The following is a 69836-nucleotide window of genomic DNA, read 5'->3' on the forward strand; positions in this document are numbered from 1 at the left end:
CTAGTGAGTTCCCAAAAGGCATCTTGCTCAATGGAGGGGAGTATGTACATATAAGGCACATCACCTCCTCTCCGTTCGATGTGGGATGTTACAATCCACCCCCTGAGGGGCCCAACGTCCTCGTCGGCATACTTGCACCACACGGCAAAGTGGTTCTCATACCATTATATCACATCCCAGTCTCTATTCTGCCGTAGCACGATATTGTCTGCTTTGGGCTTACCATTCCCTCACGAATTTGTTTCTGGGAATTCAGACGTGAAGTTCCCAATGGGTCATCTATCCTTGGATTGCTCTAGCCTAAAATCGCTTAAATTCAGAGTTCTGATGGAATCCGAAGCCAGTGAGTTCTCAAAAGTCCTCGTGCTATATGAAGGTAGGCATGTATATATAAGGCACATCACCCCCTCTCTTTTGGTCGATGTGAGATCTTACAATCCACCACTTAAAGGGAACCTGACGTCCTCACCGACACATCCGCACAGAATAGCAGAGTGGCTCTGATACCATTCTGTCACATCCCAGTCTCGGCTCTGCCATAACACGATATTGTCCGCTTTGGGCTTAGTTTTCCCTCACGGTTTTTTTCTGGGAACTCACGAGAACTTCCCAGTAGGTCACCCATCCTAAGATTGCATTCGCCCGAACTCGCTTAACTTCGAATTCCGATGGAATCCGAAGCTAGTGAGTTCCCAAAAAACCTCGTGCTATAGGGAGGGGAGTATGTACATATAAGGCACATCGCCCCTTCTCCGTTGGTCGATGTGGGATGTTATAGTACCAGGATTGACCTTTTAGTGTAAAAATGTGGTTTTTCGTTAAAGTGAACAGTACTGGGAGTTTTTCGTTAAAGTTCCCTAGATTTTAAGCTTTGAATGAAGTTTACTTCTTGATAAAATAAAATAAAAGTAAGTTCGAAAATTATTCATTTTTTAATTTCTCATGCGTTTACAACTTTACCGTCTTGTTATATAATTTAGTATTACTTTTCTTCACTTATGAATGATAGGTATTAAATTCCAATATCGTGATGGTTACGATACCAATTTTATTTTCTCAATTCTTAGTGTAAACATATTATTGTATAAAAAAACTTCTCATGTGTTTTTTACTATATAAAAATAAAAAATAAAACTAGTTTCTAAATTTACGATTTGTAAATCAATATATGAAAAATTAGAAATTAGAACAACTGAGAAGGCTAATTGATCAAATATCCATTCATTCTCTCTTCTTCAATTTATGAGTTCCCTGCGTCCAATTTAACATGTCATAAAATATTTGGTTAAAAGTTTATAAGGTTTTAATTTTGGCTAATATTAGAAAAAATGTATTTATTAGGGAATATCTTCATTGGCAATGTGTTTACATACACCAATGCTTAAGTAAAATTCAAACTTTGGGTATTTATCTTTTTGTCACATTGGAAGGTTTCAAACTCTAGATTTATCTTATGACTATTAACGAGAATAAGAAATTAATCTCTCAACCCACATCTAAGCCTAGTGACTTAAAACAAAACTTGCATGGAATAAATTAGTTGCAAACTCGTCATTTTCGAGATTTAAACTTGTGACCTCTTACTTACAAGTGATAAAAAATATCATTAGATCGTAGTATTAAGTGACCAGTTAGTTGTGAATTTAAAAACAGATAATTATGTGGACCAACAAAAACAAGGGCACCCTTCTAAAAGGGACAAGTAAAAAGGTGGCAAAGAGTCAAGTACTCTGTGTGTGTGTGTGTGTGTTTTTTTTTTTTTTTTTTAACAAACGATATTATCTACACTAAAGGGGAGGAGATATGTTTAACCTTACAATGGGCTAGCAATAATGTGGTTGAAATTCACCTTTGGCGAGAATTGAACATAAGACCCTCTCACTTACAAGTGAAGAGGAACACTACTAGCCAATAATTTTAAGTGACAAGTACTGTGTTACCTTTTTTTGTTACATAATTTAAAGAGGATGGATAGGGGACCATACCCTAAGTGAGTAATTAGAAATTAATACAAAGATTTAAGGTAAGACTTAATTCTCTCAAGATCTTGATGGTTTCTTTTTTGTTAGTACATTGCATTTCTTGTAAGAAAGTTCTGACTGATCATCTGGCATGACTCTTTTTTTCCTGTCAGGGTTTAGGTTTTGATGTTGTTGTTCTATGGTTCATTCAGGGATTAATTTAACTACTTTTCCGTGAGATGGTTTGCTTTATTAGGGGGCCATTTGATAACTCATTTCGTTTTCAGTTTTAAAAAAGGTGAAAACTGAAAACATAATGGTTATCAAACGGCCTTTAAACGAAATGGTTTTCAGTTGTTGGTACCATTCCGGAACATCTTGCAGTGTCATCAAGGTTCATCAATTGGAATTTTTGCAACTATTAGGCTAATCTTCTTCTATGTGTTGCTAATTCCCTTTTTTTTTTTTCTCTTGCAGTTCCATAGACCTTATATCGCAGAGGTTGTGTTTGGAGGGAAGTCGAAGACAAGCAAACAGTGCTTTACATGCCTTCAAAACAAAGGATGCAAGATTGCAATCAGTTTTTGTTGTATACAAGGTTTAAGATTATTGTTACTTTATGCGTCGCAAGTAGACCCTCATAATTTGCATGATACCATGGTAGTGCTAGCAGTTGCATAATTGATATATTTCTTAATTTGTAGAGCCATGTGGATATCTCAGAGGAGGAGAAGACACACTTCCCTTAGGTACTACAATCTATGGAACCTATAGCAAAGGAGAGTTCACTGCGCCTGAAGCTGCTTATATTGATGAACTGATAGAGGTGCATTTATTTTATTAAAGTCATTCGGTTAAAGGATACACAGCGTTTTCTTTTTGTTTATATGTTTTGGAGTTTCACTTTCACAGGCTCACCTGATTGACCTCACCAGACAATCAGGTGAGCATGTGAAAGTAAAACTCCAAAACATAAAGACAAAAAGAAAACGATGTGTATTCTTTAACCAAATGACTTTAATAAAACTAAAAGAGATTCTAATTACTCCGGTAATTTAGTAGAGTATTATTTTTATTATAAGCTCTCCTTTCTCTCACAAGTGTTAGGTACGAAATTATACTCTTATGAATGGCAAGTTTGACATCGCGAGAGGCCGTTGAGCCCAATTAGATAGTGAAGAAAACATACAAACAAACAAGCCCAATCAGATGGTCACATAAATCACCATTCACAAAAACAAACTAACTGCCAAATCCTTCCCTAAAACAGTTAACTGGCAGATCGACATGCTCTCTCTTCTCCGATATACGTCAACCGAAGAAATCCATCTCCATCTTTAAATTCGTCGTCAATTGCAGACATCGAGGCACCTGTGATATTCATTCAAAGAATTATAACCTCCACAGCTCTGGAACAAAGACAATATGCCAAAAATAAAAGCGAGTTACAAACTCACTCACCGGCAGGAAGTTCAGTGTTCTTGCAGAAGACACGCACATGGAATGTTTTACTGACCGCAATATCCATCTGAATGAAATCAACAAATTCTCCAAGAGTTTTCTGACGGGGGACATGGTATCTGCAACGACAAGAAATAGTAAGCAAACAGAACAAATTGAGAACCCTTTTCGTTTAAAACGAAGCTATGACAAGAAAGGAACTTGGACGGCAGATCTTATAGCTAATATGGACTATGAACACTACTTGGTTCGCTACTTGGTAACCAATTCATGCACGTTGTAACTCATAATTATATAACCATGGCGACAGTAACAAGCATTGAACTTTATTTCATACAATGAACAAGGACCAAGTCTCTTCCACATCTCAACAACACCATGAACGATTATTCAACTATAGCAATACAAATCAAAATAATTAAAGCAAAAGGGAATTGCAAACACACTTTTTTACATGAATGTCAGGAACGTCACTGTCTGCCCTTGGATCCTTCTCCACACTCACCTGCGTGTGAATCTCATCAAATTAAAACAGAGTACATCCACCAAGTGCATGGGACGTAAACACATTTTATGGAGCGAAAATCTTACTGGTATATAATCAGCACGCTTCTTCGGAAAGATTACCATATAACTGCTTGTACCTCTCTAAATAGAACCTGAACGTACATCAAAACCATAAATGAAAACAAAAATTAAACAAATAAATAGCAATCTTATATCCATAAATAGCATACAAATCAAGACAATTAAAGCAAAACAGAGAATTTGCAACTAACTTCCTTGTGTTCTCGCTCATGCTAGGACTGGAAGACAAAGCCTTCTCCCGCAATCACATGCATGGAGGCCCAAATTAGAACAATGTATCCACTGAAAGCTTTGGAAGTAAATATGATAATTATGACGTAAATATAATGAAGAGAGATGTTCCTACCATCTTGTATGATCTCAAATTCCAAGGTTCTAAATACACAAACGCATTTCTCATTATGTCCACGTAGGCTCTTTTCCTTCTTTTCTCTGCCAACCTTCTGAAAAAATATTAAATCTGTATGTGAAAACTGAAGCATGTTCTTCCAATGTAGCAATAAAAATTAAGACAATTGGGCTACAAAGTCATTGGCAACAAACTTCTCTTGAATGTCAGGCATGTCACTCTTTTCAGCAGCTTTCTCAACAATCATCTGCACAACGGCACAAATCAGACGAGAGCACATGCCACTGACAAGGAAGTGAACGTATCTGATTCGCTGAAACTCTTACTGGTATCGGGTCTGGATTGTTCTGTTCTGCTTGCATGCTTTCTGAATATTTTAGACCAAAAACATCAGAAAAAGACAGATGAGAAGATAAACATGGCTGAGCAGTCATCATCGTTTACAAAATACACCAAATGATCACTATGCTATCTGAATCTATAAAATTTGGAATTATTCCTTAGTGAGAGCCATCTACCAAGACGAAATACTAAAATACGCACATGGGTATTGCACAAGCAATACAATTAACCAGAAAGTTTAAAAAACATACCTAGATGATTTTCTTGCTTATAAGAACTTTCGCCCAAGTCAAAACTCCCACCACGGCTATCCTCTGCAAAATTTCAAACAATAAACATCACAACTGCACAAACTAACTAACAACTTAAATCTCAAGTATAGAAATAAAATTTCTTCCAAAACAAAGCACCAACAATATCAACCCTACATTTGTGAAACTTTGAACTAACAATTAAACTATAGAGGCCATCATATCTCGAAGCAGAAAATTTAACAACACACCATTTATGTAACTTTTTTCTCCACTGTAGGTCACATAAAGAAAACCATCTTCATCCTTGTTTTCCTCATGGATGGCAGACATCAAGGCACCTGTACCATAGGACAAACTATTTACAATTACAACTCCAGGAAAAAATTATGCTTGAAGCCAAAATGAGTTGCAACTCACTGTTGGGAGGCTTAGTGTTCTTGAAAAAGACAAATATAGGTTTTTTAGAGTGGATGTGCCCCCGAAGAAAATGAACAAATTCCCTAAGAGGGGTACCATCATAGACATGACATCTGCAGTCAGAAAAAATAAAAATAAAAATCAAAAAATAAAACCACGTGAGACCACCTCATTTAAGACAATCTAAAAAGAAATAAATGAAAAAGATAAAACCAAGCTAGGGGTACAAATGATCTTGAAAGTTTGTGTCCGTACTTTGTAGTAACAAGTAGGTTTTCTTATATACTGATATGCTTATGAAAATTACTGGGTAGGAAGGCTTCCATACTTGGGTAACCAATCCAGGCAAATCATTACAACCAGAACCAGCCCTCGAACTTCCACTAAAGTACCCGACTCAATTATTTTGGTAAAATGTTAACAATACACATGACCAAAACCTCTGGGTCCATATAGATTACTTACACACATTAACAAGCTCAGTCTACACAATAAGAACAAAACAAGTGTTGGGCTTTTTCACATGTATCTCATTTCTTTTTTCTTTCCTATTTCCAGACAGATTTCGGATAATAATCAAAAGCATAAATGAAAAGGGAACAATCCTAATTTATTACATCAATGCAAATCAACTAACCTCCTCATGTCAACGTCAGGAACGTCACTCCTTGCATCCTTCTCCATGATCACCTTCATGGAAACTCAAATTAGAATAGAGTGCATTCACCAAATGGATTGCTAGTAAAATGTTTGATGGTTCAGAATGTTACCGGTATATAATCTGGATGCATCTCCCTTAATTTCACAGCATCTAAGCTAGCAAGGTGCTTGAATTTTCTCATTGGATTCCTGAACATATATCATAAGCATAAATGAAAATTGCATTGTTTAGATACAATTCAAGATACTTAAGTGAATTGGCAACTACCTACCTAATGTTCATGGCAGGATCAACTATTCCTGGAGCCTTCTCCATAATCACGTGCAAGGAGAGACAAATTAGAATACATTGTACACTGAGTGCGTAAAACACAAACTTATTGATTCAGTGAAACTCTTACCAAATTCCTATTATTCCATGGGTCTAAAAAATAAATGGGCTTTGTAAAGGGCTTGCATACTGTTTTCCTCTTTCCATGTGACGACTTTCTGGACATATATAACAAACATAATAAAACATTGAAAATCTTGTCCCGTTGTAGCGATACAAATGAAGAAAATTATAACACAAGGGTATTGCCACGAACTTTTTCCCTTCCAAGTCAGGAATGGCACTCCTTGCAGTAGCATTCTCCTTCAACGCCTGCAGTAGCCACCCCCCAATGTCTAGGGAGTGAATGTATGAATATAATTAATTAAGTGATATTCTTACAGCTAACATATTTCTATTGCTCGCTTATACTTGATTAGTTTCTAAAATATTCTAGTCCAAAAACATAAAAAGAAAACAGATAATTGGAAAGAAATCAAGACCTAAACTAATAGCCAAGGGTCTCTCCACAAAAATTCATCTTGCACTCCTTGTGTAGAAAAAATGACAAATCTTTACTTAGAGTTAGCGGAATGCAGGATGACCATTTTGGAGTGCCAATAACAACCCCCATAACCAATTTCCAAAATAAACCATAATTACTGTCAACCTTTCCACCAATGAAATTTTAAAATCAACCATAGGAAACCACATGGGCCTTCGACAAGGACAAAATACCAAAATTGCATAAACTGTTAACCAGAAAAGAGAAGGAAAAAAATCAACAAACCTTGAGGATTTTCAAAACTCCTACTACCGCTGTTCTCTGCAAATTTCAAATGACAAAACATAATAACTTATCTTAATCGGAGATTAAAAACAGCTTTAAATACAATTATGGCACAAAACTCTCTTCCCATTATAAACCATAATCACAGTCAACCATTCATCTATAAAAGTTATAATAACTTTTTGATTTACAGAAAACCATCTTATCACAAAGAAGAGAAATGACTACACACGCCGTTTATGTTTTAGCATGAAGAAAAAAACAGAAATATTTAGACTCGGTTGAATAAAAGGTTGTTATTTTAAAACCTCCATAGTTTGACCATCAAGCGGAAAAATTTGGATACAAAAATTAACACTAATTAGAAGCATAAAAGTCCCACTTTCTGTTTACTATTATTATTTTTAAAAAACAACCCCAACCCCAAAAGAACCAAAGCTCGGTAATTCTGGTTGAAAAATCAAACATCCAAAAATCATCACTGAATCTTAGAACAACCCAAAAAGGCACATGGCCATTGCCAAACTATAGTATCGCTACCCACCCCACCCCCCCCCCCCCCCACAACCCCAAAAAAAACACACACGGGCCACAACAAAAATAAAACGAACAAACCCACCCAAAAATTAATTAACTACCGACATCAAACAAGTATGACAAGAAAACATTAACGTTGAACTATTTCACAAAGAAACAGAACACCAAAAACTTAAAGGAATCAATAAAGGTTTGGTAATTGAAGAATTGATTTTTTCGAATTGAAAAACAACAGAGGGTCAAAAATCAATCAAATGGGGAAAGAATTCTTCACCACAAATCATAAAAGATGAACACGTTCTTAAGGGTTTAATATCGGGGAACAAACCTGTTTTTGCGCTATTCCCGACTAAAAAAATTCCAATTAGAAGCCTGCACTGTATTTTAATGTTTCTCAATTTCTCTCTTAATTCTCATATTTCCAGTCTCATACTTCTTACCAAACTTATAAATATGCAAAAGAACATTGTAGTAAGTCACCATGGACGTCAAATCAAGAATCCAAAACATACAATTAAAGAACAAGAACAACACAGCAAATTTATCATAAATGAGCACCAAAGCATACAACCATTTAGGGTAGCAAGAAAAACAAAGAAAATTCAACGTATTGAACAACTGAAAATTTTAAGTCACATTAACCTTGTTCAGCCTCACATCCATAAGATCAAAACTGAGGGTCCACTTTCCTTTAAGAAAGAACAAACTATCCGAAATATCCATCTAAAGAAGGAATTTGTTACTGTCTATATTTCTGACCCATCAAATTGAAGATTGAAAAAGCAAAATAAAAAGAGATGGATCGGATGAGTCAAAAAACTGGTCACCAAATATATAGCAGGTTAGAGATATAATGTGTGCTCCAAATGTAACCACATTTTATTACTTTTCAACTATTTTTTGCCATACCATACGCAAAACTGAATAGCATGGCATTCATGTTTAATCCAAAGAGATGGACTTTGTTACTGCAGCTAACAAATCACGGGTTGAAATCGTGAAATCAGGCATGTAATTAAAATTGACTCAGATAACAGCAAATTTCAAGCCTAAACCGAAACTTCTGAATCCGGAAAATTTCAAACCGGAACTTATAAATGTTTATGACATGCATTCCTTTTTCAACTAACACAGAACCCAAGTTTTTTTTTTTTCGGTGTCACGGTTACCCTTAGAAATTGTGGTTGTATTACAGAACTTTGCTCTCACGGTAAAAATCAAGGGTTTTCTTTATCAATTTGTTAGGGTTACTAATTAGGGGTGTTTGCCAATTGAAAAGGAAAACCCCAATTTTCAGGGTTTTCGATAAAGAAATAAAAACTTGGGATTTCTCTGAACTGACGAAGAAAACCCAAAGTTTTTTCCTGAAAATTGAAAAATAAACCCACAAATTTCTAACACTACCCCTAATATTCAAAGAGAAAATTAGGGTTCCTGTCAATAGAAAATAAAAAGCTACAAGTTTTATGGTTCCTTGAAAATTAAAAGCCCTAAATTTTATCATCAGACTCAGACAGACGAAAGATTCATAGAACGAACACCAGCTTCTAACATTACCAACGAATCCATGATATCAAAACACAAAAAGAAAAGGTGAAAATCGTGAATGACGATACCTTCGCCGGCAGCCATCGATGAATCCATGACGACCCCAACTTTCGGACAACATTCATACCGGTTTGTTTTCGGGTCATTTCTACTCTCTCTCTTTGATTCAGTTTGTTGCAACCAAAACCCCAAACGGCGACGTTTTAGCCAACGCACCTATGAAATATTTATTTTGTTTTTTTTTAATTCTTTTTTGTTTTTTTTTTTGGGAGAGAGAGAGAGGGAGAGGCTTCAAATTTTATTATTTAGAGAAAATTCTATTTCAACCCCTCTCTTTCTACAATTTTTTTTTGGGGAGAGAGTGAGGGAGAGGTTCCAAATTTTATTATTTAGGGAAAACTCTATTTCTACCCCTCTCTTCCTACAATCGAAAACCAGTGCGCTTCCATGTATCAAAAGCACAACTTGAAAAATAAGGGTATTCGGAAGTGTTTTTAAAATAACTGAAAGTATTTTTTTTGTTAAATTGATTTCATGTTCCAAAAGTATAAATGTTTTCTGAAAGAAGCATTATATTTGTGTTTCTGGTAAAAAGCGCTTAGAATGCTTTTCCATTATCTGCTTGAATTTTTACTAAGAATTAATTTAAAAATATTTTTACTAAAAATGCTTTCAACCATTTTTGACACATTATCAAACGAGCAATAAATTGTTTATTTGTTGGTTGTTTGATCCAAGTAATTGCCGTGATCCTATAAATTAGAAAGGGAAAATACTTGAAATTATATTATAAATTTTTTTATATTGGGATAAACTCAATCTTTGGATGGTGAAACAACAAAAAAATGGACCTCACAAAACGTTATTATTCATGAAATTTAACCTTCAAAAGTTTGTTTGTTCAAGTGGTGAGGGGCTAAGGGTCAAAATCAAAACATATTATGTAACTTGTAAAAAAAACATTAAAAAAAAAAACGGAGTGATAAGTTGTTTTCTATAAAAGGTAAAAGGTTATTCTTTAACAATTTCATGAAAAAGAGTAAATTTTATTATTTAGGGAAAACTCTATTTCTACCCCTCTCTTTCTACAATTCTTTTTTTTTTTGGAGAGATAGTGACACACCCCGACCCTAAAATCAGGGCGTGCTGGCCGTCACGTGAGCGTGACGTAACCATGAGCGCAGTGCAGAAGAATAATGATATAAAGATATACGAATGAATAAAAACCAAACTAACTAAACCACCAAACAAGACTAGAGCAGTGCAAGATCAAGATTTCATAGCCAAAGCATAGGTTTCCTTAGTGAAGTTCAGTAGGATAAGAACTAATTACACAAAACCAAGGATGTCCTACATTTGTGATGTTCTGTCAGAAATACCGTTGAAATCCTCGTGAACCACCAAAGAGCACTCTCACCTAATACCTGGAGGGGCGCAAAACAGAAAGTGTGAGTGGGCAAAAACAAAGTTTTCCAAAAACCATTTCATTTATCAAATGCTCTAACCCCTCGCTGTAAAACATGTATAGCTTCCTAGAAAATATAATACATACTATATCAGAAATCATGCTCAGGATAAAAAAAAATAAAATAAAAAAAAAAAACCCATAAGAATACCATGCCAAAGTATCACAATAAGATGCACTAAGTAATCCAGGTCAATATATCATTGCAAGATATCATATCAACCGGATCCATCTAACGTGATCTGTACGGCTGAGTCTATAGCTCACACAGTATGCCTGCACACGAGTCGGAACTACCTATAGTGGTCTGTACAATAGGACTAGGTGTAATAAATACGCTCAAGTGGTACGATCACGTGAAGACTGTGCGAATGATTGCGGGTCACCTACAAGTCGGAACCACTTATAGTGGTCTCTACAATAGGACTATGCACCTAACTTGGATCCAAGGTGAACGTGTGGTGCGGGAGGTGAACATCATGTGAAGGACTGTGCCCAAACTCTGGGCGGGAGCACTAACACCTGGGTGCAGGTTTATGAGCTCTCAATGCATCACATCATATCTCACATAACCATGCAATCTCACAACCATAATCTATAAACTTACCTGGCACTTACCTATGCATCCGTAGCACCAATCATAAATATATGCAACTACTAATGCATGAATAAAATAGGCAGATACTTTGCATGGCATTTTAAGACGTATAATCATTCAAATTCATTTTCTGGGAAAAACACCGAGTATATAGGTATTTACTGAAAACCAAAAGCCTACTCACTAGTGTGTAGATAGGTCGTAATCCCCGAGCCTTACTTGATTGCGTTCATCCTCAGGATATGTCTCACTTATATGTGAAACAACTAAATTAACGTCATTTAGGAGCACATAATCAAACTAGGTAATAACTCCTCATACATTGCTCAATTGGGGTAAATGAATATACCACCATGACCTACACAACTTCACGAACATCCCCATATTTTTAGAAAATTTTCCCGATCACCCACTCGCTCTTACACGCGCGGCCATGCCCAGGCATATGCCTGGCAGGCCTAACAGAACCTTAACGCCGTTGGGGAATATTCCGTTAAAATCAAGGAATATGCCGTTAAAGTTATCTGACGCTGTTAGAATATTCCGTCAACTCTGACGGAATATTCGCCTTCTTCTCCGCGCGAGTCACCAGATTCCGTCGTCGTTGCCGTTTGTGTCGCCGGAAACTGGAAAACTGAAAATTCTTAATTTCTCCTTCGTTTTTCAATCAAACTTTACAAATCTCATACCAAATTGAAGCCCTGAAGGAGTAGAACATGTTCTTACCTCTTTGGAGTCCTAAAACCAACGGAATCTCGTCGGGAAAATTCGATAATTCGGCCACCTCTGCAACTCGATGAACTTGAGTACTCCGACTTCCAAAACCTTCCAAAATTCTTCTAAAAGCTTTGTGAAGAAGTTCTAAAGCTCCCTAGAATCTTAAAACTCAACGAAACCTCCGCGATCACGTCGGAGTAACTGTGCACCACATCAGGGTTTCTTGGTTCTCGAGTTTCCATCGTCCTCATGTCCAACAAAAGGTATATATCGACTCCTGAGCTTAAAAGGAGTCCAAAAATACTAACCACGATCTCAATCCGCGACTGGAAGTGTTGGTTTGGAAGTTGTCCGTACGGTTGTACAGAAATGGAAGAAAATCCGATAGGTAGAGAAAGAAAGAGTCAACGGGAGTGAGAGAGTGTGTATGTGGTCCAGTTTGGGTCACCAACCAAAAAAAACTTAAGTCCTTTGGTTCTAATTGGGTCCAATTAATTAGGAATATAACTAATTGGTCCCTTTTCTTAGCCCAATCCACACAACATCACAAAACGCTCAAGGGGGTAAAATGGTCATTTCACACCATCGATAAAATAATTCGGGACGGGCTGTCATAGATAGTGAGGGAGAGGCTCCAAATTTTATTATTTAGGGAAAACTCTATTTATGCCCCCTCTCTCTTTCTATAATGGAAAAGCAATGCACTTCCATGTATCAATAGCACAACTTGAAAAATAAGGGTATTTAGAAGTGTTTTTAAAATAATTGAAAGTATTTTTTTGTTAAAATGATTTCATGTTCCAAAAGCGTAAGTGTTTTCTGAAAGAAGCATTAGATTTCTATTTCTTGTAGGAAGCGCTTAGAGTGCTTTTTCATGATCTACCTGAATTTTTACTAAGAATTTATTCAAAAATATCTTTACTAAAAAAGCTTTCAACCATTTTAGAAGAACTATTAAACAAGCAATAAATTGTTTATTAGTTGGTTGTTTGGTCGAAGTAATTGCCATGATCCTATAAATTGGAAAAGGCAAAATACTTGAAATTATATTATAAAATTTTTATATCGGGATATACTCAATCTTTGGATAGTGAAACAACAAAAAAAAGGGACCTCACAAAACGTTATTATTCATGAAATTTAACTTTCAAAGTTTGGATGTTCATGTGGTGAGGGGCTAAGGGTCAAAACCAAAACATATTCCGTACCTTATATTTATCACTTTGTAGCATGAAAATGTTTTAAAATATGGGAGTTGATGCATGCTTGAGTACTCAACTGGTAAAAAAAACAAAAAAACAAAAAAAAACGAAGGAGTTATGGGTTGTTTTCTATAAAAGGTAAAAGGTTATTCTTTAACAATTTAATGAAACAGAGTAAATTTGTATTGAAATTATAAGTTTTTTCGACAACTTCTACTACTTCCCAAACTAGTTTTAACCGCAGCGGTTTTAAATGGTAGTCGTTAAGCTTTTATTTTTAAGAAGATTAATGAAAATGGTTTCAAATCTGTACATTTTAATCAAAACCAATTCATTAACTTTATTTAATAATAAGAACAAAAGAATAAAAATAAAAACAAAAACATAAAAACCCAACTTGCGCTAGGCGCATCCCCCCATATAAACTGATACAGCAAATCCTTCATGTTTTGCTTGCTGCACGCACCTTGGAAACTCAGATACCAATTACTTTGGACAAACGAAAGCACATCTTTCGAGAAACCTCACTGCCCAAAACGAAAGTAAGGATGGAAGTGCAAGAATGCTCTGTTATAATCCAATGCACAACTCCATCAAGGAAGGTACATCTAGATTGCCAAGAAATCACAATTTTTGAAAAAGAAGGCATCGCAGTTATTCTTCTCCAAGCATCTGACCGAAGGCTGTAAACCTCAACTTCAAGGACGACATTCTTGCGTGGAAGCAAAACTCTAACAAGCCTCACAACCTTATAGTCGTTTCTTTTTCCCATTGAAGGACATGAAGAGGAGGTACGCTCTAGACTCATATTCGTGGGTGAATTCGATTTTAGTGATTTCATTTGCGTTATTTTTTTATTTTGCAGAGAGAGAAGGTGAGATTGTAGGTGGAAGAGAAGAGGAAGCCGTAGATGGATGGACAATAGAAAAAAATTAAGTAAGTGGTGTAAAAAGTTAAGAAATTGAAGAGATAAAAGAAAATTTGATGGGTATTGAAGAAAATTAGAAGAAGAAAATGTGTTTGGAAGGTGAGAATGTGCTAAGAAAATTCAAGAAGAGGAGAGAAGAATGGAGTACCGTTAAGTTTCATAAACAGTGTAGTAAGTTTCATCAACAGTGTTGTAAGTTTTTATAAACAGTGCAGTAAGTTTCATAAACGATGTCGTAAGTTTCATAAATAGTGTGAGGACGCATGAGTCAATGCGTCAGATTTTTGTTTTTTAATTTTTTTAATATGAAAATTATGTATTTTTCATTAAAATTTAAGTTCTTTTGTCCTTTTTATTAAAATTTAAGAATTTTCATTAAAATTAAAGTCTTTCTAATTAAATAAAGTTATAGCATGATATCTTATTAACATAAACTTAGTTCAAGCCCTTTTCATGAAAGCTCTCTTTATTTTTCTTAAAAAAAGTCAATCGTTGAGTTGTTTACATTGTTGAACAAGTGTTTTTGACGTGGCTTGTGTTTATTGAACGATTGTATACATTTTTTTTGGATAAATTACATAAAACTACCTCAACTATTGGTGTCACGACACTTTCATACCTCATCTTTTAAAATTGACAATGTCATACCTCGTCTTTAGAATTTGGTCCAATGTTATACCTTTCGTTAGCCTGGCCGTTAATTTGTCAGTTAAATGCTGACGTGGCTTGATCCAAACCTCACTTTCTATTAAAAAAATTAATAAAATATTAAAAAAAAACTAAAGAAAAATCATTTAATATTTTTTAAATATTAAAATAATAAAGAAAAGTAAAATAAAACAAAAACAAAAAACAAAAAAAAAAAAAAACAAAAAAAAACAAAACCTTTCGTCCCTTTCCCCCTCTCTCCCTCCCCCATCTACCTGCTACAACCCAGAAAAAAAAAAGAAGAAGAAGGAAAAAAACAAAAAAAACAAAAAAAACAAAAAAAATAAAACATCATCCCTTCCCCCCCCCCCCCCCGCCTCGCATCCTTCTCTCTTCTCCCCCATCCCCCCTCCCCACCCCCTCTTCTCCCCCACCCGAGACCCTACCTGCAACCCAAAAAAAAAAAAAAAACAAAAAACAAAAAATCCCAGTTTATGTTCCCCTCGCTTCCACCCTCCGCACCCACCCCTCGCGGAATCAGCTTGGCGAACAAGATCTGGGTTTTTTTTTTTCTTCTTCTTCTTCTTTCTAGGTTGCAGGGGGTTGGATAATTTTTTTTTTTTTGTTGGGGGGGCGGACGAATTGGGTTGGGGTTTTTTTATTTTTTTATTTTTTTTTTGGTTGAAGATTAAGCTGGGAAGAAGATGAAGATGGGGAGAGAGAGAAGGGGGAGGGGGTGGAAGGGACGAAAGGTTTTGTTTTTTGTTTTTTGTTTTTTGTTTTTTTAACTTTTCTTTATTATTTTAATATTTAAAAATATTAAATAATTTTTTTAGTTTTTTTAATATTTTATTATTTTTTGGATAAAGCCACGTCAACATTTAACTGACAAATTAACGACAGGCTAACGGAAGGTATAACATTAGACCAAATTCTAAAGACGAGGTATGACATTGTCAATTTTAAAAGATCAGGTATGAAAGTGTCGTGCACCAATAGTTAAGGTAGTTTTGTATAATTTATCTTTCTTTTTTTTGTGCGATCCCATCATTGGTGGATTTCTTGATTTGGGGCTAAACAAAATCACTTAAATGCCACATGCTCATTTATCCCAGGTAAAACATGACCCAATAGGAAGTTGCGAGTGCGAGGCAAAGTTATTTGTTTTGGTCTTGTATCACAAGAAGGAAATTTGTATCAAAATTATAAGCTTTTTCGACAACTTCAGCTATTTATTAAAGGGGTCTTTTGATATGGGTCCAATTTTATAAGCCTTTTTTGAATGGAATCCACTTATATTACATAAGCATAAGTGGGGGCTAGTAAGTACAACAATCATCCATGTCAGCAATTAAAATGCACATAATTTACCAACAAAATTACAACAAGTGCCATTAGAGCCCTTTATCAGGTCTCTTGCAGATTTGTCTCTCTATTTATTCAAAAACCTTATCCTCCCATCTTTCAAATTGGCTTGCGTCCGTATCTAGCGGAAACCTTGAAACCAATCCCCTAAATCCGTATGAAGCTATGAAAGCTATAAAATTTCTCCCAGTATATGATGAAAACAGAATAGGCGAACTGGTTCTGGCCTCCCGGTATACTTGGAGAACAGGTACTTTAAATTTTTTCGAAGTATGCATTGGATCTGTTTTCTTTGATACCTGTTTTCCCCCTGAAGTATACCTATAGAGCACATCTCACCATATTTTTTCCCCCTGAAGTCGAGATTGGATCAGATTTCCTTTCTATTTAGGTAGTTTAAAGACTTTCAAATCTATAGGTATACCTGTAGAACATGTATTGTATATTCTCGGACGATTATCAGATTGCACTACATGGTCATATGGTTTTGCTTTTCTAATATTTTGGTTTTTGTGATTTGGGCTTTGTTTTTGCAGTGTTCGTTATCTGGATAACAGGTATTACACTCCCTCGATTTCAATACCAGTATTTGATAACAGTTGCTACCCTATCTTTGCTCTAAATTTTTTTTTTTTTTTCACTTCAATTGTTCGAGATTTAGAGTTTGACGACGGGTATGAATTGGTGGGCAGTGTTTACGCGTTAGTGAAGGCTTGCACTAGTTTGAAATCAATTAGGTGGGTTAAGAGGGTTTACCATTACATTATTAGTAATGGCTTGTGATACCTAGATTACAGGTATTGCAGTTCATCTTTAATAATTGGTGTTTTAGTCATTTGAACTTCAATACTAACCTGGGTAGTTTAAATTGATACGTCGTTCACTTTGTGGAGTTACTTTTAGAATAATTAGTTGAAATTGTTAAATTAGTCTCTTTTTAACATTACTTATATAAATATGATATGTAGTTTGGCTTGATATGTTATCATTTGGGCGTTATTTAGTATGTTTTGGAATAATCATGTTATAGTAGACTTTGTATTACTTGTAGCCGAAGATGTTTTGCATGGAGAGAAAAAAAAAGATAAGCCTGGAGTACAGGTCTGACCTTTTGAAGTTTCGTCGCGTTATGGAAGAAATGAGACTTAGTGTGACAAATGCGCATCTTGAGTTAATGAATCGTACACCGTTCGGGAGGTTGTTCCAAGCGTACCATGAGAATTTGATCATTGATGGTGTTTGCAAGAAATGTGATGCGAATATTGTGTCCATATTGAAGTGCTACGACCCAGTACAAAAAGCATTTGTTTTTGGTGGAATAATTGCAACAATAACTGCCAAAGATATATCTGAGATTTTTGGGTTGCCTGATGAAGGGGAAGAGATTAACCTGAATAGTAGGAAAAGAAAGGGTGCATTTACAGGTTTTTATGAGAGATGTCTTGCAGACGTGAAAGATATAAGTAAGAAGATATTGGAAGAAAGGATTTTGAGAGTGGTTAAGTTGCATGGTAGTGTGCATGAGGGTGATTTTGTGCGACTGGTTTGTTTATATTTTTGCTTGACACTGTTTTTCAGTACGAGTGGAAATAATACTAGTTTGTACATGGTTGGGTACGTTGAGGATATTACCAAGATGAAGGATTATGCGTGGGCTGTAGCAGTAAAGAATTGGTTGTTGGGCACAATTGATAATATGGGAGAACGTTACGAAAGTGTAACTGGTTGTGTAATTGGATTATTGGTATGTTAATCTACATTTTATTTCATTTTATTCTATCTGTGTTCAAATGAACTAACATATTAATATCTTACTGATGCAGTTCTGGTTTTGTGAGCGTACTCATTTGATCAATCCAATCAGAGGAAGGGAAAATATGCCACTTAAGGTTGTTAAGTGGAATTTGTCGGAATTGTATGCAAAGATGGAAATTATGAAGATCCATGAGTTGGAGGTATGTTTATCCTACCCATCGATTTGGTTTACCTGTAAAACAGGTATTGTGTTATATAGGTATACCTGTAGAACATGGATTGTAGAACAATCAAATCTATAGGAATACCTGTGAAACAGGTATTGTGCTTGTAATCCATGTTGGAGTAGGTATGTTATTTTTTGAACAGATTATGTAAATAAAGTCTTATGTACTTTAATAAAATTAAACATGGTGTGTTTATGTTACAGGAAGTTGTACAGGTAGGTGGGGGCAGTCCAAAAACACCTGAAAAAGAGAAGAAAATCATACAACTGCATTCACATGGTGGGGGGATAAATGTGGAGCCTCAGAAAGTGTCAGATGAAGAATTTCTCCCAACATTTGATATACTGCCATCAGAATTTATGGAAAACAACTTGGGAGAGCCTTCAAATATTAAGGCAAACCTTAATGACTTGGAGAGAAAATTACAAGAGATGAGTCTTTTGGTGGAGGACTACCGTTCAGAAATTATGAAACTTACTATTGAAAACGAGAATCTGAAGGAGGAGCTAAAATGTAAGGAAAATTACATAGTGAAAGACAAATCTCCAAAACAAAACTCAATGATTTTGCGGGTGAAATCAAAACCAAGGAAGCCCTTGTTGATGCCAGATTACAAGTATGATGCTTGTGTTAATAAAAAAATGGTAGTTCATATGGATAAAAATTGTGTTGGTTCACGAGCAATTCAAATGCATGAATATGGGAACACAAAAATAAGGGCACCGGTGAAGACAATGGCTGTGCGTAGGCTACGAGTGGGCAAGTGTCTTCCAATACCGTATGCAGAGAAGTTGAAACAATTTCTGGATTTGAATGATGATAGGTAGTGAATAATTTTTCATCCTTATTCTAGTTTACAGTTTTCTACCTATTAGTTATCAAGCTGTTGATTATGCTGTTTGAACTCTCTCTCTCTCTCTCTCTCTCTCTCTCTCTCTATATATATATATATATATATATATATATAAGGGTTTGAATGTGGAAAGGAGAGCATTGTGCAGTGATCCGTGATGATATCCTCGCACTCTTGAATGAGGGAGGTGTTAGTCGACAGGTATTTGTAATTTTTATAATTACTTGACTTAGATAGCAATGAATACAATTATATTTGAATGAAAAGTTTACAAATGAATCATAAGATGTTTTGGTTCTTGTTGTAGGTAGTTGATTCTTTTTTCGAAATTTTGAATGACGACCAAATTGGGATTCCAAAAGATCAGCTGAAATATGGGTTTATGCCGACATTTGCGTGGGTGCGTAAATTTTAGTTCTTCAAACATTGCAGTTAATTTTCCTTCATTCTAGCTAGTTTAATACCGTCCATAACTAAGGAATTAGAAAAACCAATGCTATTTAGTGATGAGTAGTGTAATTGTAAAATGTTGATTTTTATTATTTTTTTCTAATCCATTTTTATTAGTATCTGTGGTAAATATAAACTACCTGCCCTTGTAACACAGTTATCCATTTTTATTCCGATCTTCTAGCATTAATCTAGAGAATCTTCTACCTGCCCTTGTAGAATATGAATTTTACATCATAATGTGTTGTACAGGTATATTACTTTTTGGCTAGTGTGCTTCTAATCCGTGTTGGTTTGTAGGATATTGTGGATGAATCGAATTCTGCAGTGAGAATATATATTTATCTTGAACTTCTATTGAAAAAGGTGCGGGAGAACGACTATGTTTTCTTTCCGATTAACCATTTCAAAGGAATGCATTATACTTTGCTTGTGTTCAACAAACAAAGTGGATGGTGGGAACATTACAACACATTACAAACCAAGTTGAATATGTATGTGGATCCTTATTTCGAAGAGGCTAAAAAATTGGTAAGTTGATAACTATGTAGTATACCTCTGATCCTTCGGATTTTATTTCACACACTAACTTTGTAATGTGTTCCTTTTTTATTTTATTAATTTTTTTGTAGCATGTGAAAATTTCTGACTACTTTAAGCATATGAAAGATAGTATTTCAAGAAAGCTCAATGAGAACTCTATTTGCAAACATATCATGAAAGGTGATAAGGTACAGACGTTGTTGTACACGCTTAGCCATGATGACAGAGAATTTTTCATGTGGTTGAGGCAAACTAATGTTGAGTATCCACTGAAAGCAAACATATCATGCTCACAACAATTTCCTAACATGGAAGTGTTAATTTCATCTGTATTATGCATATTTGTTGGTTTCATGGTGATAGAATGTAATATTTAAGTTCATACCTTTTTTTTTTTTGTTAAACAGTTATGACTGTGGAGTTGCTGTGATGTATATTGCGCAACAAAAAGCTGATGGAGAATTAGTCGAAGGTGTCTTTTCGGCAGAGGCGATGAAGAATATGAGAGCACATGTCCTTTGTATATTCATAAATGAGGGAGATGGTAGCTGGGAAAAGGAAGACTAGGATAAAGAAGTTATGCGAAATTTGAGTTTTTGTTTCATTTAAGTGTTTCAATTCAATAAAATGATGGGACTCCAATCCATCCGAATTCATTGTCTACTAGATAAGTTTGGGTGTTATGTGAACTGAGATATGCTTTGTCGTATCTGTTTTTTAATTTCAATTTCAATTGAAAGGGGATATTCTTCATGTTTCCCTTTATTGATTGCACAATAAGATTTGTTTGTAATCTCATATAATGTTATTTTGTCATTATCTGGACATAGTTCGTAGATGTACTTTCTAATTGTATAAGGATAGGTACTTTCAAATTGTTGATAAAAAATGTTTGTCGGTAATGTTCCTACATGTTAGGTAGGTTAAAACCGTCCCAAAAACCTATATACATGTACAACTAATGGTGAATGTAAAAATCATATTCTACAAGTATAGGTAGTTTATATTGTAAGCCAAATTGATAGGTAGGATAAAATTTAACATCTTATGGCTGCTTGTTATATATATAGGTTTGATTTGGAAGGTTTAGTAATGATAGCATAATAAATATAGTCTTCACAGATTGCATAAGTTATATGACATGTAAGTAGAAAATGGAAAAAAGAAGAATATGAGTAAACTAAAAAGTCGAAGGCATCATTTTATTACATTGATAAAAAAAAAACATGTGTTCAAATATTTGAAAAAAAAAATCCAAATGGCAATGGAGATGTATGTCAAATAGGGGCGTTGCAAGTTTTCCGGTTGTGGCGTGTAGCATCACCACACCTACTGCACTTGTTGGGGCGTGTTTCTTCCCCAATAGATTTTAGTCTTTTAACTTTTGGTCTACCTGGGGGCCGCTTTGTCAATGGGGGTTCTATCACAAACTCCTGACTCATAGATTGTTCATCCTTTTCAATATCAGGTACAGGAATGATGGGATATGAATAAGAAGACTTATAGAAATCTGTTGTGAAATAATCTTCGACATAATCATATGGGTTACCTCCATCTTTGAAAATAGCTGCCAAAGCATGTGCACAAGGGAACCCCTTAATTTGCCATTGATAACAAGAACAAGTATGACTTTGTAAGTCCACCATGACAGAATACTCATCTCTGACTTCAAAAATATGGTCACTTGAACGACACACATTCCAGTGTCTTCCAACTTCAACCATTTTCATCATTTCGTCATCCATTGTTGGGCATATTGGTGAGGTCCATCTTTCGGCTTCACATTGCCTATCAGAACTCATCTCCATCAACTTCACACGTATGTTATCAATCATTTGGTAAGTTGGCATCTTGCGTTCATCCAAAATCCAAGAATTGAAGGATTCTGCAATATTAGAGCACATCTCACCATATTTTTTACCCCTGAAGTATGCATTGGACCAGTTTTCTTTAGGTGTGTTTTGCAAAAATTTCTGAATTATTGTACCACCATCCTTGATGAGAGTTTTCATTTCCTGATCGAACACAAGTTGGGATGGAGCGTAACAACATTTTTGGAACAGGTTAGCAACGACTTCACCATAACCAGAACCCATCTTCTTTGGATATTTACTTTGTATATTCAATTTCAAATGAAACATGCAAAATGCATGTGGTGCTTCTGGAAAAACGGTGGAAACAGCTTCAAGTAGACCTCTGTTGCGGTCTGATATGAACGTAACCGTACGACCTTGGGGAAGCAATGTCTCTGCTAAATTTTCCAGAAACCATGTCCAATTGTTTTCATTTTCAGAGTCCACAATGCCAAAAGCTAGCGGGAAAAACCCTGAGCCATGTGTTGAAGAAAAAGAACATGTTAAAGACAAATCTGTTAAGGATGAATACATAAGAACATGTTATAATAAAGGGTCAGTTTTGTAAGCACTATTTCCACATACATACTAAACATATAATACTATTTGGGACATAGCAAAGCATATAGTATTTGATACCCCTTATCAAACGAGATCATGGTAGAACAATTAAGGGATGGACACAACATGTATAAAGTTGTAAAACGATACTTTCTCATATATTACTGTTTGAGACCCTATTAAACTACCTAACATGGAGCAAAATTAACAAAATGATAAATTTCGTCGACATGTATGGATAAACTTTTAAACTATCTATCATGTGGAAAAAAAATTATTAGCTTTCACGCAGCCTATAATATAAGGAGATGTCTAGATCATACCTTGATTACCATTTTTCCCAATGGAAACACAGACAGGAATAGATGCTATGTTTTCAGCACAACATGAAAATTTCATTACACTCACGTCCATGTCAGATTGCAGCAAACAAGATTGGTGTTCTCCTAGAGAGTACGTCAACTCCATGACTTCAAGACTTAATCCCACAAATCGGGAACAAATTTGTTCAGCAATATCCTTGAACTTAGTATGATTAAATACTGGAATTAAAAGGGTCTTGCTCTCAAAAGTGCACTTCGCAATGATAGCTCCTTCCATAACTAAACAATTATAAAACACAGGAAAAAAACATAAATGTAATAGGCTGAAAAAAGATATAACTACGTGAATTTAGTAATTCTAAGAATAAGATTTCCGATCCTCTGCAATGTTCAAAGGAATGCAGCTGATTTTCGTAGGTAAGTTAAATCTTTAATGATTCAGCATACTGATAGGTGCGGCCAGTGTACAATCCCTTTTGAAAATTCTTATTGTAGCAAGTAGAAATATGAATCAATTGCGACTTTTCTAAATAAAAAATGAATGATACGGTATTGTCCGTACCTTGTTCCCTGGTTGTCCTACTTCTGAAACAGCCTTTCCACCAAGCAATGCCCAAAATCAAGAAAATGAGGAATAATGCTGAAACACCTCCAATCACAATGAATTTCTTCCTTTTGCTATCATCAGGCGGCTCGAAATCTATAATAAGTGACAAGGATAGTGACAATAAGAGAACAATAAATTTCTATGGGAAATTAAAGAGTACACTATTCAAAGAGGCATAACATCAAACACCTTCTGTGCATTGGTTTTTTTTTTTTTTTTTTTTTAAATAAATGAGAAGCATATCAATGAGAGATGATAGAAAGGTATTGGGGGTATTCTGACTGTGGAGCTGCAGTGAGAATATATATTTATCTTGAACTTCTATTGAAAAAGGTGCGGGATGAATCGAATTCTGCATTCATTTTCCGGTTGTGGCGTGTAGCATCACCACACCTACTGCACAGAATAGGCAAACAGATACTATGAAAAAGGTGATGGAGAATTAGTCGAAGGTGCCTTTGGAGTTGCTGTGATGTATATTGCACAACAAAAAGCTGATGGAGAATTAGTCGAAGGTGTCTTTTCGGCAGAGGCGATGAAGAATTAGTCGAAATTGTCCATCCGAATTCATTGTCTACTAGATAAGTTTAAGCCTTCCTTAAAAATAGATTGATAAGAAATTCAAATTCAAAAATTGTTATCAAGAAATCTGGAAGAAAGATGAAAGACCACTAAACAATGAATTTGAATTCTGATAAAAATTTAAAACGTGGGTAATATATGGAGAACGTGTCAAATCTATAAGAGGATAAAATAGTAATAACAATGCAAAAAAATCAACCTAATCAGAAAAATTGCTGACATGGAATCCTAATCATTGGAGCTAAGTCAAAAATAACTAAAAATTGGACTAATCCTAATATTGGGCTATAAAATTGGACAATTTCGACTAATTCTTCATCGCCTCTGCCGAAAAGACACCTTCGACTAATTCTCCATTAGCTTTTTGTTGTGCAATATACATCACAGCAACTCCAAAGGCACCTTCGACTAATTCTCCATCACCTTTTTCATAGTATTTGTTTGCCTATTCTGTGCAGTAGGTGTGGTGATGCTACACGCCACAACCGGAAAATGAATGCAGAATTCGATTCATCCCGCACCTTTTTCAATAGAAGTTCAAGATAAATATATATTCTCACTGCAGCTCCACAGTCAGAATCCCCCTAATACCTTTCTATCATCTCTCATTGATATGCTTCTCATTTATTTAAAAAAAAAAAAAAAAAAACCAATGCACAGAAGGTGTTTGATGTTATGCCTCTTTGAATAGTGTACTCTTTAATTTCCCGTAGAAATTTATTGTTCTCTTATTGTCACTATCCTTGTCACTTATTATAGATTTCGAGCCGCCTGATGATAGCAAAAGGAAGAAATTCATTGTGATTGGAGGTGTTTCAGCATTATTCCTCATTTTCTTGATTTTGGGCATTGCTTGGTGGAAAGGCTGTTTCAGAAGTAGGACAACCAGGGAACAAGGTACGGACAATACCGTATCAGTCATTTTTTATTTAGAAAAGTCGCAATTAATTCATATTTCTACTTGCTACAATAAGAATTTTCAAAAGGGATTGTACACTGGCCGCACCTATCAGTATGCTGAATCATTAAAGATTTAACTTACCTACGAAAATCAGCTGCATTCCTTTGAACATTGCAGAGGATCGGAAATCTTATTCTTAGAATTACTAAATTCACGTAGTTATATCTTTTTTCAGCCTATTACATTTATGTTTTTTTCCTGTGTTTTATAATTGTTTAGTTATGGAAGGAGCTATCATTGCGAAGTGCACTTTTGAGAGCAAGACCCTTTTAATTCCAGTATTTAATCATACTAAGTTCAAGGATATTGCTGAACAAATTTGTTCCCGATTTGTGGGATTAAGTCTTGAAGTCATGGAGTTGACGTACTCTCTAGGAGAACACCAATCTTGTTTGCTGCAATCTGACATGGACGTGAGTGTAATGAAATTTTCATGTTGTGCTGAAAACATAGCATCTATTCCTGTCTGTGTTTCCATTGGGAAAAATGGTAATCAAGGTATGATCTAGACATCTCCTTATATTATAGGCTGCGTGAAAGCTAATAATTTTTTTTCCACATGATAGATAGTTTAAAAGTTTATCCATACATGTCGACGGAATTTATCATTTTGTTAATTTTGCTCCATGTTAGGTAGTTTAATAGGGTCTCAAACAGTAATATATGAGAAAGTATCGTTTTACAACTTTATACATGTTGTGTCCATCCCTTAATTGTTCTACCATGATCTCGTTTGATAAGGGGTATCAAATACTATATGCTTTGCTATGTCCCAAATAGTATTATATGTTTAATATGTATGTGGAAATAGTGCTTACAAAACTGACCCTTTATTATAACCTGTTCTTATGTATTCATCCTTAACAGATTTTTCTTTAACATGTTCTTTTTCTTCAACACATGGCTCAGGGTTTTTCCCGCTAGCTTTTGGCATTGTGGACTCTGAAAATGAAAACAATTGGACATGGTTTCTGGAAAATTTAGCAGAGACATTGCTTCCCCAAGGTCGTACGGTTACGTTCATATCAGACCGCAACAGAGGTCTACTTGAAGCTGTTTCCACCATTTTTCCAGAAGCACCACATGCATTTTGCATGTTTCATTTGAAATTGAATATACAAAGTAAATATCCAAAGAAGATGGGTTCTGGTTATGGTGAAGTCGTTGCTAACCTGTTCCAAAAATGTTGTTACGCTCCATCCCAACTTGTGTTCGATCAGGAAATGAAAACTCTCATCAAGGATGGTGGTACAATAATTCAGAAATTTTTGCAAAACACACCCAAAGAAAACTGGTCCAATGCATACTTCAGGGGTAAAAAATATGGTGAGATGTGCTCTAATATTGCAGAATCCTTCAATTCTTGGATTTTGGATGAACGCAAGATGCCAACTTACCAAATGATTGATAACATACGTGTGAAGTTGATGGAGATGAGTTCTGATAGGCAACGTGAAGCCGAAAGATGGACCTCACCAATATGCCCAACAATGGATGACGAAATGATGAAAATGGTTGAAGTTGGAAGACACTGGAATGTGTGTCGTTCAAGTGACCATATTTTTGAAGTCAGAGATGAGTATTCTGTCATGGTGGACTTACAAAGTCATACTTGTTCTTGTTATCAATGGCAAATTAAGGGGTTCCCTTGTGCACAGGCTTTGGCAGCTATTTTCAAAGATGGAGGTAACCCATATGATTATGTCGAAGATTATTTCACAACAGATTTCTATAAGTCTTCTTATTCATATCCCATCATTCATGTACCTGATATTGAAAAGGATGAACAATCTATGAGTCAGGAGTTTGTGATAGAACCCCCATTGACAAAGCGGCCCCCAGGTAGACCAAAAGTTAAAAGACTAAAATCTATTGGGGAAGAAACACGCCCCAACAAGTGCAGTAGGTGTGGTGATGCTACACGCCACAACCGGAAAACTTGCAACGCCCCTATTTGACATACATCTCCATTGCCATTTGGATTTTTTTTTTCAAATATTTGAACACATGTTTTTTTTTTATCAATGTAATAAAATGATGCCTTCGACTTTTTAGTTTACTCATATTCTTCTTTTTTCCATTTTCTACTTACATGTCATATAACTTATGCAATCTGTGAAGACTATATTTATTATGCTATCATTACTAAACCTTCCAAATCAAACCTATATATATAACAAGCAGCCATAAGATGTTAAATTTTATCCTACCTATCAATTTGGCTTACAATATAAACTACCTATACTTGTAGAATATGATTTTTACATTCACCATTAGTTGTACATGTATATAGGTTTTTGGGACGGTTTTAACCTACCTAACATGTAGGAACATTACCGACAAACATTTTTTATCAACAATTTGAAAGTACCTATCCTTATACAATTAGAAAGTACATCTACGAACTATGTCCAGATAATGACAAAATAACATTATATGAGATTACAAACAAATCTTATTGTGCAATCAATAAAGGGAAACATGAAGAATATCCCCTTTCAATTGAAATTGAAATTAAAAAACAGATACGACAAAGCATATCTCAGTTCACATAACACCCAAACTTATCTAGTAGACAATGAATTCGGATGGATTGGAGTCCCATCATTTTATTGAATTGAAACACTTAAATGAAACAAAAACTCAAATTTCGCATAACTTCTTTATCCTAGTCTTCCTTTTCCCAGCTACCATCTCCCTCATTTATGAATCTACAAAGGACATGTGCTCTCATATTCTTCATCGCCTCTGCCGAAAAGACACCTTCGACTAATTCTCCATCAGCTTTTTGTTGCGCAATATACATCACAGCAACTCCACAGTCATAACTGTTTAACAAAAAAAAAAAAGGGTATGAACTTAAATATTACATTCTATCACCATGAAACCAACAAATATGCATAATACAGATGAAATTAACACTTCCATGTTAGGAAATTGTTGTGAGCATGATATGTTTGCTTTCAGTGGATACTCAACATTAGTTTGCCTCAACCACATGAAAAATTCTCTGTCATCATGGCTAAGCGTGTACAACAACGTCTGTACCTTATCACCTTTCATGATATGTTTGCAAATAGAGTTCTCATTGAGCTTTCTTGAAATACTATCTTTCATATGCTTAAAGTAGTCAGAAATTTTCACATGCTACAAAAAAATTAATAAAATAAAAAAGGAACACATTACAAAGTTAGTGTGTGAAATAAAATCCGAAGGATAAGAGGTATACTACATAGTTATCAACTTACCAATTTTTTAGCCTCTTCGAAATAAGGATCCACATACATATTCAACTTGGTTTGTAATGTGTTGTAATGTTCCCACCATCCACTTTGTTTGTTGAACACAAGCAAAGTATAATGCATTCCTTTGAAATGGTTAATCGGAAAGAAAACATAGTCGTTCTCCCGCACCTTTTTCAATAGAAGTTCAAGATAAATATATATTCTCACTGCAGAATTCGATTCATCCACAATATCCTACAAACCAACACGGATTAGAAGCACACTAGCCAAAAAGTAATATACCTGTACAACACATTATGATGTAAAATTCATATTCTACAAGGGCAGGTAGAAGATTCTCTAGATTAATGCTAGAAGATCGGAATAAAAATGGATAACTGTGTTACAAGGGCAGGTAGTTTATATTTACCACAGATACTAATAAAAATGGATTAGAAAAAAATAATAAAAATCAACATTTTACAATTACACTACTCATCACTAAATAGCATTGGTTTTTCTAATTCCTTAGTTATGGACGGTATTAAACTAGCTAGAATGAAGGAAAATTAACTGCAATGTTTGAAGAACTAAAATTTACGCACCCACGCAAATGTCGGCATAAACCCATATTTCAGCTGATCTTTTGGAATCCCAATTTGGTCGTCATTCAAAATTTCGAAAAAAGAATCAACTACCTACAACAAGAACCAAAACATCTTATGAATCATTTGTAAACTTTTCATTCAAATATAATTGTATTCATTGGTATCTAAGTCAAGTAATTATAAAAATTACAAATACCTGTCGACTAACACCTCCCTCATTCAAGAGTGCGAGGATATCATCACGGATCACTGCACAATGCTCTCCTTTCCACATTCAAACCCTTATATATATATATATATATATATATATATAGAGAGAGAGAGAGAGAGAGAGAGAGAGAGAGAGAGAGAGAGAGAGAGAGAGTTCAAACAGCATAATCAACAGCTTGATAACTAATAGGTAGAAAACTGTAAACTAGAATAAGGATGAAAAATTATTCACTACCTATCATCATTCAAATCCAGAAATTGTTTCAACTTCTCTGCATACGGTATTGGAAGACACTTGCCCACTCGTAGCCTACGCACAGCCATTGTCTTCACCGGTGCCCTTATTTTTGTGTTCCCATATTCATGCATTTGAATTGCTCGTGAACCAACACAATTTTTATCCATATGAACTACCATTTTTTTTATTAACACAAGCATCATACTTGTAATCTGGCATCAACAAGGGCTTCCTTGGTTTTGATTTCACCCGCAAAATCATTGAGTTTTGTTTTGGAGATTTGTCTTTCACTATGTAATTTTCCTTACATTTTAGCTCCTCCTTCAGATTCTCGTTTTCAATAGTAAGTTTCATAATTTCTGAACGGTAGTCCTCCACCAAAAGACTCATCTCTTGTAATTTTCTCTCCAAGTCATTAAGGTTTGCCTTAATATTTGAAGGCTCTCCCAAGTTGTTTTCCATAAATTCTGATGGCAGTATATCAAATGTTGGGAGAAATTCTTCTTCTGACACTTTCTGAGGCTCCACATTTATCCCCCCACCATGTGAATGCAGTTGTATGATTTTCTTCTCTTTTTCAGGTGTTTTTGGACTGCCCCCACCTACCTGTACAACTTCCTGTAACATAAACACACCATGTTTAATTTTATTAAAGTACATAAGACTTTATTTACATAATCTGTTCAAAAAATAACATACCTACTCCAACATGGATTACAAGCACAATACCTGTTTCACAGGTATTCCTATAGATTTGATTGTTCTACAATCCATGTTCTACAGGTATACCTATATAACACAATACCTGTTTTACAGGTAAACCAAATCGATGGGTAGGATAAACATACCTCCAACTCATGGATCTTCATAATTTCCATCTTTGCATACAATTCCGACAAATTCCACTTAACAACCTTAAGTGGCATATTTTCCCTTCCTCTGATTGGATTGATCAAATGAGTACGCTCACAAAACCAGAACTGCATCAGTAAGATATTAATATGTTAGTTCATTTGAACACAGATAGAATAAAATGAAATAAAATGTAGATTAACATACCAATAATCCAATTACACAACCAGTTACACTTTCGTAACGTTCTCCCATATTATCAATTGTGCCCAACAACCAATTCTTTACTGCTACAGCCCACGCATAATCCTTCATCTTGGTAATATCCTCAACGTACCCAACCATGTACAAACTAGTATTATTTCCACTCGTACTGAAAAACAGTGTCAAGCAAAAATATAAACAAACCAGTCGCACAAAATCACCCTCATGCACACTACCATGCAACTTAACCACTCTCAAAATCCTTTCTTCCAATATCTTCTTACTTATATCTTTCACGTCTGCAAGACATCTCTCATAAAAACCTGTAAATGCACCCTTTCTTTTCCTACTATTCAGGTTAATCTCTTCCCCTTCATCAGGCAACCCAAAAATCTCAGATATATCTTTGGCAGTTATTGTTGCAATTATTCCACCAAAAACAAATGCTTTTTGTACTGGGTCGTAGCACTTCAATATGGACACAATATTCGCATCACATTTCTTGCAAACACCATCAATGATCAAATTCTCATGGTACGCTTGGAACAACCTCCCGAACAGTGTACGATTCATTAACTCAAGATGCGCATTTGTCACACTAAGTCTCATTTCTTCCATAACGCGACGAAACTTCAAAAGGTCAGACCTGTACTCCAGGCTTATCATTTCTTCCATAACGCGACGAAACTTACTTTCAGTTATTTTAAAAACACTGTCTCCCCAAAAAAAAAATTGTAGAAAGAGAGGGGTCGAAATAGAGTTTTCTCTAAATAATAAAATTTGGAGCCTCTCCCTCTCTCTCTCTCCCAAAAAAAAAAACAAAAAAGAATTAAAAAAAAAAACAAAATAAATATTTCATAGGTGCGTTGGCTAAAACGTCGTTTGGGGTTCTGGTTGCAACAAACTGAATCAAAGAGAGAGAGTAGAAATGACCCGAAAACAAACCGGTATGAATGTTGTCCGAAAGTTGGGGTCGTCATGGATTCATCGATGGCTGCCGGCGAAGGTATCATCATTCACGATTTTCACCTTTTCTTTTTGTGTTTTGATATCATGGATTCGTTGGTAATGTTAGAAGCTGGTGTTCGTTCTATGAATCTTTCGTCTGTCTGAGTCTGATGATAAAATTTAGGGCTTTTAATTTTCAAGGAACCATAAAACTTGTAGCTTTTTATTTTCTATTGACAGGAACCCTAATTTTCTCTTTGAATATTAGGGGTAGTGTGAGAAATTTGTGGGTTTATTTTTCAATTTTCAGGAACCCTAAAAACTTTGGGTTTTCTTCGTCAGTTCAGAGAAATCCCAAGTTTTTATTTATTTATAGAAAACCCTGAAAATTGGGGTTTTCTTTTTCAATTGGCAAACACCCCTAATTAGCAACCCTAACAAATTGATAAAGAAAACCCTTAATTTTTACCGAGAGCAAAGTTCTGTAATACAACCACAATTTCTAAGGGTAACCGTGACACTGAAAAAGAAAACTTGGGGTCTGTGTTAGTTGAAAAAGGAATGCATGTCATAAACATTTATAAGTTCCGGTTTGAAATTTTCCGGATTCAGAAGTTTCGGTTTAGGCTTGAAATTTGCTGTTATCTGAGTCAATTTTAATTACATGCCTGATTTCACGATTTCAACCCGTGATTTGTTAGCTGCAGTAACAAAGTCCATCTCTTTGGATTAAACATGAATGCCATGCTATTCAGTTTTGCGTATGGTATGGCAAAAAATAGTTGAAAAGTAATAAAATGTGGTTACATTTGGAGCACACATTATATCTCTAACTTGCTATATATTTGGTGACCAGTTTTTTGACTCATCCGATCCATCTCTTTTTATTTTGCTTTTTCAATCTTCAATTTGTTAGCTGCAGTAACAAAGTCCATCTCTTTGGATTAAACATGAATGCCATGCTATTCAGTTTTGCGTATGGTATGGCAAAAAATAGTTGAAAAGTAATAAAATGTGGTTACATTTGGAGCACACATTATATCTCTAACCTGCTATATATTTGGTGACCAGTTTTTTGACTCATCCGATCCATCTCTTTTTATTTTGCTTTTTCAATCTTCAATTTGATGGGTCAGAAATATAGACAGTAACAAATTCCTTCTTTAGATGGATATTTCGGATAGTTTGTTCTTTCTTAAAGGAAAGTGGACCCTCAGTTTTGATCTTATGGATGTGAGGCTGAACGAGGTTAATGTGACTTAAAATTTTCAGTTGTTCAATACGTTGAATTTTCTTTGTTTTTCTTGCTACCCTAAATGGTTGTATGCTTTGGTGCTCATTTATGATAAATTTGCTGTGTTGTTCTTGTTCTTTAATTGTATGTTTTGGATTCTTGATTTGACTTCCATGGTGACTTACTACAATGTTCTTTTGCATATTTATAAGTTTGGTGAGAAGTATGAGACTGGAAATATGAGAATTAAGAGAGAAATTGAGAAACATTAAAATACAGTGCAGGCTTCTAATTGGAATTTTTTAGTCGGGAATAGCCCAAAAACAGATTTGTTCCCCGATATTAAACCCTTAAGAACGTGTTCATCTTTTATGATTTGTGCTGAAGAATTCTTTCCCCATTTGATTGATATTTGACCCTCTGTTGTTTTTCAATTCTCAACAATCAATTCTTCAATTACCAAACCTTTATTGATTCCTTTAAGTTTTTGGTGTTCTGTTTCTTTGTGAAATAGTTCAACATTAATGTTTTCTTGTCATACTTATGTTTGATGTCGCTAGTTAATTAATTTTTGGGTGGGTTTGTTCGTTTTATTTTTGTTGTGGCCCGTGTGTGTTTTTGGGTTTTTTTTTTTTGGGGGGGGGGGGGGAGCGATACTATAGTTTGGCAATGGCCATGTGCCTTTTTGGGTTTTTCTAAGATTCAGTGATGATTTTTGGATGTTTGATTTTTCAACCAGAATCACTGAGCTTTGGCTCTTTTGGGGTTGGGGTTGTTTTTTAAAAATAATAATCGTAAACAGAAAGTGGGACTTTTATGCTTCTAATTAGTGTATCCAAAATTTTCCGCTTGATGGTCAAACTATGGAGGTTTTAAAATAACAACCTTTTATTCGACCGAGTCTAAATATTTCTGTTTTTTTCTTCATGCTAAAACATAAACGGCATGTGTAGTCATTTCTCTTCTTTGTGATAAGATGGTTTTCTGTAAATCAAAAAGTTATTATAACTTTTATAGATGAATGGTTGACTGTGATTATGGTTTATAATGGGAAGAGAGTTTTGTGCCATAATTGTATTTAAAGCTGTTTTTAATCTCTGATTAAGATAAGTTATTATGTTTTGTCATTTGAAATTTGCAGAGAACAGCGGTAGTAGGAGTTTTGAAAATCCTCAAGGTTTGTTGATTTTTTTCCTTCTCTTTTCTGGTTAACAGTTTATGCAATTTTGGTATTTCGTCCTTGTCGAAGGCCCATGTGGTTTCTTATGGTTGATTTTAAAATTTCATTGGTGGAAAGGTTGACAGTAATTATGGTTTATTTTGGAAATTGGTTATGGGGGTTGTTAGTGGCACTCCAAAATGGTCATCCTGCATTCCTCTAACTCTAAGTAAAGATTTGTCATTTTTTCTACACGAGGAGTGCAAGATGAATTTTTGTGGAGAGCCAATAACAGCACCCTTGGCTATTAGTTTAGGTCTTGATTTCTTTCCAATTATCTGTTTTCTTTTTATGTTTTTGGACTAGAATATTTTAGGAACTAATCAAGTATAAGCGAGCAATAGAAATATGTTAGCTGTAAGAATATCACTTAATTAATTATATTCATATATTCACTCCCTAGACATTGGGAGGTGGCTACTGCAGGCGTTGAAGGAGAATGCTACTGCAAGGAGTGCCATTCCTGACTTGGAAGAGAAAAAGTTCGTGGCAATACCCTTGTGTTATAATTTTCTTCATTTGTATCGCTACAATGGGACAAGATTTTCAATGTTTTATTATGTTTGTTATATATGTCCAGAAATTCGTCACATGGAAAGAGGAAAACAGTATGCAAGGCCTTTACAAAGCCCATTTATTTTTTAGACCCATGGAATAATAGGAATTTGGTAAGAGTTTCACTGAATCAATAAGTTTGTGTTTTACGCACTCAGTGTAGACTGTATTCTAATTTGTCTCTCCTTGCAGGTGATTATGGAGAAGGCTCCAGGAATAGTTGATCCTGCCATGAACATTAGGTAGGTTGTTGCCAATTCACTTAAGTATCTTGAATTGTATCTAAACAATGCAATTTTCATTTATGCTTTTGATATATGTTCAGGAATCCAATGAGAAAATTCAAGCACCTTGCTAGCTTAGATGCTGTGAAATTAAGGGAGATGCGTCCAGATTATATACCGGTAACAATCCGAAGCATCAAACATTTTACTAGCAATCCATTTCGTGAATGCACTCTATTCTAATTTGAGTTTCCATGAAGGTGATCATGGAGAAGGATGCAAGGAGTGACGTTCCTGACGTTGACATGAGGAGGTTAGTTGATTTGCATTGATGTAATAAATTAGGATTGTTCCCTTTTCATTTATGCTTTTGATTATTATCCGAAATCTGTCTGGATATAGGAAAGAAAAAAATGAGATATATGTGAAAAAGCCCAACACTTGTTTTGTTCTTATTAATGTGTGTAAGTAATCTATATGGACCCAGAGGTTTTGGTCATGTGTATCGTTAACATTTTACCAAAATAATTGAGTTGGGTACTTTAGTGGAAGTTCGAGGGCTGGTTCTGGTTGTAATGATTTGCCTGGATTGGTTACCCAAGTATGGAAGCCTTCCTACCCAGTAATTTTCATAAGCATATCAGTATATAAGAAAACCTACTTGTTACTACAAAGTACAGACACAAACTCTCAAGATCATTTGTACCCCTAGCTTGGTTTTATCTTTTTCATTTATTTCTTTTTAGATTGTCTAAAATGAGGTGGTCTCACGTGGTTTTATTTTTGATTTTTTTTTTATTTTTTCTGACTGCAGATGTCATGTCTATGATGGTACCCCTCTTAGGGAATTTGTTCATTTTCTTCGGGGGCACATCCACTCTAAAAAACCTATATTTGTCTTTTTCAAGAACACTAAGCCTCCCAACAGTGAGTTGCAACTCATTTTGGCTTCAAGCATAATTTTTTGTTCCTGGAGTTGTAATTGTAAATAGTTTGTCCTATGGTACAGGTGCCTTGATGTCTGCCATCCATGAGGAAAACAAGGATGAAGATGGTTTTCTTTATGTGACCTACAGTGGAGAAAAAAGTTACATAAATGGTGTGTTGTTAAATTTTCTGCTTCGAGATATGATGGCCTCTATAGTTTGATTGTTAGTTCAAAGTTTCACAAATGTAGGGTTGATATTATTGATGCTTTATTTTGGAAGAAATTTTATTTCTATACTTGAGATTTAAGTTGTTAGTTAGTTTGTGCGGTTGTGATGTTTATTGTTTGAAATTTTGCAGAGCACAGCCGTGGTGGGAGTTTTGACTTGGGCGAAAGTTCTTATAAGCAAGAAAATCATCTAGGTATGTTTTTTAAACTTTCTGGTTAATTGTATTGCTTGTGCAATACCCATGTGCGTATTTTAGTATTTCGTCTTGGTAGATGGCTCTCACTAAGGAATAATTCCAAATTTTATAGATTCAGATAGCGTAGTGATCATTTGGTGTATTTTGTAAATGATAATGACTGCTCAGCCATGTTTATCTTCTCATCTGTCTTTTTCTGATGTTTTTGGTCTAAAATATTCAGAAAGCATGCAAGCAGAACAGAACAATCCAGACCCGATACCAGTAAGAGTTTCAGCGAATCAGATACGTTCACTTCCTTGTCAGTGGCATGTGCTCTAGTCTGATTTGTGCCGTTGTGCAGATGATTGTTGAGAAAGCTGCTGAAAAGAGCGACATGCCTGACATTCAAGAGAAGTTTGTTGCCAATGACTTTGTAGCCCAATTGTCTTAATTTTTATTGCTACATTGGAAGAACATGCTTCAGTTTTCACATACGGCTTTAATATTTTTTCAGAAGGTTGGCAGAGAAAAGAAGGAAAAGAGCCTACGTGGACATAATGAGAAATGCGTTTGTGTATTTAGAACCTTGGAATTTGAGATCATACAAGATGGTAGGAACATCTCTCTTCATTATATTTACGTCATAATTATCATATTTACTTCCAAAGCTTTCAGTGGATACATTGTTCTAATTTGGGCCTCCATGCATGTGATTGCGGGAGAAGGCTTTGTCTTCCACTCCTAGCATGAGCGAGAACACGAGGAAGTCAGTTGCAAGTTCTCTCTTTTGCTTTAATTGTCTTGATTGGTATGCTATTTATGGATATAAGATTGCTATTTATTTGTTTAATTTTTGTTTTCATTTATGGTTTTGATGTACGTTCAGGTTCTATTTAGAGAGGTACAAGCAGTTATATGGTAATCTTTCAGAAGAACAACGCACTTGCATGGACGCTAGACAGTTGAGGGAGAAGCGTGCAGATTATATACCAGTAAGACTTTCCCTGCATAAAATGTGTTTATGTCCTATGCACTTGGTGGATGTACTCTGTTTTAATTTGATGAGATTCACACGCAGGTGAGTGTGGAGAAGGATCCAAGGGCAGACAGTGACGTTCCTGACATTGATGTAAAAAAGTGTGTTTGCAATTCCCTTTTGCTTTAATTATTTTGATGTGTATTGCTATAGTTGAATGGGATTGTTCATGGTGTTGTTGAGACGTGGAAGTGCCTTGGTCCTTGTTCATTGTATGAAATAAAGTTCAATGCTTGTTACTGTCGCCATGGTTATATAATTACAAGTTACAACGTGCATGAATTGGTTACCAAGTAGCGAAAGATTCCACCAAGTAGTGTTCATAGTCCATATTAGCTATAAGATCTGCCGTCCAAGTTCCTTTCTTGTCATAGCTTCGTTTTAAACGAAAAGGGTTCTCAATTTGTTCTGTTTGCTTACTATTTCTTGTCGTTGCAGATACCATGTCCCCCGTCAGAAAACTCTTGGAGAATTTGTTGATTTGATTCAGATGGATATTGCGGTCAGTAAAACATTCCATGTGCGTGTCTTCTGCAAGAACACTGAACTTCCTGCCGGTGAGTGAGTTTGTAACTCGCTTTTATTTTTGGCATATTGTCTTTGTTCCAGAGTTGTGGAGGTTATAATTCTTTGAATGAATATCACAGGTGCCTCGATGTCTGCAATTGACGACGAATTTAAAGATGGAGATGGATTTCTTCGGTTGACGTATATCGGAGAAGAGAGAGCATGTCAATCTGCCAGTTAACTGTTTTAGGGAAGGATTTGGCAGTTAGTTTGTTTTTGTGAATGGTGATTTATGTGACCATCTGATTGGGCATGTTTGTTTGTTTGTTTTCTTCACTATCTAATTGGGCTCAACGGCCTTTCGTGATGTCAAACTCGTCATTCATAAGAGTATAATTTCGTACCTAACACTTGTGAGAGAAAGGAGAGCTTATAATAAAAATAATACTCTACTAAATTACCGGAGTAATTAGAATCCCTTGTAGTTTTTCTAACTTGTTTAGACTTGACATTTGTTTTTTGTACAAAACTTGATTAAGATGCTTTGACCACTTCACAATTCAATAATTATTTCTTTATTTAATATATATCCAAATTAGCTAACAACTAATTTCCAATTCTAGAAATTCTAAATTCTCTAGAATTGTAAATTAGTGGCTTATTTGTTACTCAGTATTACAGTCTGATGATATTTATTTTTACTTGTAAGTGAAATGACTTAGATTAAAACTCGTGGATGACGAATTCGATATCAAATTAAGTCGTTCATTGTGTAGCCTAACCGAACTCCTCCCTCCTTTTAGTGTAAAATATATCACTATACTAAAAAAATTTGTGGCTTATTTTTGTCATTATCTTTAATTGGTCACTTTCTTCATTAAAAAAAGTTTATAAGAAACTTCATTAATCTATTTAAATTTGACGTATAGTTATATAAAAAAAATGGTATTTAAAACTTATGGGTACATTTGAAAATAAACGTACCAACTTTTAGTACGTTTCCGTGAAACAAAATGTATCAGAAATTCAAATGTGCCATAAAATCGAAAGCACCCATATTATAGGTTATCAAACATACCAATACAATCAAACATACCTTTAATTAAATTATAGAAAAAAATGTTTAATTAAGTTCTTAAAAGAAACAGATGCTTAATCAACAAAATTGTAAAATGGGGCGCCTATTTCAAAACGTCCCACCCGATTAAACAAATTCGTAAGCTCCACATTATCCATGATTGTTAGTTATTAATTAAACCAATTTAACCAAAAAAAAGAGAAAGAAAAAGAAGATACATTTGTCTTGTTACATTATCCTTGACAATCAAAGCATAGCACGTAATAGAATAGATTCTTGCAGCCCATATTTTTCTTTTTGCACACACTTATTTATTACTATCCGTTGATTCTCATTCGATCCAAAGGCCATAAATAAACAAGGTCTGCATTAAAAAAAAAAAAAGAGGGTAAAAACAACTTCCCAAATGTTATTTGCACCCAAAAGTTGACAGAAACCCCCAAAAGTTGAAAGAAAATGGCGGAATCGAAGCAGGAGGAGCAAGCGCCTTCTTACAAGAAGCAGGTATGGCTTTTACCCAAGTTTGTCGTCAAAAGCTTAGTCCATTACTGCTTAGTGGGAGTAATTTGGTTAAAGACCACGATGAAATTGCAAATAAAAGAAGCGTCTTTCAATATTTTGGGTATTTCTCTTTGTCGTCGTCAATAGCTAGTTTCTTGCTGAACGGGGAATTACAGAGCGTCAAGTTTGGAGTTCCGTTTACAATTTCTCTTTGCTAAATGAACTTCTGGACTATAACAAGCAGTCATGGTACCCATTTTGTTAAATCAGGCGGGATATCTTGGCACTTTTCAGTTTTTAAATCTTGCCCATTTTATCTTTCTTTGTGCGTATCTTGTTTTGTTTTCAATCCCATTATTCCCCCTTTGAATCTCAGATGGAGATGGAGAGGATATCTGAGATATTCAAGATCTTAAGATTATTGTTAGTTAATTGATATATTTCTCAATTTGCAGCTGATGGTGTCTTCAGCTGCAGCCCTTGGTGGTGCAGCTGCCGCGGTGGATATGGATGCTGGTTTGGCAGAGGATGCTGATGCAGACCTTGGTGGTGATGAAGGCGTTGTCATAGACAATGATGACGACGGATCGGAAGCAGACGATGAAGTTGAAGGTGACGTTGGAGACGGCAACAATGACGATGATGGCGGTGGACACGTACAAATCCGAAGGATCACGTACGATTTGGACGTTCCTGTGTCTCGCGTTGATCCACTCGGACAGCCTAATGCTGGTGCATTGCACCAGCTTGTGCTTAATGAGTTGTCCCTCCACCCGCTTCCCGGCATTGATGTCCCTGATGGAGGATATGGTGTCACGTACGTTCTCCAAGCCGGCAATGAACAACAAAGAATGGATCTCCAAGGCTTGCAGAATGTTCAAAATCCTCCCTGGATCAACCTGGCCGGATTTATAGTCTCTGTTGAAGCTAGAGACTTGTTTCTCCCCAAATTCATACCAGTTTCCATGCTTACCCCAAATGGAGATGCACTGCCCATGGGAACATTTGACATCCGTGGTTGCGAGGATGAAGTTGATTTGATGTTAGATGTGGCTCAATTGGTGAATCCCGTTGTTATAGACAACACAGAATATAGGGTTAATTTGCCAAATTATCCAGATTCCATTCTAAATCATGGCGATATTGGTGAAGCATATTGGCCCCTTGTAGTCCAAGGGCTGTTGAGAGTTGTGGTCTTCTTGCCGGTTAACGACGACCACGATGACCCTCCCTCCGATGAGAGCGTAGTTGAGGACTAAGCATTAGGGATTAAAGATTACAAAAGATGTTAAGACTTTCAAGTTTGTAATGATGGATGATATAATAGGATACTGTTTGAGTTCAATGCTTGTAGCTTTTGTTCTTTGAGTTTAAATTTTGTAGTGCGCATCTTATTTGAGAAGTGCCAAGGAGAGGCTCTCAAAGTGAGACTCTTCACGAGAGACTTTTGAGACTTTCAAATACGATTACACAAGCCATTATCTTTGCTAAGTGCCATTACTTCTACTTGAACCTAAACTCCGACGTCAAATAAGAACTTGAAATGAAGGAAATTACCAAATTCCTACCGTCATGCAATGATTCTCATCTAGAACTCTTTTCAATTATAAGTGCATCAAACTATGACTTTGTTACTACGATAAGCTAGTTACATTCCACTTCGCTTGGAAGTGAGATGATTTAGCTTTGATTCTCGTCTTACAAGAATTCAAAAATAAAAGATGGAATTAAAGCTCCGCTTCTCTAAACACTAGAAATTATGAGCCAAATTAAAATAGAAATAGAGAGTAAAAAGAGATGAGAAAGAAAGAGGGGTAGAAATAGAGTGTTTCCTGAGTAATAAAATTTGAAGTTTTCTCCTCCCTCTCTAAAACGAAGTACTAAAAACAAAAAATAATGCTTTATTAGTGTGATGGCTAAACGTCGCCGTTCGAGGTCCTGGTTGCAACTATTTTTCACTTATGACTTTTTTTATTGGCACTTCGTGTATTGTTAAACACCCCCAAAATATAATATTATATGATTCATATGTCTTAATATACAATGATAATTTTGACCTCATAAGGTTTAACAAATATATATATATAAACACACCCTAAGTCACTTTTAATGTGTATATTTCAATATTATTTATCTTCTTCAACTCTAAAAATCATTCCCACCCTCATTTGTTAAATAAAACCCTAATCAATAAAACTACAAGCATATAGATTGAAAAAAAATATTCATAAGAGAAGCTTCACGTTGATGATTGATATTCAACCAATTAATCCCGACTTTTGTCCCCCATTTGTATGTTCCTCTTTGGGAAATTTTCATCTTTGTGGAACTTGTTTCCTTCAATCCAATCAATCTTCCCTACTGTTGGGACACTTTTAGGTCAAGGTGGACTTGGGTTTTGAGAACGTCCTCTTGTCTTCCTTAGTTCGGTTTCGCATCAAGTTCCAGAATATCTTGAAAGAGTTAGCTTATCTTGGGAAATATCCCGGTTAGATCGATCACTCGAAGATTAGCATGATTAAGCAAATAATGGCTTGCTTAAGTGAGATATGATGTGGAAGCTAGAAGTCCATCAGTTTAGCATGAGAGAGAGAGAGAGAGAGAGAGAGAGAGAGAGAGAGAGTTTGCACGGTTGTATGGTTGTATATTTCAATATTATTTATCTTCTTCAACTCTAAAAACCATTCTTGCCCTCCTTTGTAAAATAAAACCCTAATCAATAAAACTACAAGCATAATTGGAAAAAAAAATATTCATAAGAGAAGCTTCACGTTGATAATTGATATTCAACCAATTAATCCCAACTTTTGTCCCCCATTTGTATATTCCTCTTTGGCAAATTTTCATCTTTCTGGAACTTGATTCCTTTAATCCAATCAATCTTCCCTATTGTTGAGAGACTTTTAGGTCAAGGTGGACTTGGGTTTTGGGAACGTCCTCTTGTCTTCCTTAGTTCGGTTTCGTATCAAGTCCCAAAATATCTCGAAAAAGTTAGCTTGTCTTGGGAAATATCCCGGTTAGATCAATGACTCAAAGATTAGCATGATTAAGCAAATAATGGCTTGCTTAAGTGAGACATGATGTGGAAGCTAGAAGTCCATCAATTTAGCATGAGAGAGAGAGTTTGCATGGTTGTATGGTGTTTTAGGTTGGATAATCTTGGTTTCCTATTGCAGTAACGAAGTTTATGATGGATAGAATACTTGGAGGAAAAGCTATGGAATAACACTAAGGTTGTAGGGGTGTTGCTTTATGGGCTTCCAGTCTTTGTGTTATCCCTTTTCTCTAAGGATTTTGACCTATATTTGCAGTTGAACAATTGCTTCCCAAGGAATCTCTAATTGTGGCTTGGTCCCTTCTCTCCTTTCTCCCTAGTTCTTCTGCCACCATTATTTTGGTGCAAGACGCCTAGGTGCTGCCACCTTATGAAACCTGCATCATGCCTTCTTCCCAATGTGCTGTTTTTCCAAGTTAGTCTTTCACATAGGCTACTTCTGGTAATGCCTCAGGAATTTTATGCGTCAATCTTATACGTGACCCATTAATGCAAGCTTTACTGGCTCTTCATGTGATTCTAAGGTTGAAGGATTTGATTCACTCCTAACTAAGTTGGTTAGCTTGCTAGGTAAATGGGAAATTGGGTTTGGTTCTTTCTTAGGCTTACCCACATAAGCTTCAAGGGTTATAGGCTTGGAAATTTAGGCCCCCCAAGTAGCCCAAAGTCTTCCATAAGATTGACTCCACATAAGCCCAATAAACTTCCGTAACCATCCACACCACAATTCACTTGGCAAACCCCGAGTATCTGACTTGGGCTTATTCTAGCCTGAATAGTAATTAGTGTGATAAAGCTTGGCATGATGAATAGGCACAGGCATGGCATGATTTATACAAGTATCCGGCTTAATTACCATAGTGTGGCATGGTTGTGGATATATTCCTTTCTAGATTTTGTACCTTTGCATGTATTTGGGCTTGGCATGAGGCTCGTATAGCGAATCTCGAGACACGATGGGCTTTGCATGTGACATTTATGGGCCTCAAAACATACCAATTCTTAACCCCTTAATTAGTTGTATAAAGTGGGTTGTTTAACTAAGAGTGGGATGTGCGTTGAGCTTACTTTTAATTGAAAAACAAATATAAGATGTATTACGTAGGTATATTCAACAATATATGAGGTGTTTTTTCGTGGCCATCGAACCGACTAAAATGCAAAATAAAATGAATAATGTCACTAGTTTACTTCAACCAAATCAATGATTATCATGGTAGTACCAAATCATATTATAAATAAATAAATAAATAAATTGAAAGTTGAACACCTAAAAAACCAAGTTGAATAAACCCATTTGGCCCATTAGGAACTTCCAAATGAAGTAACTCCAAATAGGCCCATTAATGTAATAAACGGCGTGTTGTCTTTTTGGATTGACGCGTAAATCGCAATTAATGAGTTGAAGTTGAAGGTGACAACGGTGTCTGTAAAATTTGGAAGGCTGAATATTCATGTCAACTGATTGATTAATTCACAACGATACAATGTACAACAAGAAAATATCAATTCCTTCTTGGAAATGGGTCGATACCTCCAACCCGGGTCCCTTGGACCCGACTCACCATTTGCTCTCTCTTTCTCTTAATTTCTGTTTAAATTTAAATTTAAAATCACTCAATTTCTTATCACAAGAAGCCAATGTACATAAAATAATTATTTTTCTGTGCAAATATTTATGACACTTAGAATAATATCACTGTTGTAAACTTTCCTAGTTAAAGTATGATTGTGTAAATCCTAAATTAGATTGGATTCTAGTTATCCTTTCTTATTACAACTTGTATTCCTTGGGGATGAAAGAATATCTTTATTCTAGTTATCCTTTCTTATTACAACTTGTATTCCTTGGGGATGAAAGAATATCTTTTCTCCATTTACTACTATAAATAAAGGCACTATGTAAGAGGGATAACATACACATTCCCCTACAATTCTACAAACAATTCTACATAGACATCTCTCTTAATTTCTCTTCTCCTTACCGCCAGCCTCCCTCAATCTTGTCAGATAAAACAAACTACAACAATCACGTAATTATTTGACTGTTAACTCGTAAGTTCGTGTAGTCCGGATCAAAAATGCATAAATATAGAATATATTTGTTGATTGATTGACCACTGTAACACACATCTCTTGTTATGTATTGAATTACATGAAGATATCTCTAACAAATAATCTTCAACCATATAAATCAAGTAAAACAAACTAAAGTATTACCTAAGCACTCTCAAAACAAGAAAAAGACAATGACTAACATAATTGGTGTCAACGTTGCAGAAGTAAACGCGTGTGACCGTCATGTGCAAATCACGTATTTCAAATCCGACATTTGCCTCTTTAAAATTGGCACTTTGGACACTTTTGAATGTAAGAAAAGTTTTCTACTAAATTTAAATTTTGTGGTAGTTTTCTATACTTGGTTGAAGGTGATTTCAAATTCAATTTACATCATGAAATGACAATATACATTTATAATTAGTTCGTTACCTAATTGAAATATTTCTATTGCGATTATGTTGCATAGACTTAACAAATATGTTAAGGATGAAGAAAAATTTCGGATATCAAACAGCTGAGATAACTCACAAATATGGTAGAATTAATTTACAAAAATGAAACGCTCGCAGATAATTCAATTCAAGTTTCAATTTCCACAAGTAATTATTGCTATTAGGTTGGATAAATGAACAAATTTCGAATTAATTCGATGATTAGCAAGGAAAATTCAGAAATTAACTGCCGATTACCGATGGTGAAGTGTCCGATTCTGAGTCCAGGTCGGAGTCGAGGATGATGGCGCCCATGGGGTTGCCTTCGCAGCGGCGTCGAGGTCTCTGCAACATAACTACTGGTTCGAGAAGATGACGTGATTTGGCGACGATGACGATGGACTCGTTACTTTTGCAAAAGTAACTGCACATGTGTTGAATGCTTGAATAAGAAAAAAAATGCTTTGCCGTGAATCTTGCTTTGCCTCGCTGCGCACGAAATGTCTAAGTGTGTCGTTTATTTTTATTTTTTTTCGCTCATAATATTTTGTGCTTTTTTTTTTTGGTCAAGGCTCCAGAATGAACATTTATTACAAACCAAAAACATAAACTTTACAAACCAAAAACAAACACAAACCAAAGGCCCAAAGCTATCATATGAACAAGCAAAAAATGGGCTAAAGGAAAACAAACAAAAGCACAGCTCAAGCAACAATTTGAGCCCATAACAGAAAAAATAGTTCGAGAAATCGACTGCAGCCATTGCTCCAGCATTCTAGCACGATCCGTCCAATTCCGCTCCTCCAACCTCACGTCAGATCTCTAATCGTAACATCCAACTCCAAGCACCACCAGGTACGCAACCTCAATTGAAGACGTGGGATGTTACAGAAGAAATCCAATAACCAGATGAAGAAATCTAGCTGTCAGAAGAAAGAAGCATGTGAGAACCCACGGGCAACATTGTAGATAAAGGCAGACAAAGATGAGAAGGTGGTGGTGTTTGAAACACACGAGCCTGTGCAAGCACTGAAGCTCTACACACGATCTCAGTAAAGCAGGACTGCATATAGGAGTAAGGATGAACGATGAAGATGACGCATGTGGAATGAGAAGAAAATGGCAAATCGAAATAAAGAGCATGGGAAAACGCAATTGAAGGAAGGAAAATGAGATGACAAGCGGAAGGGGAGAAGGGCTAACCAACCTCAGCCAAAGCTAGGGTCGGCGCCACCAGATTTGTGCAAATTTGTGCTTTTTGTTAGGATAATCGGGGATTTTATATTTTTTTTTAAATTGCATACTATGAATTGGGGAATAGTTATTGATTTTTATTTTGTGACAATTGAAATTCAAAATTTCATACTTAGGACCTCATGTGCAATTTATCCCAGCCATTTGAGATACAAGCTCTCTACCAATTTCAATTTTTTTTAAGTTTTTATTTCGTTATTATAAGAGGAAAAAAAAAATATTCAAACTTGAAACATTTCTAATATTAAAAGAGAAAATGAAAAGAATTGGAATTTTCAGTTTAGATTAGTGATTTAATCCTCGAGACATCCTATTGGGTCATATCTAACCTAGGGTAAAGGAGCTATTTGTTTGTTTTTTTTTTTTTTTTCCTTTTTTCTTTTGAGTACAACAATATATTTACACTAAGGGGAGGGGCAAGTTTAGCCAAGCAGCACAATGGACAACCTAATCTGGTATTGAATTCGTCATCTACGAGATTCGAACTAACAAGTCAAGATTAATACCACCAGACCGTAGTACTGACTGACAAGAGCAGTTATCTTTTAAGTGGTCAATTCCAAAAATAATCCGAGCTGCGGTTCTAACACCAGTGAATTTATTTCAAAAACCAACACGTGCAAAGTCAAATGTTCATATCCAATCTCTACACCATCAACTACTTGACTCTAAAAATACCAAGAAAAAAGAACAACTCAAATTTAACCAAGATATAACGACACAGATATCAAACAGCTGAGATAACTCACAAATATGGTAGAATTAATTTACAGAAATTAAACGCTCGCAAATAATTCAATTCAAATTTCAATTTCCACAAGTAATTCTTTCTCTTAGGTTGGAGAAATGAACAAATTTCAAATTAATTCGATGATTAGCAAGGAAAATTTAGAAATTAACTGCCGATTATCGATGGTGAAGGGTCCGATTCCAAGGCCAGGTCGGGGAAGGAGGACGATGGCGCCCCTGGCGGTGCCTTCGCAGTGGCGTCGAGGTCTCTGCAACATAACTACTGGTTCAAGAAGATGACGTGATTTGGCGACTATGGACTCCGTTACTTTCGCGAAAGTAACCGCACAGGTGTTGAATGCTTAAATACGAAGTAAAAAAAAAACGCTTTGCTGTGAATTTTGCTTTGTCGAGCTACGCACAAAATGTCCAAGTGTGTCGTTTTTTTTTTTTTTTTTTTTTCATTTTCGTTCATAATATATTGTGTGTGTGTGTGTGTGTTTTTTTTTTTGGTCAAAGCTCTAGAGAGCAACATTTATTGCAAACGAAAAACACAAATTTTACAAACCAAAAAAACAAACTCAAACCAAAAGGCCCAAAGCTAGCATATGAACAAGTAAAAAAATGGGCCAAAGCAATAGTTTGAGCCCAGAACAGAAAAAACAGTCCGAGAAATCGACTGCAGCCATCGGTACAACATTCCAGCAAGATCCGTCCAATTCAACTCCTCCAACCTCACGTCAGCTTATCGATCGTAACATCCAACTCTAAGCACCACCAGGTACGTAGCCTCAATTGAAGAAATCCAACAACCAGATGAAGAAATCTAGCTGCTAGAAGAAATAAGCCTGTGGGAACCCACGGGAAACACTGTCAGTAAAGGCAGATAGAGATGAGAAGGTGGTGGTGTTAGAAACACCCGAGCCTGTGCAAGCATCGAAGCTGCTTTACACACCATCTCAGTAAAGCAGGACTGCAGATAGGAGTAAGGATGAACGAGGAAGATGACGCATGTGGGATGAGAAGAAAAGGGCAAATCAAAATAGACAATAGAGGGAAAACGTAGTCAAATGAAGAAAAATGAGACAACGAGAGGAATGGGAAAACGGCTAACCAACCTCAGCCGAAGCTAGGGTCGACGCCACCAGATGTGTGCAAATTTGTGCTTTTTGTTAGGATAATTCAGGATTTTATATTTTTCAAAATTGCATACTATGAATTGGGGAATAGTTATTGATTTTTATTTTGTGACAATTGAAATTCAAAATTTCATAGTTAGGACCTTATGTGCAATTTATCCTAGCCATTTAAGCTAGGAGCTCTTTACCAATTTCAATTTTTTTAAAAGTTTATATTTTGTTATGATAAGAGAAAAAAAAAATTCAAACTTGGAACATTTCTAACATTAAAAGAAAAAATGAAGATAATTGGATTTTTTACGTTTAAATTATTGATTTAATCCTCGAGACAGCCTATTGGGTCATGTCCAACCTAGGGTAAAAGAGCAGTTGGTTTTTTTTTTTTTTTTTTTTTTGGTTTTTTGTTTTTCCTTTTTCTTTTTTAGTACGACAATATATTTAGACTAAATAGGGAGGAAATTTGGTTAAGCCACATAATGAGCAACCTAACTTAGTATCGAATTCGCCATCTACGAGGTTCGAATCTATGACTTCTCACTTACAAGTGAAAAGGAATACCACCAGACTGTAATACTGAATGACAAGAGCAATTGGTTTTTAAATGATCAATTTAGCCTCGAGTCAAGCCCGACCAATGATGATAACTGGACCCAAAAAAAGAGGCCGATTACAATACGTATGCGACAATCCAAGTTACATGGAAAATTTGTTCGACTGTCTAATAGCCTAATGATTGACTTATTTTTAATAGATCAACGACTACCTTTTAAAACCTCAACGGTTATACTAGTTTAATAAAGGGGAAACTTGAAATAGGTCCAATTTTATAGCTCAATATTAGGATTAGTCCAATTTTTAGTTTTTTTTGACTTAGCTCCAATGATTAGGATTCCATGTCAGCAATTTTTCTGATTAGGTTGATTTTTTTGCATTGTTATTACTATTTTATCCTCTTATAGATTTGACACGTTCTCCATATATTACCCACGTTTTAAATTTTTATCAGAATTCAAATTCATTGTTTAGTGGTCTTTCATCTTTCTTCCAGATTTCTTGATAACAATTTTTGAATTTGAATTTCTTATCAATCTATTTTTACTGAGATCGTGTGTAGAGCTTCAGTGCTTGCACAGGCTCGTGTGTTTCAAACACCACCACCTTCTCATCTTTGTCTGCCTTTATCTACAATGTTGCCCGTGGGTTCTCACATGCTTCTTTCTTCTGACAGCTAGATTTCTTCATCTGGTTATTGGATTTCTTCTGTAACATCCCACGTCTTCAATTGAGGTTGCGTACCTAGTGGTGCTTGGAGTTGGATGTTACGATTAGAGATCTGATGTGAGGTTGGAGGAGCGGAATTGGACAGATCGTGCTAGAATGCTGGAGCAGTGGCTGCAGTCGATTTCTCGGACTATTTTTTCTGTTATGGGCTCAAATTGTTGCTTGAGCTGTGCTTTTGTTTGTTTTCCTTTGGCCCATTTTTTGCTTGTTCATATGATAGCTTTGGGCCTTTGGTTTGTGTTTGTTTTTGGTTTGTAAAGTTTATGTTTTTGGTTTGTAATAAATGTTCATTCTGGAGCCTTGACCAAAAAAAAAAGCACAAAATATTATGAGCGAAAAAAAATAAAAATAAACGACACACTTAGACATTTCGTGCGCAGCGAGGCAAAGCAAGATTCACGGCAAAGCATTTTTTTTCTTATTCAAGCATTCAACACATGTGCAGTTACTTTTGCAAAAGTAACGAGTCCATCGTCATCGTCGCCAAATCACGTCATCTTCCCGAACCAGTAGTTATGTTGCAGAGACCTCGACGCCGCTGTGAAGGCAACCCCATGGGCGCCATCATCCTCGACTCCGACCTGGACTCAGAATCGGACACTTCACCATCGGTAATCGGCAGTTAATTTCTGAATTTTCCTTGCTAATCATCGAATTAATTCGAAATTTGTTCATTTATCCGACCTAATAGCAATAATTACTTGTGGAAATTGAAACTTGAATTGAATTATCTGCGAGCGTTTCATTTTTGTAAATTAATTCTACCATATTTGTGAGTTATCTCAGTTGTTTGATATCCGAAATTTTTCTTCATCCTTAACATATTTGTTAAGTCTATGCAACATAATCGCAATAGAAATATTTCAATTAGGTAACGAACTAATTATAAATGTATATTGTCATTTCATGATGTAAATTGAATTTGAAATCACCTTCAACCAAGTATAGAAAACTACCACAAAATTTAAATTTAGTAGAAAAATTTTCTTACATTCAAAAGTGTCCAAAGTGCCAATTTTAAAGAGGCAAATGTCGGATTTGAAATACGTGATTTGCACATGACGGTCACACGCGTTTACTTCTGCAACGTTGACACCAATTATGTTAGTCATTGTCTTTTTCTTGTTTTGAGAGTGCTTAGGTAATACTTTAGTTTGTTTTACTTGATTTATATGGTTGAAGATTATTTGTTAGAGATATCTTCATGTAATTCAATACATAACAAGAGATGTGTGTTACAGTGTTAGTGCCAACAGATCAGCCTTATCAAAAACTTATTGCTTCCAAAAGAGATAATAGTGCCCATTAGTTTTAGAGAGCTACTAGACCCATCTGTTATCTTATTTCCCCATCCACGTTATATTTACACCCACTATTATTCTTAAAATAACCTTTAATTATATATATCAGGCTCTTTACCAAGAGGGATTCCCATTTTTCACAAAAAATGGGAACACCCTATTGACCGTTAGATTTAGCTTTAATGAAATTTTGTAGTTGAGATTAAATCATAGGCCATATAATCTTAACCAGAGAATTTTATTAAAGCCAAATCTAACGGTCAATAGGGTGTCTGTATTTTTTTTGAAAAATGAGGATCCCTCTTGTTAAAGGATTCCATATATATATCTTCTAATCTTCCAATCTTCAGCCTGATGTACACCTGTTGTTCACCATGGGAAGGGAAAAATCAGAGTCTTCCATTTGCTTCCAGAACTCTGGAGCTCTCTCTCGAACCCGAACCCCTGGCCTCTGCAAATGTGGCTCACCCATGTTCTGGTGGTGTGTAATTTGATCAACCCTGAGTTGCCAACCACTTGGAAAATGCTAGATTTAGATTGAGCCGTTTATAAGGTGGTTTACCTATTATCTTTTAATTTCTTAGACCCCTTGTAACTTGTAAGCAATCCAATAAAGATAGGTTTGGTCAAGATTGAAAATGGAGCTTATTCAAGTAAAACATCTTTAGGAATACACATATGAAAATGTGAAACAAGTTGCACCCTAACCTAATACTATCATAATAATGTACGCAAAAGTTTAATATAAAATCATACCAACAGAGGTACGCAAATTCAAATAAAAAACCACAGAGCTATGCAAATTCAATTGTCCGATGGCGACAAATTAAAATTACTCGCACATAAAATTATTCTTTTACATCTTATATGAAAACATAATCCTCTACTTCTTCCATAGAAACGTCATCTTCTAAGTTCTTTTTGTTTTCTTGTTTCCTTTCTCTGATTCTCTGAATGATTTTGCTTTCTCTGAGGTAACGTTTGGTACGTGGGACGGGATGGAACAGAGTGGGACAAGATGTTCCGTCCCACGTTTGATGCGCCTAAAACGGGTGGAACGAGCTGTTCCATGAGACGAGTTTTGGGTGAATTTTCGTTCCGCCTCATCCCTCTGGAACGACTCGTTCCTCATCCGTGGAACACAAAATTGTAACCTCTCCATCTCCTTCTTCTTCCTCCTTGTTTCCATCCGAGGGCATCTTTGCTCCCGCTCCGTTCCGTTCCGTCCTGTCCCGTCCCGTCCGTTCCGTCTCGTCCCGTCTGCATACCAAACAATACCTGAATGAAAGGAGATGTGAATGATGAATTAGGATTTAAGGAAGACAAATCATCTAAACAGAGCATAAGAGTTATCACGCCCAAACTTTTCTTTAAAAAAAAAAATACGGCAAGATAAAGTGAGATCATTATGTGCCAAGACGTTAGCTACAAAGTTTGATTTTTCGTATATATGATTCCACTGAACATCCTAGATTCCCTGCACCGATTGGATAATCAGTCTTGAATCTCCCTTCACCATAATGTTCTTGATTCGTCTACGTCCGGCATACGTTAGTCATTCCCTTAGAGTGATGGCCTCATCCACCGAGATATATAGTTACACCGTCTATGTTTAAAGGCTCCAACTCCAACAAGTTGCCCTCCAACATTTTCTTAACACAAATGCAGCAGCTGCTTCCTTTTATATGTGAGTCAAATATAATAAGTTCACTAATCAAGCGAAGACAAAGTATTACTAAACCAACGAATCACGAACAAATACCCTTTATCTTTCGATGGTGTAAAATTTGACTTTCTCAAATTTCCTTCCAAAGTCGTAAATAAAATGTGTCCACTCAAGCACCCTTTTTTTTTTTTTTTTTTTTTTTGCCATCTTCACTCTAGCATGTTACTGAATAATTTAACACATTTTGGTAGATGTGGATGATGATAATGTAAACACTTAAGAGCTGAGGACCACTTGCTATATTTTTTTCAGGACCAATAAATTTTAAATTCGAAAGCAACCTCCCTAAAAATCGAAATATCAGACATAGGTTTAACAATTTCTTACACTACATGTTAATCCGACACGAAAAATAAAATGATACGACACGTTAACGACTCAAGTTGTTATGTGATCGATTGTTAAAAATCCGTTAAAATAACGAGTTCGACATTACAAACATCATTAAGATAATATGTGCGATACAAAAAACCACCAACATGATAATACAACCCCGTTTATCATGCCTAGTAACACATTGCATGATTCTCTTTGCATTTGGTTAAACATGACATTTCATCTTTCAAAAAAAAAAAAAAAAAAAAAAAACATGACATTTGATGGCACATGTTGAAATAGAACAATATAATGGGTTGTTAGAAAGGTAAACAAATATAACTTTTTGTGGTCAATCAATCAACAAATATATTCTATATTTATGCATTTTTGATCCGGACTACACGAACTTACGAGTTAACAGTCAAATAATTACGTGATTGTTGTAGTTTGTTTTATCTGACAAGATTGAGGGAGGCTGGCGGTAAGGAGAAGAGAAATTAAGAGAGATGTCTATGTAGAATTGTTTGTAGAATTGTAGGGGAATGTGTATGTTATCCCTCTTACATAGTGCCTTTATTTATAGTAGTAAATGGAGAAAAGATATTCTTTCATCCCCAAGGAATACAAGTTGTAATAAGAAAGGATAACTAGAATAAAGATATTCTTTCATCCCCAAGGAATACAAGTTGTAATAAGAAAGGATAACTAGAATCCAATCTAATTTAGGATTTACACAATCATACTTTAACTAGGAAAGTTTACAACAGTGATATTATTCTAAGTGTCATAAATATTTGCACAGAAAAATAATTATTTTATGTACATTGGCTTCTTGTGATAAGAAATTGAGTGATTTTAAATTTAAATTTAAACAGAAATTAAGAGAAAGAGAGAGCAAATGGTGAGTCGGGTCCAAGGGACCCGGGTTGGAGGTATCGACCCATTTCCAAGAAGGAATTGATATTTTCTTGTTGTACATTGTATCGTTGTGAATTAATCAATCAGTTGACATGAATATTCAGCCTTCCAAATTTTACAGACACCGTTGTCACCTTCAACTTCAACTCATTAATTGCGATTTACGCGTCAATCCAAAAAGACAACACGCCGTTTATTACATTAATGGGCCTATTTGGAGTTACTTCATTTGGAAGTTCCTAATGGGCCAAATGGGTTTATTCAACTTGGTTTTTTAGGTGTTCAACTTTCAATTTATTTATTTATTTATTTATAATATGATTTGGTACTACCATGATAATCATTGATTTGGTTGAAGTAAACTAGTGACATTATTCATTTTATTTTGCATTTTAGTCGGTTCGATGGCCACGAAAAAACACCTCATATATTGTTGAATATACCTACGTAATACATCTTATATTTGTTTTTCAATTAAAAGTAAGCTCAACGCACATCCCACTCTTAGTTAAACAACCCACTTTATACAACTAATTAAGGGGTTAAGAATTGGTATGTTTTGAGGCCCATAAATGTCACATGCAAAGCCCATCGTGTCTCGAGATTCGCTATACGAGCCTCATGCCAAGCCCAAATACATGCAAAGGTACAAAATCTAGAAAGGAATATATCCACAACCATGCCACACTATGGTAATTAAGCCGGATACTTGTATAAATCATGCCATGCCTGTGCCTATTCATCATGCCAAGCTTTATCACACTAATTACTATTCAGGCTAGAATAAGCCCAAGTCAGATACTCGGGGTTTGCCAAGTGAATTGTGGTGTGGATGGTTACGGAAGTTTATTGGGCTTATGTGGAGTCAATCTTATGGAAGACTTTGGGCTACTTGGGGGGCCTAAATTTCCAAGCCTATAACCCTTGAAGCTTATGTGGGTAAGCCTAAGAAAGAACCAAACCCAATTTCCCATTTACCTAGCAAGCTAACCAACTTAGTTAGGAGTGAATCAAATCCTTCAACCTTAGAATCACATGAAGAGCCAGTAAAGCTTGCATTAATGGGTCACGTATAAGATTGACGCATAAAATTCCTGAGGCATTACCAGAAGTAGCCTATGTGAAAGACTAACTTGGAAAAACAGCACATTGGGAAGAAGGCATGATGCAGGTTTCATAAGGTGGCAGCACCTAGGCGTCTTGCACCAAAATAATGGTGGCAGAAGAACTAGGGAGAAAGGAGAGAAGGGACCAAGCCACAATTAGAGATTCCTTGGGAAGCAATTGTTCAACTGCAAATATAGGTCAAAATCCTTAGAGAAAAGGGATAACACAAAGACTGGAAGCCCATAAAGCAACACCCCTACAACCTTAGTGTTATTCCATAGCTTTTCCTCCAAGTATTCTATCCATCATAAACTTCGTTACTGCAATAGGAAACCAAGATTATCCAACCTAAAACACCATACAACCATGCAAACTCTCTCTCTCATGCTAAATTGATGGACTTCTAGCTTCCACATCATGTCTCACTTAAGCAAGCCATTATTTGCTTAATCATGCTAATCTTTGAGTCATTGATCTAACCGGGATATTTCCCAAGACAAGCTAACTTTTTCGAGATATTTTGGGACTTGATACGAAACCGAACTAAGGAAGACAAGAGGACGTTCCCAAAACCCAAGTCCACCTTGACCTAAAAGTCTCTCAACAATAGGGAAGATTGATTGGATTAAAGGAATCAAGTTCCAGAAAGATGAAAATTTGCCAAAGAGGAATATACAAATGGGGGACAAAAGTTGGGATTAATTGGTTGAATATCAATTATCAACGTGAAGCTTCTCTTATGAATATTTTTTTTTCCAATTATGCTTGTAGTTTTATTGATTAGGGTTTTATTTTACAAAGGAGGGCAAGAATGGTTTTTAGAGTTGAAGAAGATAAATAATATTGAAATATACAACCATACAACCGTGCAAACTCTCTCTCTCTCTCTCTCTCTCTCTCTCTCTCTCTCATGCTAAACTGATGGACTTCTAGCTTCCACATCATATCTCACTTAAGCAAGCCATTATTTGCTTAATCATGCTAATCTTCGAGTGATCGATCTAACCGGGATATTTCCCAAGATAAGCTAACTCTTTCAAGATATTCTGGAACTTGATGCGAAACCGAACTAAGGAAGACAAGAGGACGTTCTCAAAACCCAAGTCCACCTTGACCTAAAAGTGTCCCAACAGTAGGGAAGATTGATTGGATTGAAGGAAACAAGTTCCACAAAGATGAAAATTTCCCAAAGAGGAACATACAAATGGGGGACAAAAGTCGGGATTAATTGGTTGAATATCAATCATCAACGTGAAGCTTCTCTTATGAATATTTTTTTTCAATCTATATGCTTGTAGTTTTATTGATTAGGGTTTTATTTAACAAATGAGGGTGGGAATGATTTTTAGAGTTGAAGAAGATAAATAATATTGAAATATACACATTAAAAGTGACTTAGGGTGTGTTTATATATATATATTTGTTAAACCTTATGAGGTCAAAATTATCATTGTATATTAAGACATATGAATCATATAATATTATATTTTGGGGGTGTTTAACAATACACGAAGTGCCAATAAAAAAAGTCATAAGTGAAAAATAGTTGCAACCAGGACCTCGAACGGCGACGTTTAGCCATCACACTAATAAAGCATTATTTTTTGTTTTTAGTACTTCGTTTTAGAGAGGGAGGAGAAAACTTCAAATTTTATTACTCAGGAAACACTCTATTTCTACCCCTCTTTCTTTCTCATCTCTTTTTACTCTCTATTTCTATTTTAATTTGGCTCATAATTTCTAGTGTTTAGAGAAGCGGAGCTTTAATTCCATCTTTTATTTTTGAATTCTTGTAAGACGAGAATCAAAGCTAAATCATCTCACTTCCAAGCGAAGTGGAATGTAACTAGCTTATCGTAGTAACAAAGTCATAGTTTGATGCACTTATAATTGAAAAGAGTTCTAGATGAGAATCATTGCATGACGGTAGGAATTTGGTAATTTCCTTCATTTCAAGTTCTTATTTGACGTCGGAGTTTAGGTTCAAGTAGAAGTAATGGCACTTAGCAAAGATAATGGCTTGTGTAATCGTATTTGAAAGTCTCAAAAGTCTCTCGTGAAGAGTCTCACTTTGAGAGCCTCTCCTTGGCACTTCTCAAATAAGATGCGCACTACAAAATTTAAACTCAAAGAACAAAAGCTACAAGCATTGAACTCAAACAGTATCCTATTATATCATCCATCATTACAAACTTGAAAGTCTTAACATCTTTTGTAATCTTTAATCCCTAATGCTTAGTCCTCAACTACGCTCTCATCGGAGGGAGGGTCATCGTGGTCGTCGTTAACCGGCAAGAAGACCACAACTCTCAACAGCCCTTGGACTACAAGGGGCCAATATGCTTCACCAATATCGCCATGATTTAGAATGGAATCTGGATAATTTGGCAAATTAACCCTATATTCTGTGTTGTCTATAACAACGGGATTCACCAATTGAGCCACATCTAACATCAAATCAACTTCATCCTCGCAACCACGGATGTCAAATGTTCCCATGGGCAGTGCATCTCCATTTGGGGTAAGCATGGAAACTGGTATGAATTTGGGGAGAAACAAGTCTCTAGCTTCAACAGAGACTATAAATCCGGCCAGGTTGATCCAGGGAGGATTTTGAACATTCTGCAAGCCTTGGAGATCCATTCTTTGTTGTTCATTGCCGGCTTGGAGAACGTACGTGACACCATATCCTCCATCAGGGACATCAATGCCGGGAAGCGGGTGGAGGGACAACTCATTAAGCACAAGCTGGTGCAATGCACCAGCATTAGGCTGTCCGAGTGGATCAACGCGAGACACAGGAACGTCCAAATCGTACGTGATCCTTCGGATTTGTACGTGTCCACCGCCATCATCGTCATTGTTGCCGTCTCCAACGTCACCTTCAACTTCATCGTCTGCTTCCGATCCGTCGTCATCATTGTCTATGACAACGCCTTCATCACCACCAAGGTCTGCATCAGCATCCTCTGCCAAACCAGCATCCATATCCACCGCGGCAGCTGCACCACCAAGGGCTGCAGCTGAAGACACCATCAGCTGCAAATTGAGAAATATATCAATTAACTAACAATAATCTTAAGATCTTGAATATCTCAGATATCCTCTCCATCTCCATCTGAGATTCAAAGGGGGAATAATGGGATTGAAAACAAAACAAGATACGCACAAAGAAAGATAAAATGGGCAAGATTTAAAAACTGAAAAGTGCCAAGATATCCCGCCTGATTTAACAAAATGGGTACCATGACTGCTTGTTATAGTCCAGAAGTTCATTTAGCAAAGAGAAATTGTAAACGGAACTCCAAACTTGACGCTCTGTAATTCCCCGTTCAGCAAGAAACTAGCTATTGACGACGACAAAGAGAAATACCCAAAATATTGAAAGACGCTTCTTTTATTTGCAATTTCATCGTGGTCTTTAACCAAATTACTCCCACTAAGCAGTAATGGACTAAGCTTTTGACGACAAACTTGGGTAAAAGCCATACCTGCTTCTTGTAAGAAGGCGCTTGCTCCTCCTGCTTCGATTCCGCCATTTTCTTTCAACTTTTGGGGGTTTCTGTCAACTTTTGGGTGCAAATAACATTTGGGAAGTTGTTTTTACACTCTTTTTTTTTTTTTTAATGCAGACCTTGTTTATTTATGGCCTTTGGATCGAATGAGAATCAACGGATAGTAATAAATAAGTGTGTGCAAAAAGAAAAATATGGGCTGCAAGAATCTATTCTATTACGTGCTATGCTTTGATTGTCAAGGATAATGTAACAAGACAAATGTCTCTTCTTTTTCTTTCTTTTTTTTTTGGTTAAATTGGTTTAATTAATAACTAACAATCATGGATAATGTGGAGCTTACGAATTTGTTTAATCGGGTGGGATGTTTTGAAATAGGCGCCCCATTTTACAATTTTGTTGATTAAGCATCTGTTTCTTTTAAGAACTTAATTAAACATTTTTTTCTATAATTTTATTAAAGGTATGTTTGATTGTATTGGTATGTTTGATAACCTATAATATGGGTGCTTTCGATTTTATGGCACATTTGAATTTCTGATACATTTTGTTTCACGGTACATTTAGAATCTAAACGTACTAAAAGTTGGTATGTTTATTTTCAAATGTACCCATAAGTTTTAAATACCATTTTTTTTATATAACTATACGTCAAATTTAAATAGATTAATGAAGTTTCTTATAAACTTTTTTTAATGAAGAAAGTGACCAATTAAAGATAATGACAAAAATAAGCCACAAATTTTTTTAGTATAGTGATATATTTTACACTAAAAGGAGGGAGGAGTTCGGTTAGGCTACACAATGAACGACTTAATTTGATATCGAATTCGTCATCCACGAGTTTTAATCTAAGTCATTTCACTTACAAGTAAAAATAAATATCATCAGACTGTAATACTGAGTAACAAATAAGCCACTAATTTACAATTCTAGAGAATTTAGAATTTCTAGAATTGGAAATTAGTTGTTAGCTAATTTAAGTGGATATATATTAAATAAAGAAATAATTATTGAATTGTGAAGTGGTCAAAGCATCTTAATCAAGTTTTGTACAAAAAACAAATGTCAAGTCTAAACAAGTTAGAAAAACTACAAGGGATTCTAATTACTCCGGTAATTTAGTAGAGTATTATTTTTATTATAAGCTCTCCTTTCTCTCACAAGTGTTAGGTACGAAATTATACTCTTATGAATGACGAGTTTGACATCGCGAGAGGCCGTTGAGCCCAATTAGATAGTGAAGAAAACAAACAAACAAACATGCCCAATCAGATGGTCACATAAATCACCATTCACAAAAACAAACTAACTGCCAAATCCTTCCCTAAAACAGTTAACTGGCAGATTGACATGCTCTCTCTTCTCCGATATACGTCAACCGAAGAAATCCATCTCCATCTTTAAATTCGTCGTCAATTGCAGACATCGAGGCACCTGTGATATTCATTCAAAGAATTATAACCTCCACAACTCTGGAACAAAGACAATATGCCAAAAATAAAAGCGAGTTACAAACTCACTCACCGGCAGGAAGTTCAGTGTTCTTGCAGAAGACACGCACATGGAATGTTTTACTGACCGCAATATCCATCTGAATCAAATCAACAAATTCTCCAAGAGTTTTCTGACGGGGGACATGGTATCTGCAACGACAAGAAATAGTAAGCAAACCGAACAAATTGAGAACCCTTTTCGTTTAAAACGAAGCTATGACAAGAAAGGAACTTGGACGGCAGATCTTATAGCTAATATGGACTATGAACACTACTTGGTGGAATCTTTCGCTACTTGGTAACCAATTCATGCACGTTGTAACTTGTAATTATATAACCATGGCGACAGTAACAAGCATTGAACTTTATTTCATACAATGAACAAGGACCAAGGCACTTCCACGTCTCAACAACACCATGAACAATCCCATTCAACTATAGCAATACACATCAAAATAATTAAAGCAAAAGGGAATTGCAAACACACTTTTTTACATCAATGTCAGGAACGTCACTGTCTGCCCTTGGATCCTTCTCCACACTCACCTGCGTGTGAATCTCATCAAATTAAAACAGAGTACATCCACCAAGTGCATAGGACGTAAACACATTTTATGCAGCGAAAGTCTTACTGGTATATAATCTGCACGCTTCTCCCTCAACTGTCTAGCGTCCGTGCAAGTGCGTTGTTCTTCTGAAAGATTACCATATAACTGCTTGTACCTCTCTAAATAGAACCTGAACGTACATCAAAACCATAAATGAAAACAAAAATTAAACAAATAAATAGCAATCTTATATCCATAAATAGCATACAAATCAAGACAATTAAAGCAAAAGAGAGAACTTGCAACTGACTTCCTCGTGTTCTCGCTCATGCTAGGACTGGAAGACAAAGCCTTCTCCCGCAATCACATGCATGGAGGCCCAAATTAGAACAATGTATCCACTGAAAGCTTTGGAAGTAAATATGATAATTATGACGTAAATATAATGAAGAGAGATGTTCCTACCATCTTGTATGATCTCAAATTCCAAGGTTCTAAATACACAAACGCATTTCTCATTATGTCCACGTAGGCTCTTTTCCTTCTTTTCTCTGCCAACCTTCTGAAAAAATATTAAAGCCGTATGTGAAAACTGAAGCATGTTCTTCCAATGTAGCAATAAAAATTAAGACAATTGGGCTACAAAGTCATTGGCAACAAACTTCTCTTGAATGTCAGGCATGTCACTCTTTTCAGCAGCTTTCTCAACAATCATCTGCACAACGGCACAAATCAGACTAGAGCACATGCCACTGACAAGGAAGTGAACGTATCTGATTCGCTGAAACTCTTACTGGTATCGGGTCTGGATTGTTCTGTTCTGCTTGCATGCTTTCTGAATATTTTAGACCAAAAACATCAGAAAAAGACAGATGAGAAGATAAACATGGCTGAGCAGTCATTATCATTTACAAAATACACCAAATGATCACTACGCTATCTGAATCTATAAAATTTGGAATTATTCCTTAGTGAGAGCCATCTACCAAGACGAAATACTAAAATACGCACATGGGTATTGCACAAGCAATACAATTAACCAGAAAGTTTAAAAAACATACCTAGATGATTTTCTTGCTTATAAGAACTTTCGCCCAAGTCAAAACTCCCACCACGGCTGTGCTCTGCAAAATTTCAAACAATAAACATCACAACCGCACAAACTAACTAACAACTTAAATCTCAAGTATAGAAATAAAATTTCTTCCAAAATAAAGCATCAATAATATCAACCCTACATTTGTGAAACTTTGAACTAACAATCAAACTATAGAGGCCATCATATCTCGAAGCAGAAAATTTAACAACACACCATTTATGTAACTTTTTTCTCCACTGTAGGTCACATAAAGAAAACCATCTTCATCCTTGTTTTCCTCATGGATGGCAGACATCAAGGCACCTGTACCATAGGACAAACTATTTACAATTACAACTCCAGGAACAAAAAATTATGCTTGAAGCCAAAATGAGTTGCAACTCACTGTTGGGAGGCTTAGTGTTCTTGAAAAAGACAAATATAGGTTTTTTAGAGTGGATGTGCCCCCGAAGAAAATGAACAAATTCCCTAAGAGGGGTACCATCATAGACATGACATCTGCAGTCAGAAAAAATAAAAAAAAAAATCAAAAATAAAACCACGTGAGACCACCTCATTTTAGACAATCTAAAAAGAAATAAATGAAAAAGATAAAACCAAGCTAGGGGTACAAATGATCTTGAGAGTTTGTGTCTGTACTTTGTAGTAACAAGTAGGTTTTCTTATATACTGATATGCTTATGAAAATTACTGGGTAGGAAGGCTTCCATACTTGGGTAACCAATCCAGGCAAATCATTACAACCAGAACCAGCCCTCGAACTTCCACTAAAGTACCCAACTCAATTATTTTGGTAAAATGTTAACGATACACATGACCAAAACCTCTGGGTCCATATAGATTACTTACACACATTAATAAGAACAAAACAAGTGTTGGGCTTTTTCACATATATCTCATTTTTTTCTTTCCTATATCCAGACAGATTTCGGATAATAATCAAAAGCATAAATGAAAAGGGAACAATCCTAATTCATTACATCAATGCAAATCAACTAACCTCCTCATGTCAACGTCAGGAACGTCACTCCTTGCATCCTTCTCCATGATCACCTTCATGGAAACTCAAATTAGAATAGAGTGCATTCACCAAATGGATTGCTAGTAAAATGTTTGATGCTTCGGATTGTTACCGGTATATAATCTGGACGCATCTCCCTTAATTTCACAGCATCTAAGCTAGCAAGGTGCTTGAATTTTCTCATTGGATTCCTGAACATATATCAAAAGCATAAATGAAAATTGCATTGTTTAGATACAATTCAAGATACTTAAGTGAATTGGCAACAACCTACCTAATGTTCATGGCAGGATCAACTATTCCTGGAGCCTTCTCCATAATCACCTGCAAGGAGAGACAAATTAGAATACAGTCTACACTGAGTGCGTAAAACACAAACTTATTGATTCAGTGAAACTCTTACCAAATTCCTATTATTCCATGGGTCTAAAAAATAAATGGGCTTTGTAAAGGCCTTGCATACTGTTTTCCTCTTTCCATGTGACGAATTTCTGGACATATATAACAAACATAATAAAACATTGAAAATCTTGTCCCATTGTAGCGATACAAATGAAGAAAATTATAACACAAGGGTATTGCCACGAACTTTTTCTCTTCCAAGTCAGGAATGGCACTCCTTGCAGTAGCATTCTCCTTCAACGCCTGCAGTAGCCACCTCCCAATGTCTAGGGAGTGAATATATGAATATAATTAATTAAGTGATATTCTTACAGCTAACATATTTCTATTGCTCGCTTATACTTGATTAGTTCCTAAAATATTCTAGTCCAAAAACATAAAAAGAAAACAGATAATTGGAAAGAAATCAAGACCTAAACTAATAGCCAAGGGTGCTGTTATTGGCTCTCCACAAAAATTCATCTTGCACTCCTCGTGTAGAAAAAATGACAAATCTTTACTTAGAGTTAGAGGAATGCAGGATGACCATTTTGGAGTGCCACTAACAACCCCCATAACCAATTTCCAAAATAAACCATAATTACTGTCAACCTTTCCACCAATGAAATTTTAAAATCAACCATAAGAAACCACATGGGCCTTCGACAAGGACGAAATACCAAAATTGCATAAACTGTTAACCAGAAAAGAGAAGGAAAAAAATCAACAAACCTTGAGGATTTTCAAAACTCCTACTACCGCTGTTCTCTGCAAATTTCAAATGACAAAACATAATAACTTATCTTAATCAGAGATTAAAAACAGCTTTAAATACAATTATGGCACAAAACTCCCTTCCCATTATAAACCATAATCACAGTCAACCATTCATCTATAAAAGTTATAATAACTTTTTGATTTACAGAAAACCATCTTATCACAAAGAAGAGAAATGACTACACATGCCGTTTATGTTTTAGCATGAAGAAAAAAACAGAAATATTTAGACTCGGTCGAATAAAAGGTTGTTATTTTAAAACCTCCATAGTTTGACCATCAAGCGGAAAATTTTGGATACACTAAATAGAAGCATAAAAGTCCCACTTTCTGTTTACGATTATTATTTTTAAAAAACAACCCCAACCCCAAAAGAGCCAAAGCTCAGTGATTCTGGTTGAAAAATCAAACATCCAAAAATCATCACTGAATCTTAGAAAAACCCAAAAAGGCACATGGCCATTGCCAAACTATAGTATCGCTCCCCCCCCCCCCCCCCCCAAAAAAAAAACCCAAAAACACACACGGGCCACAACAAAAATAAAACAAACAAACCCACCCAAAAATTAATTAACTAGCGACATCAAACACAAGTATGACAAGAAAACATTAATGTTGAACTATTTCACAAAGAAACAGAACACCAAAAACTTAAAGGAATCAATAAAGGTTTGGTAATTGAAGAATTGATTGTTGAGAATTGAAAAACAACAGAGGGTCAAATATCAATCAAATGGGGAAAGAATTCTTCAGCACAAATCATAAAAGATGAACACGTTCTTAAGGGTTTAATATCGGGGAACAAATCTGTTTTTGGGCTATTCCCGACTAAAAAATTCCAATTAGAAGCCTGCACTGTATTTTAATGTTTCTCAATTTCTCTCTTAATTCTCATATTTCCAGTCTCATACTTCTCACCAAACTTATAAATATGCAAAAGAACATTGTAGTAAGTCACCATGGAAGTCAAATCAAGAATCCAAAACATACAATTAAAGAACAAGAACAACAGAGCAAATTTATCATAAATGAGCACCAAAGCATACAACCATTTAGGGTAGCAAGAAAAACAAAGAAAATTCAACGTATTGAACAACTGAAAATTTTAAGTCACATTAACCTCGTTCAGCCTCACATCCATAAGATCAAAACTGAGGGTCCACTTTCCTTTAAGAAAGAACAAACTATCCGAAATATCCATCTAAAGAAGGAATTTGTTACTGTCTATATTTCTGACCCATCAAATTGAAGATTGAAAAAGCAAAATAAAAAGAGATGGATCGGATGAGTCAAAAAACTGGTCACCAAATATATAGCAGGTTAGAGATATAATGTGTGCTCCAAATGTAACCACATTTTATTACTTTTCAACTATTTTTTGCCATACCATACGCAAAACTGAATAGCATGGCATTCATGTTTAATCCAAAGAGATGGACTTTGTTACTGCAGCTAACAAATTGAAGATTGAAAAAGCAAAATAAAAAGAGATGGATCGGATGAGTCAAAAAACTGGTCACCAAATATATAGCAAGTTAGAGATATAATGTGTGCTCCAAATGTAACCACATTTTATTACTTTTCAACTATTTTTTGCCATACCATACGCAAAACTGAATAGCATGGCATTCATGTTTAATCCAAAGAGATGGACTTTGTTACTGCAGCTAACAAATCACGGGTTGAAATCGTGAAATCAGGCATGTAATTAAAATTGACTCAGATAACAGCAAATTTCAAGCCTAAACCGAAACTTCTGAATCCGGAAAATTTCAAACCGGAACTTATAAATGTTTATGACATGCATTCCTTTTTCAACTAACACAGACCCCAAGTTTTCTTTTTCAGTGTCACGGTTACCCTTAGAAATTGTGGTTGTATTACAGAACTTTGCTCTCGGTAAAAATTAAGGGTTTTCTTTATCAATTTGTTAGGGTTGCTAATTCGGGGTGTTTGCCAATTGAAAAAGAAAACCCCAATTTTCAGGGTTTTCTATAAATAAATAAAAACTTGGGATTTCTCTGAACTGACGAAGAAAACCCAAAGTTTTTAGGGTTCCTGAAAATTGAAAAATAAACCCACAAATTTCTCACACTACCCCTAATATTCAAAGAGAAAATTAGGGTTCCTGTCAATAGAAAATAAAAAGCTACAAGTTTTATGGTTCCTTGAAAATTAAAAGCCCTAAATTTTATCATCAGACTCAGACAGACGAAAGATTCATAGAACGAACACCAGCTTCTAACATTACCAACGAATCCATGATATCAAAACACAAAAAGAAACGGTGAAAATCGTGAATGATGATACCTTCGCCGGCAGCCATCGATGAATCCATGACGACCCCAACTTTCAGACAACATTCATACCGGTTTGTTTTCGGGTCATTTCTACTCTCTCTCTTTGATTCAGTTTGTTGCAACCAAAACCCCAAACGATGTTTTAGCCAACGCACCTATGAAATATTTATTTTGTTTTTTTTTTTAATTCTTTTTTGTTTTTTTTTTTTGGGAGAGAGAGAGAGAGGGAGAGGCTCCAAATTTTATTATTTAGAGAAAACTCTATTTCGACCCCTCTCTTTCTACAATTTTTTTTGGGGAGACAGTGTTTTTAAAATAAGCGAAAGTATTTTTTTTGTTAAATTGATTTCATGTTCCAAAAGTATAAATGTTTTCTGAAAGAAGCATTATATTTGTGTTTCTGGTAAAAAGCGCTTAGAATGCTTTTCCATTATCTGCTTGAATTTTTACTAAGAATTAATTCAAAAATATTTTTACTAAAAATGCTTTCAACCATTTTTGACACATTATCAAACGAGCAATAAATTGTTTATTTGTTGGTTGTTTGATCCAAGTAATTGCCGTGATCCTATAAATTAGAAAGGGAAAATACTTGAAATTATATTATAAATTTTTTATATTGGGATAAACTCAATCTTTGGATGGTGAAACAACAAAAAAATGGACCTCACAAAACGTTATTATTCATGAAATTTAACCTTCAAAAGTTTGTTTGTTCAAGTGGTGAGGGGCTAAGGGTCAAAATCAAAACATATTATGTAACTCGTAAAAAAAATATTAAAAAAAAAAAAAACGGAGTGATAAGTTGTTTTCTATAAAAGGTAAAAGGTTATTCTTTAACAATTTCATGAAAAAGAGTAAATTTTATTATTTAGGGAAAACTCTATTTCTACCCCTCTCTTTCTACAATTCTTTTTTTTTTGGAGAGATAGTGACACACCCCGACCCTAAAATCAGGGCGTGCTGGCCGTCACGTGAGCGTGACGTAACCATGAATCCATGACGACCCCAACTTTCACACAACATTCATACCGGTTTGTTTTCGGGTCATTTCTACTCTCTCTCTTTGATTCAGTTTGTTGCAACCAGAACCCCAAACGGTGACGTTTTAGCCAACGCACTTATGAAATATTTATTTTTTTATTTTTTGGGAGAGAGAGTGAGGGAGAGGCTCCAAATTTTATTATATAGAGAAAACTCTATTTCGACCCCTCTCTTTCTACAATTCTTTTTTTGGGGAGAGAGTGAGGGAGAGTGTGACATCCCACATCGTCCAGCGGAGTGATCCTTAAATGTATATTCTCATCTTTACCTAAAAAAATACACACGGGCCACAACAAAAATGAAACGAACAAACCCAAAAATTAATTAACTAGCGACATCAAACACAAGTATGACAAGAAAACATTAATGTTAAACTATTTCACAAAGAAACAGAACACCAAAAACTTAAAGGAATCAATAAAGGTTTGGTAATTGAAGAAGTGATTGTTGAGAATTGAAAAACAACAGAGGGTCAAAAATCAATCAAATGGGGAAAGAATTCTTCAGCACAAATCATAAAAGATGAACACGTTCTTAAGGGTTTAATATCGGGGAACAAACCTGTTTTTGGGCTATTCCCGACTAAAAAATTCCAATTAGAAGCCTGCACTGTATTTTAATGTTTCTCAATTTCTCTCTTAATTCTCATATTTCCAGTCTCATACTTCTTACCAAACTTATAAATATGCAAAAGAACATTGTAGTAAGTCACCATGGAAGTCAAATGAAGAATCCAAGACATACAATTAAAGAACAAGAACAACAGAGCAAATTTATCATAAATGAGCACCAAAGCATACGACCATTTAGGGTAGCAAGAAAAAATGACAAATCTTGACTTAGAGTTAGAAGAATGCAGGATGACCATTCAAATATATAGATTTGTGTTAAATTGATTTCATGTTCCAAATTGAAAAAGAAACCCACAAATTTCTAACACTACCCCTAACATTCAAAGAGAAAATTAGGGTTCCTGTCAATAGAAAACAAAAAGCTAAAAATTTGATATATTTTTACACTAAAAGGAGGGAGCAGTTCGGTTAGGCTACACAATGAAAGACTTAATTTGATATCGAATTCGTCCTCCACAAGTTTTAATCTAAGTCATTTCACTTACAAGTAAAAATAAATATCATCAGACTGTAATACTGAGTAACAAATAAGCCACTAATTTACAATTCTAGAGAATTTAGAATTTCTAGAATTGTAAATTAGTTGTTAGCTAATTTAAGTGGATATATATTAAATATAGAAATAATTATGGAATTGTCAAGTGGTCAAAGCATCTTAATCAAGTTTCGTACAAAAAACAAATGTCAAGTCTGGACAAGTTAGAAAAACTACAAGGGATTCCAATTACTCCGGTAATTTAGTAAAGTATTATTTTTATTCTCCTTTCTCTCACAGGTGTTAGGTACGAAATTATACTCTTATAAATGACGAGTTTGATATCTAATTAAAAACATAACTCTGATTAGGAATATCACAACAAACGACGATATTCAAGGAGGGGGTTTTTTTTTTTTTTTTTTTGGGGGGGGGGGGGGGGGGCGCGGCGCGGCGGGGGGCGGGGCAAGTTGAGAACCAACGAAAGGAGATGGTCTCTCCGGAAGGATGACATCCATCGCGAGAGGCCGTTGAGGCCAATTAGATAGTGAAGAAAACAAACAAACAAGCCCAATCAGATGGTCATATAAATCACCATTCACAAAAACAAAACAACTGCCAAATCCTTCCCTAAAACATTTGACGTCTGATTTACTTCACCGTTACACAAAAGTTAACTGGCAGATCGACATGCTCTCTCTTCTCCGATATACGTCAACCGAAGAAATCCATCTCCATCTTTAAATTCGTCGTCAATTGCAGACATCGAGGCACCTGTGATATTCATTCAAAGAATTATAACCTCCACAACTCTGGAACAAAGACAATATGCCAAAAATAAAAGCGAGTTACAAACTCACTCACCGGCAGGAAGTTCAGTGTTCTTGCAGAAGACACGCACATGGAATGTTTTACTGACCGCAATATCCATCTGAATCAAATCAACAAATTCTCCAAGAGTTTTCTGACGGGGGACATGGTATCTGCAACGACAAGAAATAGTAAGCAAACCGAACAAATTGAGAACCCTTTTCGTTTAAAACGAAGCTATGACAAGAAAGGAACTTGGACGGCAGATCTTATAGCTAATATGGACTATGAACACTACTTGGTGGAATCTTTCGCTACTTGGTAACCAATTCATGCACGTTGTAACTTGTAATTATATAACCATGGCGACAGTAACAAGCATTGAACTTTATTTCATACAATGAACAAGGACCAAGGCACTTCCACGTCTCAACAACACCATGAACAATCCCATTCAACTATAGCAATACACATCAAAATAATTAAAGCAAAAGGGAATTGCAAACACACTTTTTTACATCAATGTCAGGAACGTCACTGTCTGCCCTTGGATCCTTCTCCACACTCACCTGCGTGTGAATCTCATCAAATTAAAACAGAGTACATCCACCAAGTGCATAGGACGTAAACACATTTTATGCAGCGAAAGTCTTACTGGTATATAATCTGCACGCTTCTCCCTCAACTGTCTAGCGTCCGTGCAAGTGCGTTGTTCTTCTGAAAGATTACCATATAACTGCTTGTACCTCTCTAAATAGAACCTGAACGTACATCAAAACCATAAATGAAAACAAAAATTAAACAAATAAATAGCAATCTTATATCCATAAATAGCATACAAATCAAGACAATTAAAGCAAAACAGAGAATTTGCAACTAACTTCCTTGTGTTCTCGCTCATGCTAGGACTGGAAGACAAAGCCTTCTCCCGCAATCACATGCATGGAGGCCCAAATTAGAACAATGTATCCACTGAAAGCTTTGGAAGTAAATATGATAATTATGACGTCAATATAATGAAGGGAGATATTCCTACCATCTTGTATGGTCTCAAATTCCAAGGTTCTAAATACACAAACGCATTTCTCATTATGTCCACGTAGGCTCTTTTCCTTCTTTTCTCTGCCAACCTTCTGAAAAAATATTAAATCTGTATGTGAAAACTGAAGCATGTTCTTCCAATGTAGCAATAAAAATTAAGACAATTGGGCTACAAAGTCATTGGCAACAAACTTCTCTTGAATGTCAGGCATGTCACTCTTTTCAGCAGCTTTCTCAACAATCATCTGCACAACGGCACAAATCAGACGAGAGCACATGCCACTGACAAGGAAGTGAACGTATCTGATTCGCTGAAACTCTTACTGGTATCGGGTCTGGATTGTTCTGTTCTGCTTGCATGCTTTCTGAATATTTTAGACCAAAAACATCAGAAAAAGACAGATGAGAAGATAAACATGGCTGAGCAGTCATTATCATTTACAAAATACACCAAATGATCACTACTGCTATCTGAATCTATAAAATTTGGAATTATTCCTTAGTGAGAGCCATCTACCAAGACGAAATACTAAAATACGCACATGGGTA

At 35.5% G+C, this 69836-nt stretch overlaps 8 protein-coding genes across 16 annotated transcripts in view; 3 read left to right on the plus strand and 5 right to left on the minus strand.

Annotated features, from left to right (window-relative positions):
* Positions 1 to 3003: 3003 nt before the first annotated feature.
* Positions 3004 to 9402, minus strand: LOC125473202. Of its 5 annotated transcripts, XM_048575693.1 has the most exons (19): positions 9286 to 9402; positions 7998 to 8046; positions 7133 to 7168; positions 6620 to 6698; positions 6434 to 6521; positions 6305 to 6342; positions 6143 to 6221; positions 6010 to 6062; positions 5373 to 5485; positions 5204 to 5293; positions 4953 to 5015; positions 4686 to 4726; positions 4554 to 4606; positions 4357 to 4453; positions 4202 to 4242; positions 4014 to 4081; positions 3869 to 3927; positions 3423 to 3541; positions 3004 to 3332 (listed from the first exon to the last, which is right to left on the minus strand). In XM_048575693.1, exons 1-16 carry the CDS (start codon positions 9361 to 9363, stop codon positions 4024 to 4026), a joined length of 1056 nt encoding a protein of 351 aa, XP_048431650.1. In that variant the 5' UTR covers positions 9364 to 9402; the 3' UTR covers positions 3004 to 3332; positions 3423 to 3541; positions 3869 to 3927; positions 4014 to 4023. The 5 variants fall into 5 exon arrangements, with proteins under 5 accessions (XP_048431650.1, XP_048431647.1, XP_048431649.1 ...); XM_048575690.1 differs by lacking the exons at positions 3004 to 3332; positions 3423 to 3541; positions 3869 to 3927 and having other exon boundaries at positions 4043 to 4242; XM_048575692.1 differs by lacking the exons at positions 3004 to 3332; positions 3423 to 3541; positions 3869 to 3927 and having other exon boundaries at positions 4043 to 4242; positions 7998 to 8041; positions 9286 to 9353.
* Positions 9403 to 21245: 11843 nt separating this feature from the next.
* LOC125473015 lies at positions 21246 to 22064 on the minus strand. The gene has a single exon (XM_048575233.1). The coding sequence runs from the start codon at positions 22062 to 22064 to the stop codon at positions 21246 to 21248; it is 819 nt and encodes a 272-aa protein (XP_048431190.1).
* A 3930-nt stretch (positions 22065 to 25994) lies between these two features.
* LOC125473016 lies at positions 25995 to 26813 on the plus strand. Its single transcript, XM_048575234.1, has one exon. It carries the CDS (start codon positions 25995 to 25997, stop codon positions 26811 to 26813), a length of 819 nt encoding a protein of 272 aa, XP_048431191.1.
* A 4241-nt stretch (positions 26814 to 31054) lies between these two features.
* Positions 31055 to 37718, plus strand: LOC125473200. Of its 2 annotated transcripts, none has more exons than XM_048575688.1 (18): positions 31055 to 31197; positions 33515 to 33550; positions 33996 to 34074; positions 34173 to 34260; positions 34355 to 34389; positions 34473 to 34551; positions 34632 to 34684; positions 35186 to 35298; positions 35381 to 35470; positions 35659 to 35721; positions 35948 to 35988; positions 36068 to 36120; positions 36221 to 36317; positions 36432 to 36472; positions 36593 to 36698; positions 36785 to 36843; positions 37181 to 37299; positions 37390 to 37718. In XM_048575688.1, exons 1-18 carry the CDS (start codon positions 31170 to 31172, stop codon positions 37488 to 37490), a joined length of 1281 nt encoding a protein of 426 aa, XP_048431645.1. In that variant the 5' UTR covers positions 31055 to 31169; the 3' UTR covers positions 37491 to 37718. The 2 variants fall into 2 exon arrangements, with proteins under 2 accessions (XP_048431645.1, XP_048431644.1); XM_048575687.1 differs by having other exon boundaries at positions 31056 to 31197; positions 34340 to 34389.
* Positions 37719 to 38167: 449 nt separating this feature from the next.
* Positions 38168 to 40172, plus strand: LOC125473206. Its single transcript, XM_048575699.1, has 2 exons — positions 38168 to 38831; positions 39284 to 40172. The coding sequence occupies exons 1-2, from the start codon at positions 38784 to 38786 to the stop codon at positions 40085 to 40087; spliced, it is 852 nt and encodes a 283-aa protein (XP_048431656.1). The 5' UTR covers positions 38168 to 38783; the 3' UTR covers positions 40088 to 40172.
* Positions 40173 to 56297: 16125 nt separating this feature from the next.
* LOC125473204 lies at positions 56298 to 58595 on the minus strand. The gene is made up of 2 exons (XM_048575697.1): positions 57640 to 58595; positions 56298 to 57187 (listed from the first exon to the last, which is right to left on the minus strand). Exons 1-2 carry the CDS (start codon positions 57685 to 57687, stop codon positions 56384 to 56386), a joined length of 852 nt encoding a protein of 283 aa, XP_048431654.1. The 5' UTR covers positions 57688 to 58595; the 3' UTR covers positions 56298 to 56383.
* A 176-nt stretch (positions 58596 to 58771) lies between these two features.
* LOC125473199 lies at positions 58772 to 65451 on the minus strand. 2 transcript variants are annotated; one of them, XM_048575686.1, is made up of 18 exons: positions 65296 to 65451; positions 62941 to 62976; positions 62417 to 62495; positions 62231 to 62318; positions 62102 to 62136; positions 61940 to 62018; positions 61807 to 61859; positions 61192 to 61304; positions 61020 to 61109; positions 60769 to 60831; positions 60502 to 60542; positions 60370 to 60422; positions 60173 to 60269; positions 60018 to 60058; positions 59792 to 59897; positions 59647 to 59705; positions 59191 to 59309; positions 58772 to 59100 (listed from the first exon to the last, which is right to left on the minus strand). In XM_048575686.1, the coding sequence occupies exons 1-18, from the start codon at positions 65321 to 65323 to the stop codon at positions 59000 to 59002; spliced, it is 1281 nt and encodes a 426-aa protein (XP_048431643.1). In that variant the 5' UTR covers positions 65324 to 65451; the 3' UTR covers positions 58772 to 58999. The 2 variants fall into 2 exon arrangements, with proteins under 2 accessions (XP_048431643.1, XP_048431642.1); XM_048575685.1 differs by having other exon boundaries at positions 62102 to 62151.
* A 2552-nt stretch (positions 65452 to 68003) lies between these two features.
* The window catches only part of LOC125473198, a 6359-nt gene continuing 4526 nt past the window's right edge, over positions 68004 to 69836 (minus strand). For all 3 annotated transcript variants that reach the window (XM_048575682.1, XM_048575683.1, XM_048575684.1), the window contains 8 exons: positions 69612 to 69652; positions 69480 to 69532; positions 69283 to 69379; positions 69128 to 69168; positions 68902 to 69007; positions 68757 to 68815; positions 68301 to 68419; positions 68004 to 68210 (listed from right to left, as the gene is read on the minus strand). In XM_048575682.1, coding sequence (XP_048431639.1) covers positions 68110 to 68210; positions 68301 to 68419; positions 68757 to 68815; positions 68902 to 69007; positions 69128 to 69168; positions 69283 to 69379; positions 69480 to 69532; positions 69612 to 69652 — 617 coding nt within the window. In that variant the 3' untranslated portion in view covers positions 68004 to 68109. The remainder of the gene's footprint in view (positions 68211 to 68300; positions 68420 to 68756; positions 68816 to 68901; positions 69008 to 69127; positions 69169 to 69282; positions 69380 to 69479; positions 69533 to 69611; positions 69653 to 69836) is intronic.

The sequence above is a fragment of a genome, unplaced genomic scaffold (assembly GCF_019419815.1).
Source record: "Pyrus x bretschneideri cultivar Hongxiangsu unplaced genomic scaffold, Pyrus_bretschneideri_v1 Contig8, whole genome shotgun sequence".
In the NCBI taxonomy this organism is placed as follows: domain Eukaryota; kingdom Viridiplantae; phylum Streptophyta; class Magnoliopsida; order Rosales; family Rosaceae; genus Pyrus; species Pyrus x bretschneideri.

What these genes read in the sequence shown, in the direction of transcription:
- LOC125473199 (XM_048575685.1), bottom strand. Translation starts at nt 65,323, where the DNA reads ATGGATTCATCGATGGCTGCCGGCGAAG. An exon ending in CATGGAATAATAGGAATTTG is followed by an intron (nt 62,152 to 62,230) that starts GTAAGAGTTTCA and finishes CTCTCCTTGCAG; the next exon opens with GTGATTATGGAGAAGGCTCC. An exon ending in AGCGTGCAGATTATATACCA is followed by an intron (nt 59,706 to 59,791) that starts GTAAGACTTTCG and finishes ATTCACACGCAG; the next exon opens with GTGAGTGTGGAGAAGGATCC.
- LOC125473015 (XM_048575233.1), bottom strand. Translation starts at nt 22,064, where the DNA reads ATGGGTTCTGGTTATGGTGAAGTCGTTGCTAACCTGTTCCAAAAATGT.
- LOC125473202 (XM_048575690.1), bottom strand. Translation starts at nt 9,363, where the DNA reads ATGACCCGAAAACAAACCGGTATGAATGTTGTCCGAAAGTTGGGGTCG. An exon ending in TGCATCCAGATTATATACCG is followed by an intron (nt 6,063 to 6,142) that starts GTAACATTCTGA and finishes GTTTCCATGAAG; the next exon opens with GTGATCATGGAGAAGGATGC. An exon ending in GAACACTAAGCCTCCCAACA is followed by an intron (nt 5,294 to 5,372) that starts GTGAGTTGCAAC and finishes CCTATGGTACAG; the next exon opens with GTGCCTTGATGTCTGCCATC.
- LOC125473204 (XM_048575697.1), bottom strand. Translation starts at nt 57,687, where the DNA reads ATGGCGGAATCGAAGCAGGAGGAGCAAGCGCCTTCTTACAAGAAGCAG. An exon ending in CGCCTTCTTACAAGAAGCAG is followed by an intron (nt 57,188 to 57,639) that starts GTATGGCTTTTA and finishes CTCAATTTGCAG; the next exon opens with CTGATGGTGTCTTCAGCTGC.
- LOC125473206 (XM_048575699.1), top strand. Translation starts at nt 38,784, where the DNA reads ATGGCGGAATCGAAGCAGGAGGAGCAAGCGCCTTCTTACAAGAAGCAG. An exon ending in CGCCTTCTTACAAGAAGCAG is followed by an intron (nt 38,832 to 39,283) that starts GTATGGCTTTTA and finishes CTCAATTTGCAG; the next exon opens with CTGATGGTGTCTTCAGCTGC.
- LOC125473016 (XM_048575234.1), top strand. Translation starts at nt 25,995, where the DNA reads ATGGGTTCTGGTTATGGTGAAGTCGTTGCTAACCTGTTCCAAAAATGT.
- LOC125473200 (XM_048575687.1), top strand. Translation starts at nt 31,170, where the DNA reads ATGGATTCATCGATGGCTGCCGGCGAAG. An exon ending in GAACACTAAGCCTCCCAACA is followed by an intron (nt 35,299 to 35,380) that starts GTGAGTTGCAAC and finishes CCTATGGTACAG; the next exon opens with GTGCCTTGATGTCTGCCATC. An exon ending in ATTTGAGATCATACAAGATG is followed by an intron (nt 36,318 to 36,431) that starts GTAGGAACATCT and finishes TTGCGGGAGAAG; the next exon opens with GCTTTGTCTTCCACTCCTAG.